The sequence below is a fragment of the Mytilus californianus genome, unplaced genomic scaffold (genome assembly GCF_021869535.1).
Source record: "Mytilus californianus isolate M0D057914Y unplaced genomic scaffold, xbMytCali1.0.p SCAF_8, whole genome shotgun sequence".
In the NCBI taxonomy this organism is placed as follows: domain Eukaryota; kingdom Metazoa; phylum Mollusca; class Bivalvia; order Mytilida; family Mytilidae; genus Mytilus; species Mytilus californianus.
In genome coordinates, this window is record NW_026262734.1 from 19,579,647 (window position 1) to 19,651,735 (window position 72,089).

Here is a 72,089-nt window from a genome sequence, read left to right on the forward strand (position 1 = left end):
TAGTACTGTAACAGTTAGAGTATTTATCGTTAGGAAAGTTGTATGATGGGTCAAATCGAATCTGTTTTTGATTACAATATGCAAAAATCAGATTAAATCGAAAATCATTTACTGCAGTCATTTTTTTTTAGAGTACCGAATGTAATTTTATAGCACTGCGAAGAATGCATTCAACCTCGTTTAGATATTAATTTGAGCTGAGAAATTGTTTAAATTTAGTATACTTCACGTTAAAATGTCAGATTTTGATAGGTTAATACGGGGGGGGGGAGGGGGGGGGGGGCAATTTACTTTTTTTTCTTTACGGAGGCGCTTGATTGTGCGATTAATGTAGTAAAGAAGTATAGATGAAAAATGATATCAAATGTTCATACTTTACCAAAATGTAGTATATATTATATATTGTGATATGTTCAAAAATATAATAAAAATGATAGATCACTGAGCTTATTTTCAAGCTACAGGTAGTGAAACAAATTTTTTATTATTATAAAGAGAAAACACATCATATTGTGAGTAGAAAGTAACGAAATGATAAAATTTTGAAATAAAATGGGGTCACCGGAAATTTTTTCCTGCTATACCAAAAAATAGAAAATTTCCCTAAAGAATACCAGTATAATATATTAATTAACACATACATGTAGCTGAGAGGGTGATAGAGCAGATTATTACCCCTGGCCTCGTTTGACAATGTTTTTCCAGGGCAACAACTGCTCTATCACCCTCTCAGCTATGTGGTATTTATATGCTGTCAAAGGAATGATTTTATAACGTATATGTATACATTGAAGTGAAGTATCATTAAGAAAACACTTAATATTTGAAACAAGTAAAAAAAAAAACGGTTATTTTTGCGGATATAACATTAAGCGGTTCACGATGTACGGAAAACTGTGATAAACTCATTTAATAAGATAGGAGCGAAAATGATGAACATATTAATAATTAATCAAATGACCAAATGACTGTAATGTTACTAATATATGAACTTGTCATTTGCTAAAGGTATTTACCGATTATTATGATTCTCAATATAAAAGAACATTGGTTTTATAAATAATGCGTTTTCTTTGAAGATATTATTTTTTACAAGCAACTTTTATTTCAAATTAAACACTAATTGATCTGTGTACAAGTTATACTTAAACTTTATGAAAGTCAAAATAATGAAACACACGACATAAATTTACATATTCCGAATATGTAGCATTTGGTATTAATGAAACTGAGTTTAGATATACTAGTATAGACCTGCCATCTTCATATTAAAGACACTGAGTTTAGATATACATGTACTAGTATAGACCTGTCATCTTCCTATTAAAGAAACTGAGTTTAGATATACTAGTATAGACCTGTCATCTTCATATTAAGGAAACTGAGTTTAGATAAACTAGTATAGACCTGCCATCTTCATATTAATGAAACTGAGTTTAGATATACTTGTATAGCCCTGCCATCTTCATATTAAAGAAACTGAGTTTAGATATACTTGTATAGACCTGTCATCTTCATATTAAAGAAACGTTACTGGAAGACTTCCTGTTCATTAAAAATGGTGATATATATTTCGTAATTGTTGGTGAACCTACGCAAATTTGTTGTTTACTTTGTATCGATCTGACGAGTCCAGACCTTTACAGCCGATTTTTCACATTATGTTCTTAAGTTGTACTGTTACACTACTGCTGTTCCAGGTGTGTGTGTGCACGTGGTAGGGGGAACTCCCAAACATGATAAATCCCGTCACATTCTATTTGTGGCTGTCCCAAAAAAAGGATTCAATTATTGAGATTGGTTGTCGTCGATTGCTATCTTTCATGTTTGTATTTCGTTTATTGTCTTGAAGATAAATCAGGCCGTTGCTTTTCTTGTTTGATGTGGGTTTTTTTATATCTTGTCAATTCGGAGTGTTTTAAAGCTTGCTATTTATGTACAGTACAGATTTTGATCATTGTAAATGTTGAAGCCCTTACTGTGACCTATAAATGCTGACGTCTACGTGCGTCATATGGTCTCTGGTGGGTAGTTGATGCATTGGCAAACTGTATTTTGCGTCATATGGTCTCTGGTGGAAAGTTGACGCATTGTCAAACTGTATATTGCCTCATTACATGGCATGAAGAAATTTAACAAAGTACATTAGTAAATGAATTATACCAACCATAAAAATTAAATGACAAAAAATTAGCAGATGATGTTTTTGCGTCATTTAAGGAGTTATACCAACCATCAAATTAAATAACAAAAAATGATAGATGATATATTTGCTTCATTCGGTATATAAACATTTTTTAAATTGAATTTTTCAAATTTCATAAAAACAATTATCAGCAATAATAGAAAATGATTAATAATTAATAATGTTATTTGTTATATTTTGATCATCTGTGAATGACAAAGTACGGCAATTAAAAATGAGCAATCAACTGACTATATACATTATAGAGAGAGAAAATAAGGTGACCAAATGAAATAGACGAAAAAAAGTATAATAAAAATACTGAACTCCAAGGCAACTTCAAAAAAGGGGGGAGTCCATAAAAACTCACAAAATCGAACGCTATCAATCAACGGAACAAGTAAAAAACAACTTCCGAATTCCTGACTTGGTACAGGTATTTTCCGAAGAAAATGGTGGGTTAAACCTGGCTAGCTCAATCTCCTGCCTGTATTACAGTTGTTTATATTTCCGGTATATAGACAAAATTGGGTGAGCAACACAAACAAACATAAGGTTGGCGTCTATTTAAACGTTTAAACCCGCTGCATTTGTTTGCACCTGTCCTAAGTCAGGAACCTGATGTTCAGTGGTTGTCGTTTGTTGATGTGGTTCATAAGTGTTTCTCGTTTTTCATATAGATTAGACCGTTGGTTTTCCTGTTTAAATAGTTTTACACTAGTCATTTTTGGAGCCCTTTATAGCTTGCTGTTCGGTGTGATCCAAGGCTCCGTGTTGAAGGCCGTACTTTGACCTATAATGGTTTACTTTTACAAATTGTGACTTGGATGGAGAGTTGTCTTATTGGCACTCATACCACATCTTCTTATATCTATATAATATGCTGAAATGAGAAAACCGGTTCACAAAGTACTACATAGAGAACTAAAGTTTTTGGGAACATGAACCCTTCAATATGTGCAACCCCCTAGGCCTATCACACCATTCACCATTATCTCGACCACCATTTACTATTCACCGTTAAATTATACACAGGTTCCGTTTGAATTATACATGATTCAAAGTTACATATGATGCAACGTATTCACTTATACTATGAGGAATTCAAAGTTTCTGAAATACATGTTTTTTTTTACCATTTGAAAACGTAAACATATTATCAAACTAGGTGAAAAATAAATCTTTTATTAGAAATATTGTGTTGTTGTAGAGGATCAACTTGAAATGTATCGCGGATTTTGACGGTGATGTGCTGATGAGGTGAGAGACTACTACAAAATGTGCTACATTTTGCAAAATTGATGTACGAAAATTAGATCATCACCCCTTTGACGTGTTTGAAACGTAATTATATCCCTGTATGCACATCCACTGTTGCAGTTTAACTTTCATCACTATCCGTTTAACCGGTAGGATGAGATTCTAGCTCTTACAAGGCACATGGTCAGACAGACAGGTAAACGAATAGACGTACAGGTCGATTCCCATTTACCCTCCAAAATTGTGTTTGAAGGGTTTTATAAAGCTGAGAATTTTACAGAATTGTAATGCTTATATTAGATTTTAAATTATTACATAATGTAATATGTAAGACTTTTTTTAGTAAATGTGAAATTGGTAATTTATTATTTTTATCGTCTGTGATACAAGGCATGAATTCTGTAGGAAGTGATCCAAAAGACTTAAGTTTGTGTAGAAATCGGATAACATAACACAAGTTCACTGGGTAACTAATAAACTAAACAAGGAGACAGAAATACATGCTTTAATGTTATGACTCCTTGCGGAAACGAGACTCGTGTTGACTTTTGGTCCAAATGGTTGAGCGGGTGTATAAATGAACAGCCAATAAAGACCCTCTTAGGGAATTATAAGCACAGCATAAGAGTGAACGAATGAGTAGTAATTAATACTCTCACCACAACTATTTGAGGGGTCAGTTGGATAGATATTACAAAGATAAATGTCTGACTCAAGATATCATCTTTGTTAAGTTATAGCCCAATCTTCCCTCTGTTTTTTGCTGCCAAACTTTGCTGAACTGATTTTATTTTATATTAGTATGTTCTCGACCTGACTATGCATGCAATATCTGTTTTAAAAGTCAAAATCTTGAACCTCAGAAAAAGAAATAACGTTTTATATTTTTCACATCAGACAAACCACTTATGCAACAGACAGTCCTGCCTTTTTGCACATTTGCATGTATCATGAAAAAAAGGTTCAGTAAAAAAAATCACTATTCAACTTATAACTTTTGATATTTACTGATAAAAAATAAGGAGATGTGGTATGATTGCCAATGAGATAACTTTCTTTAGAATTCAAATGAAGTGGATGTAAGCAATTGTAGGCAATCGTTCAACCTTCAACAATGAGAAAAACCTATACTTTATAGTCGGCTATGAAAGTCCCTGACATGACAAATGTGAAATAATTTAAACGAGGCAACTAACGACCTTATGTATAACAAAATAATTCACAAACAACAAATATGACAGACATAATCCAGCGACAACCACTGAACTACAGTCGGGCTCCTGAGTAAGTTTGATATGTTAATATACTTACACCAGTTTGCACATGTGCCATTGGCAACACAAAGGTCCTCAACAGGACAGGAATGACCCGCACAGTCTTGAGGAACCAATTCCTGAAAATAAAAAAAAGATGACTTGGAAATTTCCAATACGATACGATACTCGCCAGAAACATATATTCGCACGATCTTAAGTCTTAGAATAGTCATCTGATCTTTTGATTTACAAGTGGTACACGTTTTAGTTTGGGGTCGGCTGAAGCCCGCCTCCGGGTGAGCGATTACTCGCTGTGTTGAGGGCCCATTGGTGGCCTTTAGCTGTTTTCTGCTCTTTGGTCGGGTTGTTGTCTCTTTGACACTTTCTCCATTTCCATTCGCAATTTTTTTTCATTTCTCTACTTTGACCTGTTAACTGAGTCTAAGACATATAATGTATACAATGCCTATTCATTATTATGTATAAGTACTAAATAAACAGACAAAATATTAAACCCGCAATCCAAGAAAATGTTACCGACGAAAATATATGAATCGACAGTACTTGTAAAGGTTGAGAGAACATCGCATCTACCTATAACCCGAAACGAATGTCTCTTTTTCTTCTTTTCTTTTCTTTTCTTTTTTTTATGTTGTTTTAGATTTTGTATTAAGTTTACTTTAAAATCTTATTTTCCCTATTTTATGTGGTTAGGCTATAATACATTCAATCTTGCAAGCTTATATTTTATACGTTCTTACCCTCTAGCTACTATTAATGTAAATATAATTTTATAAAATCTGAAAAAAGGGTGATGGTCCTTCTCCTTAGCGCCTGTGATCTGTATATTAGGAGTCTGATTCAAGACTGCATAACCACATTTTCTACATATAATTTTATTAAGTCGGGTTGTTGTCTCTTTGACACATTCCCCATTTCCATTCTCAATTTTATATACATTGTATATGACAATGAGACAGTTATCTGCCTGGAACCAAGAAGTGAGGATATAAACAAATATAGGTCACCGTAGGACCTGCAACAAGGAACAAAACCTGGTTTGTATAGTAAGTTTTTCAAGTCCAGGCATGACAAAAGGAAGCAATCAACGATTTAAAAAAAAATTGTTTGGTCATCGAGATGTCTTTCATACCAAACAAAACGTTCATCACAAAATTAAAAGATCAATTTGATAGCACTTATTTCTTAACACTTTTATTCACCAAACCGTCAATGTACATTTTGTATAGTATCTAATTAAGCCAAATTAGTTTCTTTGTGGAAAAGTTATATATAAAAATTATATAAATATAAAAAATACAATATTAAAAAGAAATGTGATGGAATAACATGTAAATGTAAATATAGTTTTATTGTTGTCCTATTCAAAGCAATTTATGGCATGCAAAATACGAGAATTAATTCTGGATTCTAAAACTCAAAATTCAATAAATTGATACACATCATGGAATGTGTTATGTCATTATTAACTTGATTTGGGTTCAATAAGATAAGTCATGATTCTTGGAAACTTTCAATTTATCGATGTTTCTTTTATCTAGAAATGTATTTGGATTGATAAGAACAGAAAATCGGTAATAGCCATGATCATTCATAATGGCCCGGTTTTAGTCGAGCCTGCGGCTTTTGTCGCAGAAAGCTCGACATAGGGATAGTGATCCGGCGGCGGCGGCGGCGGCGTTAGCTAACTTCTTAAAAGCTTTATATTTTAGAAGGTAGAAGACCTGGATGCTTCATACTTTGTATATAGATGCCTTATGTTACGAAGTTTCCATCTGTCACATGTCCATTGTCCTTGACCTCATTTTTATGGTTCAGTGACTATTTGAAAAAAAAGTTAAGATTTTTTGTAATGTTAATTTCTCTCTTATTATGAGTAATAGGATAACTATATTTGGTATGTGCGTACCTTGCAAGGTCCTCATGCCCGTCAGGCAGTTTTCACTAGACCTCGACCTCGTTTCATGGGTCAGTGAACAAGGTTAAGTTTTGGTGGTCAAGTCCATATCTCAGATACTGGAAGCAATAGGTCTAGCATATTCGGTGTATGGAAGGACTGTAAGTTGTACATGTCCAACTGGCAGGTGTCATCTGACCTTGACCTCATTTTCATGGTTCAGTGGTTATAGTTAAGCTTTTGTGTTTTGGTCTGTTTTTCTTATACTGTATGCAATAGGTCTACTATATTTGGTGTATGGAATGATTGTAAGGTGTACATGTCTAGCTGGCAGGTGTCTTCTGACCTTGACCTCATTTTCATGGTTCAGTGGTCAAAGTAAAGATTTTGAGTTTTTGTCTTTTTTTCTAATATTATATGCAATAGGTCATCTATATTTGGTGTATGGAAATATCTTATGATGTACATGTCAGTCTTGCAGGTTTTATTTGACCTTGACCTCATTTTCACGGTTCATTGCTCAGTGTTAAGTTTTTGTGTTTTGGTCTTTTTTTCTAACACTATATGCAATAGGTCATCTATATTTGGTGTATGGAAATATTTTATTATGTATATGTCAGTCTTGCAGGTTTTATTTGACCTTGACCTCATTTTCACATTTCATTGCTCAGTGTTAAATTTTTGTGTTGGTCTGTTTTTCTAATACTATAAGCAATAGGTCAACTATATTTGTTGTATGGAAGGATTGCAAGCTGTACATGTCTGCCTGGCATGGGTCATCTGACCTTGACCTCACTTTCATGGTTCATTGGTCAATGTTTAGTTTTCTTGGTTAAGTCTGTATCTTAGAAACTATAAACAATAGGTCAACTATATTTAGTGTATTGAATGATTGTTAGGTGTACATGTATTTCTTGTTTTGTTTATATGACCTTGGCCTCATATTCTTGGATCATGTTAAGTGTATGTGACAGTTGTAATAAAGCTTTATATTTAGGACTATCAACATAATATCAATGATTAGTAAAGAAGGCGAGACATTTCAGCGTGTGCACTCTTGTTCATAATGGTCCTGTTTATTCATAATAGCCCTGTCTTTTTCATAATAGATATAAGAAGATGTGGTATGAGTGCCAATGAGACAACTCTCCATCCAAGTCACAAATCATAAAAGTAAACCAATTTAGGTCACAGTACGGTCTTCAACACGGAGCCTTGGCTCACACCGGACAGTAAGCTATAAAGGGCCCCAAAAATTACTAGTGTAAAACCATTCAAACGGGAAAACCAACGGTCTAATCTATATAAAAACGAGAAACGAGAAACACTTATGAACCACATCAACAAACGACAACTACTGAACATCAGATTCCTGACTTAGGACAGGTGCAAACAAATGCAGCGGGTTTTAACGTTTTAATGGTACCAAACCTTCACCCTTTTTCTGAAACAATAGTGTAACATCACAACATAGAAAGACACACTATGAAATATCCACTGAAATAGCTTAACTCAATCAAAGGACATATTAACACCATTGAATATTAACACCATTGAACATACACTAAACAAATAAATTTGACCTATGATACAATGTAAATACAAAATAAATAAACTAAGGGAAGAATAATAAAAGTAACATGTTATATCGGTATGAAATGGTAAACAATTAAAGAAAAACAAAAAAGCCCTGTATTAATTATTAATGCCATGTTAGTCTGTAATGGACCAGTTTTGCTTTAATTAATAAAGGGGCAGCTTCATACATAATGCACTATACTGGTTAATGAAAAAATGTAATTGTGGGTTCGCAATGGTTATGACTTGAAATGACTGACATAACTCTTGGGCATCAAATACGATTTTTTTTAAAACAGTATTTTTTTTGATCAAAATACGATATATACAGTTTCCAAAATATTCATGCTTTTTTTTTCAAAATTTCCATATTTTTTTATTACATCATGTTGTCTGTTTACTCTTTGACTTATGATTTGGCAACACACCTTGATGTTTTCGCCTTAATTAGACAAAGGTACTATATGAACATTGTTGTAAAATATTTATTGTAGAACATTCAAAGGAGTTGGTTCACTAACTCATACGTTTGGCCCTAAAAATCTGAAATTTTTTCGTTGTGATTATGTAGTGAAAACTTGATTGAAACATATGTTAAAATGTCCAATTATTTCAGTCAAAAACATATTTTGACCAATTGCGTCATCAGTAACGTAATTGTGACTACATTATGAAGTAAAATTTCGTAAAACCATGATTTTTTGCAGAATTCTGACAAAATTTATGATAGTTTTCTGAAAAATTAACAGTGGCGCCATCCTTAGCCCATAAATATTTTGCTGAAATATTCTTTAAATACCGTATTCTTTACTTTTCATTAAAAATTTAAATGGGCGAGGGGTGGCGCCACATACAAAATCATGAAAATAGGTGGACAATTGGCAAATTTCCAGAAAAATGGACGAAAATTTAATCTATACCTATTTCAGGCTAATATATTTAGAAATATGAAGCAGATATACAATTTTCGTTTTATACTTTTAAATAGCATACATTTATCAATGCATACCCATTAGATTTACTTTAATAATTGAGGTTGGAAAAAAAACACCTTTACAGGGGTCGTTTATTGGAGTTCCTGGTACTACTCCTTTCTATTTGATTTTATTTACGTTGTAATATTAATAGTGACAAAAAAAATAATTCAACAAAAAATATTTACGATCCTCAGAAAGAATGATACAATATATTAAGCCATTTAAAAAAACATGTAGTAACAAAAATATGGCACTGATATTGTGCATAAACATGTGATGATTTACATTTTATTTATTTTGTTTGTTGAAATATGTACAATAAAGTCATGTACATTTAGTTGTAGTTACCTGTGGAAATTGTGGTCTTTCCTCGTAAATAGAGCCCGTCATTGGAATTAGTGAAAGTGTGCTGGTATCTTCAAGGTTCATAACGCATACGTGCAACTTTTTTACAAAGTTGACGGACTTACAGTAATTAAAACGGTAACAAATATCCATACACTGGTAGATACTGTTTGCCGAGTTGTTTACAAAGGATCTTCCTGGAAGATATTTGTCACGATTTTGGAACGTAATTGTCATTTCTAAGCATAACGAATTCGATATAAAATACAGTTCGGTACATATAATCGCTAGAAATTTCCTTGTCATTTTAGTTTCTGTGAATATAACGGGTTGATTTCAATTAAAATGTATTTTCACTATTGCGCCTAGGTTTTATTTATAAAAAGTCAGATGATAAGGTTCATCAAATATGGTAATTAAAAAAAAAAACTAATGATGGTGATCAAATATTTATAAAGATCTGTAATGTGTAACTAGTGAAGCGATTGTAGCATCGCAGTTTTAATTTGTCTTTAGTTTATTCTTGGATTCAAGCTGTCCATTAATAAGATGGAAAAAAACTCAATAAAAAAGATAATATTTGATATGTAAAATGCAATAAAATATAAACAATGGCTCTTTGCAAACTGACTCTAGTAAAAAAAGGTTTGGATTATAATAAGGTATATGTTGTGTACAAATTGTAATGTTGTACAAATTATAATTTGTACAAAAATTTTTGAACAAGTTATCAGTGTTTTATGAACCGATTAACACAAATGGATGATACAAGCACACAGTCTTTTGTTTCGCATATTTCACTGTCTGCATGATACAATCTAATACAGAGTAATGATACAAACAAATTTATAAGAACACAAAAAGACTTTTTATGGATATAATTTTGGTAAAAGGAAAAAAATATGAATACAATTTAAACCATTCAGGCGTCCTTAATTCCAGTTTTGGGACAAGGAGAATAGCACTAAATGTTAGGTTGAAGTATATAAAGTTGAATTTAAGATATTAAGCTGATAAATTTTAGAAGATTATCTTTTATCACCTGGTTAAAAAAGGTATGTGTCAAAAAATTTAATTTGTACAAACTTGCATCTTGTACACAACATATAATATATATATATATAAATAAGTCTAAATTGAAAACAACGTTCAAACCTATGATTGCATTGGATAAAGACCGCAATTTTTATACGTGTGCATGCAAAACAAATTTCTTGGTAGAGTGGTCTAAATACAGCACAAACAACATTTTCCTAAAAAGTGAAAAGGTATATTTAAACAAAACGCACTTGACTAATAGGTCGAACAACGGATGTTCTTAAACCCTGCTGACTGCCATTGGCGATTGCTAAATAAACGGATCACAAGATGTAACAAAATGAAACTTTATTATTAATTTAATACCAAAGAGAAAACAATAAACTTGCGGAAAAGCTGGTATACCGCAAACATGAGGTACAAAATGTGTACACCATATCTGGATTTCGACAATTAATGTCTCTTCAGTGATGTTAGGAATCTAAAACGGTATTTGGAAGGCCATATAATTTACCCCAATTTAGGATAGACTCTTGAATTTTGAAGAGTCGAAATAGGATGAACAGATCATATAAACCCGAAGGCAAATATAATACAAGCCCAAACGAAAAAATATAAATAAGTCTAAATTGAAATTAAATACAGCACAAACAACATTTACCAAAAGACCAAAAAAGTGAAAAAGTATATTTTAAAGAAACGCATTTGACTAACAGGCCGAACAATGGATGTTCTTAAACCCTGCTGACTGCCATTGGCGATTGTCAAATAAACGGATCACAAGATGTAACAAAATAGATCTTTATTATAAATTTAATACCAAACAGAAAACAATAAACTTGCGGAAAAGATACCGCAAACATGAGGTGCAAAAATTTGTACACCATATCCGAATTTCGACAGTTAATGTCTCTTCAGTGATGTTAGGAATCTAAAACGGCATTTGACAGGCCATATAATTTACCCCAATTGAGGATAGACTCTTGGATTTTAAAGAGTCGAAATAGGATGAACGGATCATATAAACCCGAAGGCAAATATTATACAAGCCCAAACGAAAAAGTATAAATAAGTCTAAATTGAAAACAACGTACAAACCTATGATATCGTTGGATAAAAACCGCTATTTTCATACGTGTGCATGCAAAACAAATTTCTTAGTAGAGTGGTCTAAATACAGCACAAACTAAAAAAAAGTGGAATGTAAAATCGTAACAATAACTAGATTTGTAATTGCTAGCAATAACGGATGGCACCCTCGTCCCCCCATTGCCAGGCGAGCGGCAGCCAATTTGGTCATTTCAATGTCGAAAGTCGCATCTAGACCTGCCAGTTATCATAACACAAATTTGATAGACAGGTTAGAATATTTTGAATTTTTTTGGCATTTGGGCCGTTTCCGTGGTAACGGTGGCCATTTTGAAAATTCCAAAATTATATTTCAATTCTGCACATGCCAGTTAACATTTCTGTAAAGTTTCATAAAGTTTGGTGTATTTGAATTTTTTGTAATTTCCATGGTAACGGTAGCCATTTTAAAAATTCCAAAGACAAATGTCACTTTGACTCATTAAATGTAACCTACCGATAAAGTTTCTATGGGTTTAATCTTATATTCTTGAAGAAAATGCAGCTTTTGTATATTTTCCCATAGGGCTAATGTTAAACTTTCGCCCTGTTTCCATGACAATGTCGGCCATTTGGGAATTTTTAAATACAAATTTTTTATCTAATAAAATTGAGAATGGAAATGGGGAATGTGTCAAAGAGACAACAACCCGACCATAGAACAGACAACAGCAGAAGGTCACCAACAGGTCTTCAATGCAGCGAGAAATTCCCGCACCCGGAGGCGTCCTTCAGCTGGCCCCTAAACAAATATATATACTAGTTCAGTGATAATGAACGCCATACTAAACTCCAAATTGTACACAAGAAACTAAAATTAAAAATAATACAAGACTAACAAAGGCTAGAGGCTCCTGACTTGGGACAGGCGCAAAAATGCGGCGGGGTTAAACATGTTTATGAGATCTCAACCCTCCCCCTATACCTCTAGCCAATGTAGAAAAGTAAACGCATAACAATACGCACATTAAAATAAGCATACCAGTTAACATTTCAATAAAGTTTCGACCAGTTGAATCTTATAATGAAAGATTTGGATTTTGGATTTTTTTTTACATTTTTGAGGTTTCCATGGAAACGGTGGCCATCTTGGAAAATTCCATAGTCAGATGCACAACTTCACATGGTGCTTTACATTATATCATAGTTTCATCAACATTGGTTCATTCATTTCCGAGAACTAGCGCGGACAAAAAAGTGTTGAAGAAAAATAAAAAGAAACTAGATTTGTAATTGCTAGCAATAACGGATGGCTACCTTCCACCATTGCCAGGCGAGCGGCAGCCATTTAGAAAATTCCAAAGTCAAAGAGTGCATCTACACAAGCAAATTTTAATTTTTGTATAGTTTCATTAAGTTTGGAGCATTTTGAACTTTTGGACATTTTTGCTGTTTCCATGATTACAGCGGCCATTTTGAAAATTCCAACTTCAAAATGCAACTCTGCCCATGCCAGTTACTATTTCTGTAAAGTTTCATCCAGTTTGCAGCATTTTCATTTTTTTTTTTGAAATTTTGGACATGTTTGTTGTTTCCATGGTTACAATGGATAATTCCAAAATTCTAAAAGCAGACATCTCATTGCCTCATATCATGTTATATATCAATACAGTTTCATTGACTTTAGTGAAATACTTTTTAAGAAAATGCTGATTTTATGCATTTTCACATAGGGTCAATGTAAAACTTGCCCCCAGTTTCCATGACAACGGCGGCCATTTTGGACTATCCAAATATTGTCTTGACATCTTAGCATACTGGGTAACATTTTCACAAAGTTTCATCCAGTTGGTTCTTATAATGAAAGAGTTAGAATTTTTGATATTTTAGCTGTTTCCATGGTAACGGCAGCCATTTTGAAAATTCCAAAGTCAAACTGCAAATCAGCACATGCCAGTTACCATTCTTGTTGAGTATCTTCCAGTTTGGAACACTTTGATTTTTTTCGCATTTTTGCTGTTTCCATGGAAACGGCGGCCATCTTTTACCATTCCATACCAAGGTGCACTACTTGAGATGGAGGTCATCATTATAGTAAAATTCCATCAACATCGGTCCATTAAATTCCGAGAAACACGACAGACAAAATGTGTGGAAGAAGAATAAAAAAAAAAAGAAACGTAGAATAACAATATGTCACCCCAACTCCGTTGAGGGTGCCATAAAAAAAGAAACGTAGAATAACAATATGTCACCCCAACTCCGTTGAGGGTGCCATAACAATATATCAGCCCTATTACCATAAGGGTGACATAAAAAAAGGAACAGAGGAAAAGCAATATGTCATCCGACATTGTCGATCGGGTGACATGATTAACAAAAATCCTAAGACAAAAAGTACAGATTTGAGAGGACTCACCGTTACCGCAGCTATTTCAAAGCCAATAACAACTAATTACAAATTAATGTACATAAGACTAGCACACCTGGTATTAAGTCTCTTTCCAATAATTTGACCTATAACCATAGGTTATATGTTAACATCTTGTTCATTAGTTTGGTCTTCTTAAAAAAAAGGCTCATAAAGAAAATAATATTTGGCACTGTTATGATAATTATGTCAAGTTTCAAGTTAAAAAGTTATTTGAAGTCTAGTTGCGAGTGAAAATGGTGAGTTGCGAGTTGCAAATAGTCGAATTACGAGTTATCAATGTCGAATTGCGAGTAATACGTAACCAATGCCGTGTTGTGAGGTACAAAAGTCGGTTTGCAGTTAAGAAAGTCGAAATTTATGTAACAAAAAGAGATGAATCTGCTGATTTTTTCTCGAAATTACGAAAACTAGCAAAATTAATAAAGGCGGGAGATACCTAGGGTACATACAAAATCATAAGTTGAACACATCTTCTTGATTTTTAACGTAACAAAGTTAATATGAAAATAATAAAGTCCGAGAACCCCTTATCAAGCGAAATGGCGAAATTTTTTAAATTGACATTTCTATAGAATATCTAAGAGAATGAATCAGCAACAAATGAAGAATCAATGTTCACGTGTAGGGATGGTTATACACGCATATATGACATGTTCTTTATATGAAGCAGCATTTTAAGCTCACATTACTAATTTCTAAATTAAACCTGACAGCCCATCTGATTTCAGTCATGTTGCAGTGATTTCCCTAATGCTACAATGAGACCAAAATGTTAACACTATTTTTGTCATCAAATCAATCTAGAAAAAAGAATTTATACTTAGCCCTTTTTTATTATTAGTAGTATTGTAGTGCACGTTCTGAAACAGGAGCAGCTTGGAGGAACTTGGAGGAGGTCAATCAAAGTTCAAATAAGTGACATTCCAGCAATTGTCAGAATGATGTCATCAGGAATGTTGAAACCTGAACCATAGGAATGTGTGGAATGTGTGTACTGATGTATTGTTGATTTTATGAATATTGGTTTAATTTTTTTGAACTAATAAATTTAAACAAGTAACATTCCAACAATTGTAAGAATGTTGTAACGTCAATCATAGGAATGCGTGTAAATAGTAAACATTGGTATACCTCTTTCAATAAAGTAACTAATTTTAAAAGAAAATGAATGAAAAGCAGATTCATGACTTTTTAACATTTACAGATCGACTTACAGATATATATACATTTTTCTTCAGCAGATACCTTAATCGTTGTTTGCTGTTGAAACTTAAAAACAGTTATTATCGAAAGGAAAGATTAATAGAAAAACGAAAATATGAAATTCTTTGTTCATTTATTGCACCTTAATTAAAAGTCAGCGTTCAAGGATAATGATAAAACCTTTATAACCTGCCTTTTTCGTTTAGTTTTGATCAGGATATCGTTGGGTAAAGATGTCCAGAAAGAATTCTAATGATCAGATAGACAGCTTTATTTTTGACACAAGCAAAAATTCAATGAACCGATCGAGTATAGCAGCTAGCCTGGAATCTTTGTATGAAAACTACAATGTTCACATACATACGTTAAAATGGTCAGGAGTTGCGATATTACTATCCATGATATTAGCAACGCTCGTCCTTACAACTGATATTTATTCATCCGTTCACCTTCCAAGTCATAATTCCTCTGACTGCATCCAAATTAAGACTTGTGGACCAAATATTTGTAAATTTGTAAAACAGATCAATCTTCCTCACAACTATATTCTTAGTATTTGTGAACAATATAATGAGGTAGATATTAGAGAATTCATCAGAGGGAAGCCAACGAATAATGCCGTTCAACTTAACATTGATCAACTACGCTACATAAAACAAATTCTACCAACAATATTGAAAAATGCTAAGAGGAGAAATTAATCGATTTCTTCACGCATGAATATTTTAGCTAGAAAACTATATTATGTTCCATGAATTTCAAGTATGTGAATAATTTATAGAACAATACCAAGTATGTGAATAATGTTAACTATTTGACCATTAAATATATATATTCCATGAAATTCGAAGCTAATGTAGTTCATAAGAAAAACCTAAGATGGACCAACAAGAAAAGAACCGTCTGGTCTGGCACTCATATACATTATATATGTTTAAATTTGCTGAAAATATTATAAAACATACTAGGAAATTAGCAAAAGAACATTGTTATGGATGTGAAGTGGATCACCCTAGTCAAAGACACCATACTTGCATTATGTGGACAGACGAAGAACATTTAAATCTATACTTTGATGAAGCCTTTAATTCAATGAAGACAGAAACCATTACAGCTCAGTGGAAGGAGGAAATTGAACAATTAAATATACCAGAATTATTGATGACCAGGTTGTTTTCATTTCTTGAAAAAGAAGCACCTTCACGGGAAGCAATACAAGTCACGGCAGAAAGAATGAGAGCGTTGGAGGAACGTTTTTTTATAACTAATAAAGTGACGTTTAAATTGATGTGACAATTTTTTTTTATGTGACTGCTCAGTAAACAACATATTGTGACTTTTGTTTTATCATATAATAAAATACAATATATATAACTGCTTTTGTTTTATTCTTTTCACTTTTAGTATAGTGTTTCAGTTGTCGCTTCAGATAATGAATGACCAATACAAGGTCCTCGAAAAAATATATTATCAGTTTTCCCAAGGTGGTGCATATGTCGGTCCTGATAAATTGTACAGAATATTGAAATCCAAAGGTATAACAATAGGTAGACATCGCGTTCGAAAATGGCTACAGGATCAAGACAGTTACAGTCTGCAAAAACCAGCTCGAAAGTCTTTTCGTAAAGCACGAGTGGTAGTATCTGGTATTGACGACCAATTCGACGCTGATTTAGCGAACATGTCTAATTTAAAAGACTCCAACGATCAGTTTTCCCAGCTGTTGTTTGTTATAGACATCTTCAGTAAGTACCTCTGGATCCAGCCTCTGAAAAATAAAACAGCAAAAGAAGTGGTTAGAGGATTCCAAGTAATATTCAAGAATGGAAGAAAGTGTAATAAATTAAGAACGGATAATGGGACGGAGTTCACCTCTAACGTTTCAAAGTCATATTTTCAAAACGAAGGCATATATCATTTCACAACACAAAATTCAAATACAAAGGCAAATATATGCGAACGTGTCATCAAAACTATAAAAACCAAAATGTATAGATATTTCACAGAGAACAGAACATATCGATATATTGATGTATTACAAGATTTAACGTCAAGCTATAATGCAACACCACATCGAACTTTGAATAATATTGCTCCGAAAGATGTAAACAGTAATAACGAAGCGGATATTTGGGCACACATGTATTTGAAAGCGAAGACGTCAAATAAGGGACTCAAACCCTATCATTTTAGAATAAATGATTTAGTTAGAATTGCAAGTAAGAATTCAACATTTGAAAGATCATATGATGAGCACTTTACCCGAGAAATTTTTAAAGTACGTAAACGCTTTCGCATGCAAGGAATACCGATGTATCGTTTAAAATCATTTTTAGACACGGCAGGCGTCATTCGAGGCAACTTTTATGAAAATGAGATGCAGAAAGTTCATAAAAATGAAGATAGTTTATGGTATATAGAAAAAAAAATACGCAAACGTAAGAGAAAAGGTATCACTGAATGGCTTGTAAAATTTGAAGGGTGGCCAAAGGAATATAACCAATGGGTAGCTGAACAAGACATCACAGACAAGGCTGATAGCTAAACATGAGCATGTATGTAATTTTAAGTAGCGATAAGTCCATGAAATATTTTCCAAATAACAAACCTTACAGGTTTAGATCACATTTAAGTTCACCTTTAGTACTTGACGGAACGTGGAGGGTTGGACTCGTGGAAGCTGATATTACATCAACATCATCAATACAAGATTCGTTATACTTACATTCAAATGTATGTGAGGAATCGATCGTTGATGGAGAAAAAAAAGGAGTTCTGAGACGACTGACACCTACTGCTATTGGAGATTGGACTATCATCATGGATACGCCCCATTACATGCCTGTAAAAGTAAAAGAGATCTACAACATAGAAATTATTATAACAAATGACAATGACGATTTATCTTCATTTATAGACAGACCTTCTACAGTCACACTTCATTTTAAGTCATTTCCATTTTCATGAATATGGATTTAAGTAGAATGTATATCCCTAATCCTAAAAAATGGATACAATTTTATGATGCAATTGGGAAACAAAAATATAACCCATCTGCAAATCTGAAAAAACAAGCTTACAATAACCAAGTTGGTGGATCATTAACTGGAACATCAAAACCGTTTATGATTCCTGTGGGTACAATGTCCGCAAACAAGGCTGATTTTTCGAAAGATGTCAAGGTCAAATTAGTGTCAACAAGCGAACAATTTCTCGAACAAGCCAAAGAAGAAGTCGGAGACACACACGGTTTGAAAAGAAAAGGATCGAAACAAATTATTCATTCTACAAAACAACCTCGACAAAGTAAGACGAAGTTAAATAAGGAGAAAGGCAAACCGAGAAAAAATCCCAGGCCAGCAAAACAAACGAAGTCAGGTCTTTCACAAAAACCTAAATTCATATATAAAGATATTTTAAGTAAAAAATAATGGCTTCGTTTACCACCGACGAAATGCAAGAGGCACAACCAAGTGGACTTGACATTTTCTCTATCCCTCCTTATCAGACGGCCGTGGAGCGTATGTATTATCAAGACGTTCGAACTAATTCACAATTGAGTGGAAACACACCCTTAGAATTTAACGTTTCTGGACAAAACGGGTTAGAATATGTTGATTTGAAGAGAACAAAATTGTATGTAAAAGCTAAAATAAGGAAAGCAGATGGATCTTCTTTAACAGATACGGAATATGTTGGACCAGTGAATTTGTTTTTACACGCAATGTTTGCACAAGTAGACGTTGCATTACAGGGTAAACTTATTTCGACAGCTACCAACCAATATCCATATAAGGCAATGATACAAACATTGTTGTCTTATGGAAGTGATGCTAAAAAAACTCAATTGGGTGCACAGCTTTGGAAGAAAGACACACCCGGATATGTTGATGCCAATGATGTAAAGAATTCTGGAAATCAGGCTTTGTATGAGCGCTTTAAGTTATTTGCAGGATCAAAAACATGTGACATGGAAGGTCCCTTACTTAACGACCTTTGTAGTATTGATCGCTTTATAATTAATCAAGTACCTATCAGTGTAAAATTGTACAGATCAAGACCAGATTTTTGTCTCGTAACAGCAGAAGAAAATCCAAATTTCGAAGTGGTCATTGAAGATATCGTTCTGAAAGTCTGTAAATTACAGATAAACCCAGCAGTGATAGTGGCTCAAGCTCAAAAATTACAATCAACCAATGCAAGATACCCCTTCACAAAATCTCAGATCATACCTATGAACATTCCAAGTGGTACTTTGAATATTAACTTTCCAGATTTATTTCTTGGGTCATGTCCAGCCCGAGTTGTAATTGGATTTGTTGATGCCGAAGCTGCTGCAGGTAGTTACATCACAAACCCCTTCAACTTTGAGCATTTTAACCTGAAAAACATTGGATTATACGTGAATAACATACCCGTTTCAGGTAACATTTTACAGATCAATTTTGACGCTACCACCGGTCGAACGATCATACCGGCATATACAAAATTATTCCAAATAACAGAAAAAGACACTCGAGATTCTGGTAATCAAATCACCCGAGATGACTTTGCTAAAGGATATGCATTGTACTGCTTCGAATTAGAACCAGAATTTGGAGAAAGTGCACACTATTTAACCTTAATAAAACAAGGAAATGTCAGACTAGAAGCTCAGTTTGGTACTGCTCTATCAAAAGCAATCACCTGTTTCATATATTCAGAACAACAGGGGATGTTTGGTATAACGGCAACTCGCACTATCGAAATAGAATGAATACCAATCAGTTGAAAAGTATTATTTCCTGTGACGCAGATTTAAAGAAACGAGTGGTTGGTATTTTTGCCTCAGATCAATTACCCAATAATGTACGTGAACTAACTGGATTAATTGTAAACACGGATCCAATATCTAAACCAGGTCAACACTGGATTGCCTTTTATGTGAACAAACAGCAAGAGCTAGAATGTTTCGATTCGTATGGCAATTCGTCAGATCTATATTCTTCTTCAATCAAACATTTCATAAGAAGATATGACAAAGTGACATTTAACAATAAACGTCTCCAGGGAGACAAGACGTCTGTGTGTGGACAATATTGTGTTTTTTTTCTATGGTGTCGTATCAAAGAAAGGCTGTCGATTGTAAAAATGGGAGAGCTTTTTACAAGTGACTATGACTTAAATGATCGATTTGTATTCGATTTTGTAAATGATAAATTGTCTCGATGTTTTATGCTTGTAGAACAATCTCAGATATGTATCAGTAAAAATAAATGTTAATAAAAAATATGACTAACCTCTATACTTGTTTCTCATTTATCTATAAAAAAACAAACATTCACTATACATGTTACCTTATTATTACTTCAACCTTCAAACAGGATGGAAGGCTTGAAAAAACAGCACGCAACATTAAAATTCGAATCACCTACATCCATTTTTATGGTAGGTCCTTCCGGATCTGGTAAGACCGTGTTGACAAAACACCTTCTAGAACAAGCAGATGGGATGTTTCAAACTCCACCCTCAAGTATATTTTTCTGCTATTCGATTTGGCAACCATTGTATTCTGAAATGCAACAGAGTGTATCATCCATCTTATTTCACAAGGGTCTTCCCACCATGGACCAGATAAATGAATGGGGAAGTGAACAGGGACATAAACTGCTAGTATTTGACGATCTTATGATAGAAGCAGCTGATAGTATGGCATTAGTGCATATTCTTTGTGTTGGCTCTCATCATCATAATATAACAATTCTTCATTTACTTCAAAACGCCTTCCCAAAATCAAAATCAATGCGGACGGCTTCATTGTCCGTTCATTATTTCATACTCATGAAAACAAAAAGAGACCTTTTACAAATCAATACTTTAGGTAGACAAATATTTCCTGGAAAATTGAAATACTTTATGGATGCTTACAATAAATCAACGAGTAAACCGTTTGGTTACTTGGTTCTTGATTTAAGTCTCAAAAGCGACGAACAATATCAGTTGCGTACTAACATTCTACCAGGACAGAACCCCATTGTCTATCTTCCTGAAAAATGAAGAAGTATGAAGCTTTAGTCAAGTATTTAATGGAATCAAAACAAAGGAAAAAAGTTATATCAACCTTATCAAAGACCCAACTACAGGTCGTTACAGAAATTGTTTTCAACGTTATACAAGGAGTATGTCCTCTCTCAGATAACGATATAAATACGCTAAGAAGACACAAAGCAGCCATTCGTAGATTAACCGTTTCGAACTTAACACTGAAAGAAAGACGGATTCGTTTGCAGAACATCAGTAGAGTTTTACCAATTTTACTTACATCATATATGAAATATGTCGCGTGAAATGGTGCTTATTCCTAAATATAAGTATGATAGACTAATTAAAGACTTTGAAAACAAACAACTTAATGATGAACATCATGAAAAAAAACCCCAAGAAGACCATACTGAAGAAATTTTTACGACAGAAAACGACATTAAACCACAAAACAAGGACGATGTAGAAGGACAAAAAATAAATATGGATGAACATCAAGAGACAAAAATACACAACGAAAATTTAAATGGGGTTGAAACCGAAAAATCTCAGTCGTATCTAAAAATGAAACCTTCAACATTTCTTAAAGTCAAACAACTTAAAAGCACAATGAGGAATGCAGGGGTAAAAACTATGAAAAGGTCACAAACTAGAACAAAATGGTTGACATTTAAAATATGAGTGGTATGTCAGAAATGTTTACAATAGAATGTGTGGAATCCCTGATATTTATAAATATATAAGAGCCGCAATCTGTTCACATTATTATTCACATCGACCATGGCTGATAGTTTTCTTCAATTTTTAAAACAACGTTATCCTAGAGGAAACGAACAGCTCGAAAGATTATTTCAAGACTTTAACGAGACATTAAATAATTCTGAATTCAGCGAGTGTGATGAAGAAGCATTGGTTCGGGCAGCTGACGCATCAGAATCACTTTACAATCGGAAAAGGAAATCAAATGAAACGATTCAACAATGGGAAAAGAAAGCGCTATATCAATGTGACTTATGTGATGCAGAATTTACCAAAAAATTCAATCTATCGCGTCATATGAACACACACACAAGGAAGAGATATGAATGTCGTAAATGTAGCAAAACCCTATCACGTTTAGAGAACTTGAAAAGACACGAGAAAATGTGTATTCGCGCTTCAGAATCCCATAAAAAACAAAGACAATTTCCATGTAGACATTGTGGCTTACCTTTTGATACATATGAGGATCTTTTTGATCACATCAATGTAGAGCATCCATTGAATCAAACTGGAGGTCAGGCAGGGCAAGTCGTGGATCAAATGCATTCAATCACAAACAGTTCTCCTCCATTATCGTCTGATCCGTCTATCAGCACCTTGAATCCGCAAATCGAAAACATCAATCCTTTACCTACTGAAAAGAAAAGAAGGAATCATAGGGTTAAAAAATCTGCTTTGAACGATTCCGTTAATCAACTTGAAATAATTCCAGAAGGAAATGAAAAATACGATCTTCTACAATTTTTTTCGAACGTTAAAGGAGATATACAACAAATAGTCGAGTCTAGGAAAAAATATATGAGAGACATTAAATGGTATTTGAATGTCAAAGTTGAAATGGAACGTGATATTCAAGATGGTCAAACAGAAACAGTCTTACCCAGTTTTAGGAGTAGAAATTATGTGTCCTTGTTTAATGATGATCACTTAGAACATAATTTAAACGAGGCTTATCAAAAGATGCATCGAAGTCTTGAAGAATACATCAATAGAGGCTCAAATTGGATAATACGGAAAGTTGTACACTTAGAAGTAAGAACAGTAAAATACGCACCTATTAATGGTTCGTCATACATGCAGCTTCCTTCAACCATAAAACTGTGTAAAGGTGTAATCAACATTCAAAATGATGATAATAAATGCTTCCTCTGGTCTGTTTTGGCTGCAATTCATCCGACTGATAACAACGCTCATCGTGTAAATAAGTATAAACCGTTTGAAAATGAATTGAACACGACAGGAATTGATTTTCCTGTTCCAATTAAGCAGGTGGAAAAATTTGAAAAACTAAACAACCTTTCAATTAACGTTTTCGGATATGAAGGTGAACAGATTTTCCCTTTAGCTTTATCTAAATCAAGAAACAGCCATCAAAATATTGACTTGTTGTATTTATCAAACGATAAACAATCACACTACTGTTTGATTAAGAATCTTAATAGATTTTTAAGACAAACAAACCAAAATCATGCACATTTCTTTTGTCGACGGTGTTTGCATGGCTTTATAAGAGAAGACCTGCTTGCAAGTCATCAACCCTATTGTGATCAAATAGATTTTCAGAGAGTACAATATCCGAAAGAAGGCGACAATATTTTAGAATTTAATGACTTTTACAAAGCAATAAAAATAAGTTTCACCATCATAGCTGATTTTGAATGTTTTTCAAGAAAGATGGATACAAGTCTACCAAACCCGAAGAAATCATCGATTACACACGAAACGAAATTTGAACCATCGGGGTACTCCTACATAGTCCTATGTACGAACGATGATTATTCTAAACCACCTGTGGTTTATAGAGGAGATAGAGTCATAGAACACTTTTTTGAAGACATGGCTATCGAAGAGGAATATATCAATGACATACTTGGAGAACCTGAGCCTTTGATAATGAATGATGAAGCAGAACAAGCGTTTCAACTTATCACCAACTGTGAGGTTTGTCAGACACTTTTTGATGAAAATGTAATTAAAGTACGAGATCATGCACATCATGGAATAACCAGAGACCCCAGAAAAAAAGATTATACTAATTATCGTCTTGCATTATGTCAGCGGTGTAATTTAAGTCTAAAAGAACCATCATATATTCCTGTATTATTCCACAATGGTAAAAATTTTGATACACATTTACTACTACAAAAGGCTGATTGTTTTAAAGATAAGCCAATATCCTGTATTCCCAATAACATGGAAAAATACGTATCACTCACTATAGGAAATCTTCGCTTTTTGGACACATGTCAATTTCTAAATAGTTCTCTAGACACTCTAGTGAAAAATTTATCACAAGAAGGACCTACGCATTTTCGACAGTTCAAAAAAGCGTTTCCGTCTGAGGACATAGCAACACTTTTATTGAGGAAGAATGAATATTGCTATGATTACGTGGACTGCGAAGAGAGATTTCAAGAAAGGCAATTACCATCAAAAGAAGCCTTTCACAATCGCCTAACGGATGAACCCATTTCGGATCAGGATTATAATCACGCTCTTGAAGTTTGGAATACCATGAAAATGAATAATTTGGGTGACTTTCACGATCTATATGTAATGACGGATGTTCTACTTTTAGCAGACGTCTTTGAACGATTTAGAGACATAACTATGGAAAATTATGGTTTAGATCCCTGTCATTTCTTTACAGCCCCTGGTCTCGCATGGCAAGCTGCGTTGAAAATGAGTGGAGTTTCGCTAGAATTGATTACAGACCCTCTTATTTACAATCTTGTGGAACTTGGAACGAGAGGTGGAATAGCCTCTATTAACCAAAAGTATGCTAAAGCCAACAATAAATATGTGAAAGATTTCGATCCTTCAAAACCATCATCACACATATTATATACGGACTGTGGAAACCTTTATGGGGCTGCTATGATGCAACCATTACCAACGGGTCTGTTTAGACTGTTGAAGGATGATGAAATACAGCAAGTTAATATAAATGAGATTGAAAAGGATGCATCTACGGGATACATCTTAGAGGTGGATCTGGAATATCCCCCCGAACTACATGATCATCATAATTGTTATCCACTAGCTCCATCTCACAAGAAAGTTGAAATGGAAGAGCTGTCTTCTTACAGTCAAAATCTTTGGAAAGACCTAAATGGTGAAAATGCATCTAAAGTCGTCACCAAAAAACTTATCCCTACATTGGAAAATAAAGACCATTACATTCTACATTATAGAAATTTACAGCTATATCTTGAACTTGGAATGAAGGTAACCAATATACATCAGATTGTAGAGTTTCATCAGTCAAGATGGTTGAAGACCTATATTGACTTCAATAGTCAAAAAAGAAAGGAGGCCAATAATGTGTTTGAGAAAGAATTCTACAAGTTAATGAATAACAGTGTTTTTGGTAAGTTTGTTGTTTTTTTTTTTTGCGTTGTAATGTCTTTTACTTTTTTTTATTTTCTAATAAGAAACGAAAAAAATCGAACATTGAATTCATAAAAGCAATTTAAAAAAAAATGAAAATATTAATCGATCTTTTACTTGTAGGAAAGACCATGGAAGATATTCGCAGACATAGAAACGTAAAACTTATGTCAGACCAGAAGAAATTGGTAAAATATACGTCGAAACCGTCCTTTGACCATTTTCAGATATTTAACCAACACCTTGTGGGTATAGAAAACAAAAAAGTGAACATTCTTTTAAACAAACCAATCTATGTTGGTCAGGCAATATTGGACATTTCGAAAGCACTGATGTATGAATTCCACTACAAAATAATGAAGCCCATGTATGGAGAAGATATTCGATTGCTTTTTACGGATACTGGTAAATATTTTATTTTTTTTTATATTTTATGGGGATAAAAGACAAGTAGTACATAAGTTATCAATTTTACCGCTTCGACCATGCATGTTTCAGTTAAATAAATTCAGTCGGCAACAGAATTATTCGGCTAGTCAAAGCTAAACAATGATGTAATTCTTATTTTCTTACAGACAGCTTGTGTTACGAAATCATGACAGATGATGTATACAAGGATATGGAAATCATCAAAGACCATTTCGACTTTTCTGGATATCCTCAAACTCACTACCTATTTTCAAACAAATACAAAAAAATGCCTGGAAAATTCAAAGATGAACTAGATGGTAACTAATTTTATTATTAATCGATTAACAAAAACTTAAAAATAACAAATATTGAATATAAAAAAAACAAAGTCCAAAGAAAAAAAATAATACCATTGAGATTTTTTTTATTTTACAAAAATCTATTTCTTTTTAACCTAATTTTAAACCTAATTTTTAACTAAATACTTGATGAATTTCGTTTTGTTTCAGGCGTTCCAATTAAAGAGTTTATTGGATTGCGACCAAAAATGTACAGTTTGATATATGATGACGACAACACGGAACAGGAAAAGAAAACTGCCAAAGGAATAAAAAAATGTGCCGTCAAAAAACAGTTAAAACATGCCAATTATAAAGAATGTTTATTTCAAAATGCATCGACAATGAATTCAATGAAATTGATAAAAAGTCAAAATCATGAACTCTTTGTCAACCATATTGTCAAAAAAGGTTTATCTAATTTTGATGAGAAAAGATTTTGGATTAATCATATTAAGAGTTATGCCTATGGACATTTTAAAATATGATTAATCCAAAATCTTTATATCAATTATGTTTTATGTTTTATTTTATAATATACTATGTAATTTGAAATAAAATTTTTTTTATTTTTTAAAAACTTTAATGGAATGCCTCAAACAAACTTCATCTTACAGAGAGTACATAGATTTTTTATTGAGTATTTACGTCATTAAATAGACCTAAAAGGTCTACACTGTTCACCTCTTCTATTCTCCTTTTTTTGGGAGCCGTATATGGTGGAGGTGGTGGAGGCATTTCTGCTGATCCCCTTGAGGATGGTAAATTATATTCTGGCTTATAGGTTGCATAGGTTGCAGACCCAAAAGGTTCTTGATCATAGGTTACAGATCCACTAGCTTCGGGTTGATAATTTGGCCCACTGGTACTTTTATTCTCCTAAAATATTTTTTTTATTTATTTTTTTTTTTTTGCATTTTTTTTATATATTTTATAAGTTTTATATATTTTTTTCGTTCCTTAAGCGAAAGTTAGTTCTTCGAAAATGAATATGTGTTTGGTAGAACAAACTTCAAGTCTGATAAGTTATATAATAAGATCAACATACATTATTAAAACCCACCCACCCCCTTATTTTAGCTTTAAGACAGCATTTACATATTATAAAAACATATTTTCAACTTAATTGACTGTTTTGACACCTGAGCTAATACCACTTTTTTTTGTCTCATTGGCAAATACCATTTGTCTCATTGACAAAAAAAAAAAACATTTTTATTTTGTCCTATTGGGCAATTATACCACAAATGTTTTTAAATAAGAAAAATAACTTACTTTGAAGTTTTCTTTTAAGAGTTCAAGCTGGCTTACCAGTTCCCCGAACTGTACAGCTTCTTCGAAAGAAAACGAAATCCGTCCTCCAAAATTTGGTCTATTATCATAGACGTTTATCCAAAATTTCCCTATTGATGACTGCTGCATCAGTAAATTCTTCTGATTTCCAAAGCGGTGGGAAAATTCTATTTTCCCATTTCTCATTTTTTGAAGAAAAACAAACCTAGAGCTATTCTCCATAATAATTATTAATAAAAGACTTTTATTCTATGAGAAATTAGAAATGAGAAAGTCTTTATATATGTACTCTCTGTAAGATGCGATGAAACCAACCCCTTGTCAAGAAAAAATTAACTCCACCCACCCCAAAAAGCTTCATGTCATACCATTAGTCCGTTTTGAAGCATGAAAATTTGAATAATCATTTTGGGAAATTTTCCCACCCACAAATTTCCCGCCAAAGTCCCACAATTTATTCATACAAAAAAATTACACGTGCACATAACACAACAAATATCGCAACCAATAAAGAATGACATTGAATTCATATAACATAAAAATACATACCAGAGGGGAAAAAAAAGACAACGCAAGAATAGGGGAACACTTACACAAAGCATGTTTCTGGCAATAAGGAAGATGTAGAAATTCCAAAATTAAGAAAATGGATTAAAGACATTGAAGAAAGAAACGGGGCGCGACAGACCACTTGGGGAGTGATCAAAGATTTGACACGTCCTGTTGAAACTACATTTATATACCCCGTAGCTTCTGCGGAGAAGATTAGCCAACGAAAAAAGACGATGTATTTAAATGGTTAAATTGTATATATATATTAGTTTATTTTAAATTATTATTTTTCACAACAGAAATTTCTCTCCCTTTGATGGGGTCGTACCACTCAGCAGATTGGAGAGGCTAGGCCCTATTTCTATATCCCGGGAATCCCTCGGGGCACAGAAAAAAAAAAAAGCAAAGCATGTTTTTTTGACAATGAGGAAGATGTAGAAATTCCAAAATTAAGAAAATGGATTAAAGACATTGAAGAAAGAAACGGGGCGCGACAGACCACTTGGGGAGTGATAAAAGATTTGACACGTCCTGTTGAAACTACATTTATATACCCCGTAGCTTCTGCGGAGAAGAGTAGCCAACGAAAAAAGACGATGTATTTAAATGGTTAAATTGTATATATATATTAGTTTATTTTAAATTATTATTTTTCACAACAGAAAGTTCTCTCCCTTTGATGGGGTCGTACCACTCAGCAGATTGGAGAGGCTAGGCCCTATTTCTATATCCCGGGAATCCCTCGGGGCACAGAAAAAAAAAAAGCAAAGCATGTTTTTTGACAATGAGGAAGATGTAGAAATTCCAAAATTAAGAAAATGGATTAAAGACATTGAAGAAAGAAACGGGGCGCGACAGACCACTTGGGGAGTGATAAAAGATTTGACACGTCCTGTTGAAACTATATTTATATACCCCGTAGCTTCTGCGGAGAAGAGTAGCCAACGAAAAAAGACGATGTATTTAAATGGTTAAATTGTATATATATATATTAGTTTATTTTAAATTATTATTTTTCACAACAGAAAGTTCTCTCCCTTTGGTGGGGTCGTACCACTCAGCAGATTGGAGAGGCTAGGCCCTATTTCTATATCCCGGGAATCCCTCGGGGCACAGAAAAAAAAAAAGCAAAGCATGTTTTTTGACAATGAGGAAGATGTAGAAATTCCAAAATTAAGAAAATGGATTAAAGACATTGAAGAAAGAAACGGGGCGCGACAGACCACTTGGGGAGTGATCAAAGATTTGACACGTCCTGTTGAAACTATATTTATATACCCCGTAGCTTCTGCGGAGAAGAGTAGCCAACGAAAAAAGACGATGTATTTAAATGGTTAAATTGTATATATATATTAGTTTATTTTAAATTATTATTTTTCACAACAGAAAGTTCTCTCCCTTTGGTGGGGTCGTACCACTCAGCAGATTGGAGAGGCTAGGCCCTATTTCTATATCCCGGGAATCCCTCGGGGCACAGAAAAAAAAAAGCAAAGCATGTTTTTTTTTGACAATGAGGAAGATGTAGAAATTCCAAAATTAAGAAAATGGATTAAAGACATTGAAGAAAGAAACGGGGCGCGACAGACCACTTATGATTGATTTAGTCTTCTTTTTAAAAGGATATAAAAATAGCAATCAATAATTAAATTGATACTAAACCGAAATGTATTGTATTTTTCCTTCTAGTTAAAACACGCACAAATATAATATTCCGGAATAATTTCACTCTCCTACACATCGTTTATTTATTTAGTATATCCCCTACATAATTAATCTATTTTCAACCAATCAGAGTTTTGTTTTAAAGACATAACAGTGACTTAATACCAACATTTAAATACAACGTACTCAAAATTATTGTTAATTAACAAACTCATGAAAATAATATAAAGAGAATTAATGATATTATTAAAATATGATTCATTTATACCATAGAAAGATAACTGATACTAAAAATTCTAAAAAAACATTTTAAATCTCCTTTACAATATGAAAAGTATCTCTTTAGTATTTAGTCAAATCTCTTTCCCATACAAATGTCATTTCATTTTCGCGCCATATCATGTAAGAAAATTTTCAGTAAACAAACAACAACAAATTGATAAAATGAACATCTTCATCTTCGTTTTGATAGTGCAAGTTATTGCGTCACCTGCACGCAAGTCTGAAAGAATTGGAGAAGATTGTGAGAACGAGAGAGACGCCATACGCTGTCGTTACACTGGAATCAAGGATTACATCTTGAAGAAGCCACGGAAGGAAGTGTCCACCCTAATAATGGATCGCTTGTTTGAGCCATCCACACTCAAAGTAGATGGTATAACAGTACGCATAGAAGACGGGGACATTGAGTGGTGCTGCCACCATATAGAAGGGGCAACAGCTGTTTATGTTCACGATGAACAGTGTGTAAGTCTTCGTTTTTCTTCTTAATTATCCCCTGACTGCTCTTGTCCCTACAATTATCAATGTATTTATTCTTATTTATAAAAAAATAGATAATATTGTATGGTGAAGCAAAGTAAACAAACCAACTTAGCCAAAAAAAAAATGAAAAAAAATGTTTCATTTGAACCCCCCCCCCCCCCCCCCCCCCCCCCCTCCCCTTTATTTTTGTTTTCTTAAAAAAATACTTTCCCTTTAATGAAAACAATGTTAAACATATTCAGACACTGGTTAAGAGAGTTATTTGACAATATTTTTTTATCTAAAGTAAGTTTCTAAATGCTTACCATTGTAGATATTTTTTTCAGCCTACAACTACAGTGAAATCCATTGAATCTTCACTTTCATCAACAACAGTTAACTCTACCATGTCTTCACTTTCATCAACAACAGTTAACTCTACCATGTCTACAGAATTTAAAAATGTGGTATGTATAATTAATTATGATAAAAACAACATTAACACTCATACCATATCTTCTTATTTTTGAAATGAATACAAATTGTTGTTAACTTGACCTGACATTAACATAGAGTAATGATTGAAAATTAATGTTTTCTATTATTTTTCAGACTGTTGGTACCATCATGACAAACATGGAAGGTTGGGTCATTCCCACCGTTTCAATTTTATGTGGTAAGTTTGATAGGATATATATATATCTGAAGTAAATGTTAAAAAAAAATTCACTAATAAGGAAAATCATACACAAGCACTAAGAAATTCAGAAAGTTGGTATTAAACGGAATTGTGAAAAAGACTTTAAAAGTTAACATATGATGATAAATACATTAAGCAAAAAAGAAATACTATTCATAAAAAAATAAATACAATTTAATCAAAATAAAATACAATTAAAGATAAAAAAAAAACACAGAAAAGGAAAATATAATTACACAATAAAAATACTGAGAAGAAAAGTAAGTTCAAAATAACTATCTTTATTTTTTTTTTTCCTTTTCAGTGCTTCTTGTCATAGCATTTGGACTTATGTTATATTGTGCCTACAAAAAAACTAGTATTCATATTATATCTTGTGGCAGAAAAAACCAATAATTGAAATGTGGGAGTTATGACATTTGGACATTCTTCTTTTTTTTCAGTTTTAATTATCCTTTTGAGCACTACAACATTAATTATAATTAAATATCAAAAGAAAAGGACAGTAAACATTGAGCAATTTCAAATGGAACAATTTCCACTGGATCAAAGTTGTGAAAATGATGAAGAAATATCATTAGATGAAACATCAGATATCATTTTTAGTAGATAATTAAATTTTTCAGAATATATATTGACTGTGGTGATGATTGTAGTGGGTATAATTGAAATTATTAGAAAATTTAGACAAAGACTTCAAAATTTACTTCGCCGTCTTGAAAACAATGCTGCACAACCACAACAAGATGCTCAACCACAAGCTGCGCTACCTGCTCAAGATCAACAAATACCCCCCCCAAAATCAACCGATACCAGCTGTCAATGTAATACCAGTACTGAGAAGATCTCAAAGACAAATTAAGCCTGTTATAAGACTGAACTTGTAGTCAATTGTTCTGTATGGGTAAATATTCTATGTGAAGTTTTTTTAACAATGTTGTTGATTCTTTTTGAGTTTTCCTTAATGTTTTAGACATGTTAAAAATCTGGTTTTACCACTACCTATAAAAACATTTAGTTTCAATAGTTCCCATCTTTAAACAATTATATCTTATATCTATAATTTTATTTTTTTAATATAACTGATTTTTATATGGTAGATACCTTAACATGTAAAGTTAAAGCTTAACTATGAATACATAAAAAAAACTTACCATTTTCCCGCCTAATTGTACAAAAGTTCGCGCCAGTTCTAAAAGAAAGTTTTCGCGGTCTTTTCTTTTATATGAAACGTGGGTATGTATCATGTTTTTACATCAATCAATTTTAAGTGTCATGTTACACCTTCAGTCTTGACAACTAAATGATTGGTTATTATAATTATGATACATGGTGTTTATGAAAATAGTATCCGTTGGATCTTGCACTTGACAGGTTTATAGACAACTTTTTTGTTATACATTCCAGTTTGATATTTAAGAGAGAAACATTCATACTTTTGATTGTTTAATTAGTCTCTATAGATCTCATTTTACATATGGACCAATTTATCCAAGTTTGATATTTAAGAGAGAAACATTCATACTTTGATTGTTTAATTAGTCTCTATAGATCTCATTTTACATAGGGACCAATTTATCCAAGTTTAGTATATGGTATATTGTTGCATTTTTATGGTTTTGTCGTGTTTAAGATATCTTTTTTTTATCATACAGACTTTTTTATATGATCATGTGTGTACTTTGATTGTTTCTTTAAATCACATTTAACACTGGGAATCATTTATCCTAGTATGACATATTGCTGCATTTTTTTTTTCAAAGATCAATTTATTTCCTTTTATTTAGAAACCTTTTTGCAAGAAAAAAATAAGATAACTGATTTTATACTTTATACTTTATAATAGTTCAAAGTTTAATATATGTTAATTTAGTGAGCTCAATATATTTTCTCTCAGGTCAAATGTTTTTTTTTATTTACTGATTTTTTACATGGTGTTAAAGATTGATCATATGTATGTATATTGTTGATGTTGTCATATATTGTTTTTTTATAGTCTATTTTACATCATGTAATAAGTGCCAAAATATAGTGTAAATACATAGTAGTATTCATTGCATAATTTTCCTGAAGTCATAATTTCATAATAGCATTCATCACATAATTGTCCTCAACTGGTGTATTTCTTTTAATCAAAAATATCTCGGGTAACATATTTTATTTACTGATTTTTTACATGGTGTTAAAGATTGATCATATGTATGTATATTGTTGATGTTGTCATATATTGTTTTTTTTATAGTCTATTTTACATCATGTAATAAGTGCCAAAATATAGTGTAAATACATAGTAGTATTCATTGCATAATTTTCCTGAAGTCATAATTTCATAATAGCATTCATCACATAATTGTCCTCAACTGGTGTATTTCTTTTAATCAAAAATATCTCGGGTAACATATTTTCGAATGATATATCAGGTTATATGTTTTTATATATTGATGTTTTACAACAATACATTGCATAATTTTCTCAAGTCATATATTTCTTCAATCAAAAAAGATCTCGGGTAACACAATCAGGTTATATGTTTTATATATTGTTTTACAACAATAATGGATAGATGCTTAGGTTGTCTTTTAATATATATATATAGTTTATTGAGAACATGATGTTTACTTGAAAAATAATTTAGACACTTGAAACAGTGATGTTAAATGTGAATAAATTTTAATCTGTTTTAATCATCTTTTTCTTTTTCCAAGCCATTTACTAGCTGTCAAAACAACATATTAGTTTCTATACTCAAGAAGGTATACCAATGTTTACAATGACATCATTCTGACAATTGCTGGAATGTCACTTATTTGAACTTTGATTGACCTCCTCCAAGTTCCTCCAAGCTGCTCTTGTTTCAGAACGTGCACTACAATACTACTATTATTTTTGAATGTTAAAAATCTGAGGTCTAGTAGTTACAGAAGAGAAAGTAAAGAAAAACAAACAGTATCAAACATTTTTTCTGCTAAAATGAATCATTGTTTTTCAGTACATCACAAAGAGAAATTTATATATAAAGAACATACATATTATCCATGTCAAGTTTGGTTGAGATAAGTCTTTAATAGATGTCAAAAGAAACCTAATGGTATGTGCATGTAAATATATGTCTAAACATTGTAAAAAGTGAGCTTCATCTTAAAGTTTTCTGAATTATTGGGGAGATTTTAGAGAAAATATTATTAAATCAGATAAAGGTAAACTCTTGACTTATTTTTCAATTAAACTTTTTTTTTTGGTACAGAAAACATTCTGGAATTAAAAGCATATAAAGACGGACACGCACTATGCAAGATCAGAATAAGAGCACAAAATAGAGACGGATAGATGTGCAAAAAAACTAAATAGATAAATTAAAAAGATTGTGTAAAAAGTACACGCTGGATAAAGTTGAAGAGATGAGAACATTTTATATGGCAATGTCCCCTTTATAATCTCTTGAGAAAAGAGTTATATGATAAAAATTTTATAGGTTAACACAAGTGCCAAGTTGAATTGGCTTTGTGATCAAGAAAACCTAGATATTAAAATCTATTGCAATTTATAACAATAAAATTAACGTTTTGAACTCATAAAACTATCAATATAGTACAAATATGTTTATATGTAAAAAGTAAAATCACAAAAATACTAACCCATTAAGAATATTTGACTGTTAATGTTATATATAATCATACATAGGCCAAATTCGAATTTTATGGCACTAATGATATCCATAAACAGTTGCATATATGCCTCAACATTTCTATATGTTAAATATATATACATATCTGGGGTTTTGCTTTTTCTTTTGTGTTTATTTTTTCTCTATTCTATATTTTGTCAAATATCATTGAGAATTAATAATAATCATTGTAATAAATTATTTGTAATTATACTGCTCTCTTAGGGCGTCCTTGATTGACAATAAAAATATTGTATTGTATTGTATTGTTTAACTGTTATGCTTTTTACTTATATGCGTATGGCTCTGGTCTGGCTGTGATTTAGGATCTTAGAATTGAGATGATTGTAATTCATATGTATATATGATTATCAAAATTAGTATACCAATTATTAAAATCATTGTAATAAATTACTTTACTCTCCATGGGCCCTTTAATTGGAATAAAACTATCTTATCTTATATCTTATCTTATAGTATCTTCTATATTTTGATCTCTCGTGGCGGAAGGGCACCAGTTCTGTTTTGATAAATTCTACACTTCACTTCATGCATGCAGAGAGAATCTGACACAGGTTTACGCTATCATACATGGATCTACAGTTACTTCTTAGTATATGCTTTTTAAAAAATAGAATAACGTCTACCATGAAAGTCAAATACTATCTTATATAACACATAACTTAGAGGGTGATAGAGCAGATTGTTATCCCGAGAAAACATTGTCAACTGAGGCGAAGCCAAGGTTGACAATATCTTTTCGAGGGGTATCAATCTGCTCTATCATCCTCTCAGATATGTGTTATTTTATTTTAATTTATTATACTGAATGTTCGTTTATTACTGTCGATTAAATTTCAAATTCAAAGTAATAAACTATGACGTCTTGTACATAACAACCATCCGTATTTAATAAAGCGCACACTTGATCAAGCGGCTCCGTGAAGGGTAATAGAGTATTTGCCATAGGATAGAGTCGTATTTAATAAAGCGCACACTTGATCAAGCGTCTCCGTGAAGGGTAATAGAGTATTTGCCATAGGATAGAGTCGTATTTAATAAAGTGCACACTTGATCAAGCGTCTCCGTGAAGGGTAATAGAGTAAATTAACACCCTCGTATTAGCCAATCAAAATCTGGCATTTTGACGTGAAGTATAATAAATATATATATCTACCGAGTCGAACAGAACAACCGACTAGCGACTGTCATATTCCTATATGTAACTTATGGTATTTTCGAGACAAAATGTGTGATCAACCACTAAGAGGACTCAATTCCTAAAAAAATTAAAAGTTGTATTTACGGGTTTTGCTGCTTTACTAGATATCCCTCTTCCCTTTTTTTTTGTTTTTTTTTTTTGGCATCATTAAATAAAAGATAGAAACAAAGATGTGCAAGAATTCTCCGAGGCATCAATATCTTGATAGCTAGTCAGGAGTATGTGCACGGAGACGCTTGATTATTTGTGCATTTAATCAAATATAGTTGTCTTGATGCTGAAACTTCATTCTCTCGACTGATATATTTTGCAAATATTTTGCTGCTTCAAAATATCATATAAATGTTCATTAAACTTGATTCCAGACCTGTTTGCTTCATGATTATGTTTTTTTTTTCAATGTAAAATATGCAGTTTTCTAATCGTCAAACATCACAAGTTTGTGTTAATGTGCCTCATAAACCTTTAGTAATTAACTGCATCATAGTACATATGCGTATTTCCGCAACCCTAAGAATTTGCGTGGTTTCAAGCAAGGAGGTTAAACGACGCCTTGATTATATAATTCAAAATAATAATATTCATATCGGAATAATTCTATTTTTATGAATCAGAGGTCTGCACTGCAGTGGACGGCGGATGATGTCATCTATCATTTCTGTAATGACATACACGTACTGTAAATTTAGATAGTTTGGCAGTAGACCAAATTTCGTGTATTTGGCGATAACAAATGTATATGATAAAAGTGCAAAGATTGAACGGATCCAAATAAAACATTTACCAACATAATAAACGCAAGTATTCGATAATCATATTATTTTAAAGTAATCTATAATTGTGTGTAAAGATTATAATTAAACAGATATATTGACACATTAATAATTATCTTTAAATGGAAAAAGGCAATTTCACTAAAATACAATAAGTAGGACCATGTAAGACCAGTAAATCAAAATTGATATCAAATATTAATGATTCTTCCTGGTTACACAACTAGTTTGCTAACTGTAACAAAACATCAATCAATAAAAGTTAAAACTTCATTTCATCAACTTGTATAGTTTGTTCTTATGTTGTACTGTTATTACACCACTCTCCCAGGTTAGGGGAGGGTTTGTCGTTGGGATGAGTTGTGACAGTCGTTGGTTCATATGTCTGTCATATTTGTTTTTCGTAAATTATTTCGTTATAAATTAGACCGTTAGTTTTCTCTTTTGAATTGTTTCACAGTTTTCATATCGGGGACTTTTATAACCCACTATAATGTATTGGTTTTTTCTCATGGTAGAGGGCCGTACGGGCCTATAACTGCTTACATCCACTTCATTCGACCTCTTTGGTTGATATTTGTGCCATCATAAAATTGAGAATGGAACTAGGGAATGTGTCAAAGAGACAACAACCCGACCATAGAGCAGACAACAGCTGAAGGCCACCAATGGGTCTTCAATCATACCAACATCTCCATATTTTTGTATACAGTTGATAAACAATCTCTTTTAATGGCAAAGTACTGCAACTAATATGATCTACTCTAATTTTCAGATCAATTTCTTTTATTTGTAATCCCAAATGTGTTTGATGTTTTATATTTTGTCAAAAATGACATATTACAGCTCCAAAAATAATTTAAAACTACCAAATAAATTTGACATCACAACATAAATCGAACAATGAGTTTCATTTAAGTATGTTTCGACACAAAAGTCAAAACATTTGACACACCAACATTTAACTACCAATGATATGGTAAATACCGAAAAAAATATCCTTACACCAAAACATCCCGATTTACGGTATTATCTAACATTTTCAATTTTCATGGGACTCGGTGATCGGTTGGTTATTGTAGTGTATCTACAGTGATCACTAAACAACGAGGTTGTGAGAACGACTCTAATCTTAATTTACTAGGAATACCAGGGTTCCTCCCTAAGGTTGGTAATTCTCCCCGGATACTCCAATTTCGTCAATCAATAGAACATGGTCGTCATTATACAGGTTAGAGTGCTAATAGTGGCGTTAAACACAACGAATAAATCTATCAATTCAATTTTAAAAAGAAAACTGCAAGGCCTGTCTGCATTTAGAATTAAATGGCCGTCCGCCTATTAACCAGTGATATCAATCATTATTTTTTCAAATATTTTAAACTTTCCTAACTCGCAACTCGACTTTTGTAACTCGCAACTCGACTTTTGTAACTCGAAGTTGACTTGTTTAACTGCAACTCGATACTTGACTAAAAGAAAACCTTAAACGTCAAGTGTATACTTTTAGTAAACGTATTGATACATTTAATTATAAAGAATTTGGTAATTATGTCTACTAAATTATTTATTTTTTTTATCGAAAATTGAACAATGTACAAAAACTGATTTATAACTTGCCTTGTTGTAGACAGTTCTTACATTTTATATATCTTGTGTAATCGAATAAAGTTATTATGCTAGGTGTGTTTGACTTTTTTTTTTAATTTGAAAATACACAATTTATATAGTTTAGAGTGTAAGAAAGCTCAAAATGTAATTGAACTTCGTATTGGGTGATAATTATTTCCCTCGTGTGTTAATCTACCTTAACACCTTCATCCAAGGGCAGTATGTTTATAATCTCAGAATTTATTATAGATAAGTAGAAACCCTGTAAACTGCAAAAATGATCAGCTATCAAACAAGATATACAAAACTGTCAAATGACTGTAATTAATAGATTAGATTTTGTTTACTAATTTTCGATTAATATGTTTGTAAACAGCAAAGATTATGGTATACACGGTCTTTAGAAATGCCAATATGACAGAAACCTTCAGCTGGCCTCTTGTAGTAGAAATTGTCATTAAAAGTCGAATTTTTACTAACTTTTGAATTTTACAAATGTACCTATAACTTCAATTTTGACATGTGATCGATTCGGGCTCTTATGAGCCTCTTGTTTAGATGTTCATGTGCAGTTCGTCATGCTCTGGTTGCATGCACAATTTTATAAAAATCTGTTAGATCATCCATTTACGTTCCTAATACCTACAAATGTAAAGAAATTAGAGCTAAAGATGCTGGCAATTACAAAAGTAATAAACAAATGAATGCTTCATTACTTAATACCCTTTCACAATAAGGGAAATATTGTAAAATCATTTTTTTGTCTGATGTGTCGGTATCACTTGTAGTAGCCAGTTTAACAGTATTTGGATAACACTGACAAAAGAGACAGATTTAAAACGGTTAAACAACAAAAACCTTTTGTGGACAATGAGATGAGTTAACATTATCCTCACTTTAAGCCAGTACCTTGTTATGCACCAAATGACATTTAAAATGTAACCCTAATTTTTTTTAACATTGTCGTTTTATTTTGACAGTTTTATCGTACTATTGTCTATATCAGGGTTTTTGATTGTTAATCTGTTTTACGGAATTACACCCCTAACCTATTATTTTCAAAACTCCTATGTCCGCCGCTGATTATGTGGCTCTAGTTATGTTGTAACCACTTACAAATCAATCATATTTTAATAGCAATTGAGTTGAAATATGTGTTTACTTCACAAATTGAAGTTATCAATGAAATGGGAAAAAAACAATGTTTCTTGTACGTTTAATTTTGATCTCGCCTTAGGGACATTTGTACCAATCACTAAGCAATGAGATCATGCGAGAGGATTATTGTGAATCGTATTTTAGGGGAAACGTTTTTGATCAATTGAATGTTTATTTAAATACCTGCATATATTTTCAAAGAAATAAAAACATTTCAGAGGAATTGAAATTATTACAGAAACATTAGAATGAAAATTAGATGAAGAAAAAAAAAGGCTTCATGGCTCTCTACACTCCATAAATGTGTCAACATGTCCTATTACCTAGCTAACTGATGCCAAGAACTGATTTATTTCTTGTGGAATTAAATATTTATAAAGGTTAAGCACTAAAGCAATTTAAACCAATCAGTGAAATCTCAAAATTAAATTGTTCCACATATTAAACAGTAGTGTAACAGCTGGTTACATTCCAGGAAGGTTTTAAGAGTTTGTTAACCTGAGTTAAGTTTGTACTGATTGAAATCCAAATAAATAAAACATATTGGTTTGAGGTAGCACTGGCATTAAAGTATGATTGGTTGGCAGTTGTATGAATGAATTATATGCTATTTATAGATTCACCAGGTTGCTCTGTTATGGAATCTCAAGTCCAGAGCATAGGAGTGGTAGGGGATTTCTTATATTAAAATCTGTGGAAACACCAAATATTGAATTCCCTGTGAAATAAAGAGTTCTTTCGTGAACCCAGAGACAATTCAATCCCTATTGACTTATTCCAAAAACTTCCCTCCTGAAAAATATTTTGTCTTTTCAGCCTTTTAGATATGGCTGTTGTAAGATGGAATATTCCATAGTGAGATGCAATAATGAATAGTTTTCAAACTTAAACCAAAAAATATGGTATTGGTCGTTTAAGTATACTCCCACTCACAGAGTTGTTTACTGCGATGTAACTTTCTCTATTCTTCTGTCTTTTTGTCTGTCAATAGCTTTTGTAACACAATTCTCAGTTTCTGTATTACGGAATAATTTGACATTTGGTCAATGTGTTCGTCTGTCGCCCAATGGCATGTTTTTTCTAAGGGACAACAAATCAGAGCGTCCTGAGATTTGTTATTAAGCTTTATGTGAGCATGCTACACAGGGGAATGCTTTTGAAATTCATCGCTCGTTAACTCTTTCTGTTAATCAATGAATCAAAAACTACATTGTATATTTACAAAAGTACAACTTTCACATGAGTTAATTCTACAAGAGAGAAATATGATCCTCGGTTTTTATGACAGGCCTTTAGAGTAAATAATATTTGGTACTGGTATAATAGCTGCGAGCTACAAAAGTCGAGTTGCGAGTTATCAATGTCGAATTGCAAGTTATGAAATTTGAGTTGCGAGTTACAAATGTATCAATGTCGGGTTGCGAGTTAAAGAGTCGAGCTGAGAGTTACCAATGTCGGGTTAGTTAACAAAAGTCATTCTGCGAGTAACAAAAGCAGAGCTGCAGTTAGGAAAGTCGAGTTTTGAGTAACAAAAGAGACGAATCTGTTGATTTTCTCTTGAAATAAGGAAATTTAGCAAATGTGTACGTAAAAAGGTGGGAGATACCAATGGTACATTCAAAACTCATAAATGGAACACTACTTCTTTATTTTGTAAAGTAGCAAAAGTACTTACAAAGTAAGGAAAATAATTAGGTTCGAGAACATCCATTGTAGCGATCTGGCGAAATCATTGCATTTAAAATCTCCATTGACGATCAAAGATAATGGATCAGTTGCAAATGACGAATCATTGTGCATGTGTAGGGATGATGCTATTTAACAGGTTCTCATAAGAAGGAGCAATTTAAGCTCACATAACCAATTTCAAAATTAAACCGGACAGTCAATTTGATATAAGTCATATCTATAGGACAGTGAGTTCCTATATGATACAATGGGGACAAAAGTGTTAACACCATTTATGCCATCAAATTTAAATCAACAAGAGAGAGGAATCTATACTAAATCCTCTATCGTCATTTCCGAATGTTTAACCCCGTTGGTCTTGGAATTACAGAAGAGAAAGAAAAAGCAAAAACAAGTATCAATAATTTATTGTGCCATAATGAAGCTATGTTTTTCAATACATCGCAATAAGAAATTTATATATATTAAACCTTTTATATATTATCCATGTCAGGTTTGTTTGAGATCAGACTTATAGATTTCAAAAGGAAACCTATGTGCATGTAAATATATGTCTAACAACATTGTAGAAAGTGAGTTCCATCTTATAGTATCTTCTATAATTTTATCTCTTCCTATGACGGAAAGGCACCAGTGTGCCGTCATAGTGTTCTTCTTTCTGATGTGTATGTAGTATTTTGGTAAATCCTCACTCCACTACATGTATGTTCCCAGAGAGAATCTGACACAGGTTTACGCTATCATACATGTATCGACATTAACCTCTAAGTATGTACTTTTTCAAAAAATACAATAACGTCTACTATAGTCCAACATTATCCATAACCCATGCAGAGACGAACAGTACAACTAACTAGCGACTGTCATATTCCTGACTTAAGGTACAGACATTTTCCAGACTAAATGTTTGATTGTCCCAAAAAGAACTCAATTCCTAAAAAAAAAAGTGTATATAGTTGCTGCTTTAATGGATACCCTTCTCTTTTTTGCATCATTAAATAAAACGTATAGACAATGAAATGTGCAAAAATTCTCCGAGGCATCAATATCCTGATAACAAGATATGATTATGTGCACGGAGACCGTTGATCATCTGTACATTTAAAAAAATACAGTTGGTTTGATACTGAAAGCATAATGGAACAAGTAATAGCTTTTCTAAAAAGTTGGCCGTCTCATAGCTGATGAAAATGTTTTCCTATGCAGAATAGCATTGCATACTGAGTTACAAAAAATAAACGGAAAATACTCATTTTGAGATTTTCCTATTTCTTTTTTGAAGGGAATCACAGGCAATTGTCTCTGATTTTTTCCATATGTACCTTAATATAACATTAAGTATATACGGCATTTTTTGGAAAAAAAAACACAGAAAAAAGGGGGATACTTACCTAATCATCTGCGTTTGTATCTATTATCGATTATTCTTTTTTTCAAAAGATATGCTATTCATTTACTTCTTCCTAGATCAGTTGTTTATTTCCTTGTGTTAGATAAGTATGGCCACTTCCGCCTGTATCTGTTGCATTCATAGTAGGTCTCGAAAAGTGTATAGAGTGCGAAACGTTGTACAATTTATACATTGAACCAATATATTTTTCAAAAGAATTCTCACATCTTTTTAAAATGAATCGGATCCTTAAAACTTATATTTAACAATCTTTTATCTGTCTTTTATCATTTAAAACTAATTTAAAACGAGAAGTGTTGAGATCTAGAAAAACTTAGCTTAAGCATTGACCTAATAAAGTTCATGTACTGGTACCTGGTCACGATAGTCCCAATAAATCAACTCATCAATGCTTTAAGGCTATAGGAAAAGGAAGTTGAACAAGGCAAAAATATTACTACATGTAGTATATCGAGCTTAAAATTCAAATTTTGATTGATGGCTGTTATAACAATGAAACATTTTAAAAACAATAACTAGGTTAGATATCATTCTTTGACGACACAGTTAGCATCAATTTCAATTTGCCAGCATACACAAAGAAAGCAGGCATCAAATTCCATTCGTTTTCAGAACTGGTAAAAGCTAGCGCATACGTCGACAAAAAGATCTTGTAACATTATACATGCTTATAATACATGTTGAAAATAAATAAGATATCTGACTAAAATAGTTCATTCCAGCCTAAATTCGTTGAAATCCACAAGATTTGGAAAATTTCATCAAGTCTGTTGTTTTGGTGTCTTTTTCGTGTAAACATTGCAACGTAATTTTCGAAGCGTTCGACAAAATTCGTTCTATTTCACTTTATTATACTTCATACCAAAATGCCAGATTTTGGTTGGTTAAATCGAGGGAGACCATTTACTCTATCGCATTACAAATACTCTATTACCCTTCGCGGAGACGCTAGCTCAAGAGTGCGCTTTAATAAATACGGATGATTGTCATGTACAAGACGACATAGTTTATTACTTTGAGTTTGAAATTTAATAGACAGTAATAACAGAACATTCAGTATAATAAATTAAATAACACATATCTAAGAAGGTGATAAAGCAGATTGTTACCCCTCGAAAAGGCTTCGCCTCAGTTGGTAATGTTTTCTCAGGGTAACAATCTGCTCTATCAACCTCTCAGCTATGTGTTATTTATATATTGTCACATGATGGACTTGATCGATATTGAGAGAAACAATCAGCAAGTGGCAATTGTTTATTTACATTTTCTACATTTACACGTGATCATCTTTCAAGGTTCTTTTTTTATTAGATGCAGCCAGTTACAACTGCAACCAATGGAAACCATTACCTCGTGGATCCGAAATTCTATTTTAATCCTCCAAAGGTGGAGAGGAAGGGACTGGATCGTAACCCTTGGCTAGCGAAGATGACATGTAGATGTCTTTCTTTTTTCAATTATAGTCTATAGTCTAGCTAGACTTGGGAGGGTTAAAAGCTAAAAAATATTGTAATGACATAATATGTCAATTGTAGAAGACTTTATAACTTGTAAGAAGCATGCGTTTTTTGTACTTTAGAAGTAAGGAATTTTGTGTTTCGATTAATTGGGTTGCCTGTCTTAATTATTTATGTATACTTCGCATCTCCTTTAAATCATATTTAGAAACTAAAATATGTTAACATACACAAATAATTGCTTTTATAATCTGATCTTATAATTATCCCCTCGTCTTACGTTCTTCACATTCTGCTATCTTGCCATGGTAAGATAGCTAGGCATCATCTTGTCCTGCGCAAACCCACCTGCAAATTATTCCCATATTAAACAATATAAATCGAAATTAATTGATTTGGTTATATCCGTTTTTCAATTAAATCGTTACCTTCGGATTATCTTACTATCAATATGTATAACCGTGGGGTAAAAGCATGCGCGGTGTGTCCCTAGGTTTTCATATACGTTTCAACATTACTATAATGACTATAAAATGTGGAATGATCACGTGTGCGTTTTTTATACATTACAAAATTGCAGAAGTTTGGCTTTCTATAGAAAAATGTTCCTGTGTACCGATATGCATGATTGATCACGATGCAATTTTAATAACTAAAATAAAGACCTCAAATCCGACAGGAATGAAGGACATTTACTAGGTTTCAAATTACTCCAACCAACCAACAGACTTTTACTATGAAAGAGTCAGTAATATCTTCCAATCCGGTAGTAAGAAAGCATTCAGTACAAAAGCTGTCCATCGTTCAACTTATAAGACCGTCTCCGAGGAGACGGTAATTAATTCAAATGCTGAACTGGTATTCGGTATAATTAAACAGGTATAGCAATTTCAAGAGGGATATTTGCGAAATACACCAGTCTAGTCATTCTTTCTACTGGGATTGTTTGTAAATGATGCTCCTAACCATCAGATATCTGTTTATTAAGCTTAATTACAGAGCTATGATTATTTTATTCAATGAACACATACACTTTTTACTTAAAAAACATCACAAGCGTGTGTTAATTTGGCTCAGAGACCTTCATACGTAACTGCATCGTAGTACATGTGCGTATATCCGCAACCCTAGGAATCCGTCTTAGTTTAAAGCACGGTTAAACGACGCCTTAATTATATATAATTCCAAAAAAACATTCATCAGATTACTTCCATTTCTATAAATCAGATATCTGCATTGAAGTGGACGGCGGATAATGTCGTGTATCATTTCTGTAATGACACACTGTACAGTAAATTGGAATACTTTGGATGTAGGCACATTTTTCGTGTATTTGGCGATTATGATGAAAGTGCCAAATTTGAACACATCAAAATAAAACATTTACCAACATAATAAACGCAAGTATTCGATAATCATATTATTTCAAAGTAAAATATTATGTATAATTAAACAGATATATTGACACATTTATAATTTATTTTTTAATGGAAAAAGGCAATTTAACTAATTGTACAATTAGTAAGACCATGTAAGATCAGTGCATCAAAATTATATTACATTTTAATGATCCTTCCTGGTAACACGATCAGTTTGCTATTGCAACAAAAAATCAATCAATAAAATATGTACTTCATTTCACCAACTGACATATCTCATCAACTGATTTTTATAGTTTGTTCTTATGTTGTACTGTTACACCACTGTTCCAGGTTAGAGGACTAGTTTTTTAGCCAGCTGATAACATGTTTAACCCCGTGTCATTCTTTGTGTGCCTGTCACAAGTCAAGAGCCTTCAGTTCAGTGGTTGTCATTTGTTCATATATGGCATGCTTGTTTTTCGTAAAATTTTTTATTATAAATTAGACCGTTAGTTTTCTTTATTGAATTGCTTCACATTTTTCATGTCGGGGCATTTTCTAGCCGACTATATGGTGTGGGATTTTTCTCATGGTTGAGGGCCGTAATGGGCCTATAACTGCTTACCTCAACTTCATTCTAACTTTAGTTGATATTTATGTAATTGGCAATTATTGATTTAAATGGACAATAGACATCTGCAAACAATAGGTGATTTAAACTGTGTAACTGAGTGGACCGTATCAAATAAAACTTATGTATTTGTTTATTTTGCTATCTTCTTCAGACTATCGACAACAGGAAGTGGCTGTACGGCTGATGTACAAATAGCATACACGCTGGAACTCACTAATTATTAAGCTGTAGACTAAATATAAAATCATTCCTTTCTATAGAGCCCTGGAAAACTTTACACAATGTATTCCGAACGAGAGGACGGACACAGAGCCGATCTGTTTCTAGACTTACTTTCGCCTTCAGCGACGCATGTAAAAATGACTACCGGGTTCTGAGTTGTTTTTTTTTTTTTGTTTTTTTTTTTTTTGTGCAATTTGTATAAAGATCTTGGGAATCATTTCAGTATAGACGGTTTTTTCACGGTGTCTATAATCATTTCTCTCCTATAACATGGATGGGTCTGGTCTGATCGAAGAATGAGCAGTAACTATTGATCCGAGACCGGTACAATTGTACTCTAGAGTGCACTTATGAAGGTCACACAAGGTTTATCCGCAAAATTATTTCGTTGGTTAAAAGGGATAAAAGGTGCAAAGGTATATCAGCCGCGAAGAAATTGTTAAAACAATCGTAAACTATTTAAGCCTGTTAGGGAACAGTTTCGGATATAAAATGTTATCGTGAAAACGAAAGACATTGATATTTCAAAAGAATTGCTTAATAATTATATATTGTGTTACTTGTTTATCGCATATTCCCTGATTTTCAAGTGCACCATTTGAAGAGTACCCTCTGAACGAATTTTCGCTGATTCTGCTTTACTAAAATAAGGTAAGACGCGATTTTGGAACTATAACAAGCAGATTATAAACCTTATACAAGACAACAAATTGTTCAAAAACCCCTGAAAAATCAAATAGACTTATTACATACTATAAGAATGAATAAGGTAAATCTTGAACACGCCATCGGAGAATTAAAAACAAAATACAAAGTTAACTTAAAGGGGGTTTTTGGTGACATATCCAATACAGCGATTCAAATCTGTTGTGACCATTTGCGTTGAATTAGTGTGTCGTCGAAACGTTTTATTGACATAACAACAACAAAAAACAATCATTTGGTTTTACTAAGGTATCTGTATTATTGCTTTTTTAAATTTTGAGATGACCCCTTGTTTTTCGTCAACTGTATTCGTAAGTCTAAGTGTAATCCTAGGTATAGACGTAGTTTCCGCAAATGTTTAATATGGCCGTATTCACCACAAATTTTACTCTAAGTACAGACAAACCTGTGCACCTGGAAAAGTTTTAAGGCATGGCAGGAACTAGATAATTAAATTTTATGTTTCAGAAAATTATAAACTTTTCTGGATTTTGCTATTCATTCCTGCAGACGGTGCCAAAATAAACTAAGTTGGGAAAGAGGTTTGAGAAGTTCCCCTCATATAATAAATGTTATTACTGAGTGGTATTGATTTAAATGGACAATAGATGGACAATAGAATTTGCAAACAATAGGTGATTTAAACTATGTAAACGGAGTGACCGTATCAAATGAAACTCATGTGCATATTTATTTTGCTATCTTCTGCAGACTGGAAAAAAATGCACATCAAAATCCAGGTAAGTTTTTAATTTTCTGAAACATAGACTACATATAACTTTTATATATCTAGGTCCTGCCATACCTTAAAACTTTCCTAGATGCATAGTTTGTCTCTACTCATAGTAGATTTTGTGGTGTAAACATGGCCGTATTTTTCAATTCCTTTTGATGATCCTTAAACACAATAATAAATCGATCAATTCAATTAAAAAAACTTCAAGGCTTACATTTAGAATGGTCATCCGCTTATTAACCAATGATATGAATAATTATTTTTCAGATATTTTAAATAGACTTTCTTAACTCGCAACTCAACTTTTGTAACTCGCAACTCGACTTGTGTAACTCGAAACTCGATTTTTGCAACTCGCAACTGGACTTTTTTTAACTTGCAGTTCGACTTTTGTATCTGGAATCTCAATACTTGACTAAAAGAAACCCTCATATGTCAAGTATATACTTTAAGGTTCATGTGGACCCTTCGTCTAAAATGGCTGCATTTTCACCTCAAAATTTACTCTGAGTACAGACAAACCTGTGCATCTGGAAAAGTTTCAAGGCATAGCATGCCCTAGATAAATAAAATTCAAATATATTTTATGTTTTAGAAAATTAAAAACTTAACCGGATTTTGCAGTGCACTTTTTTTCATTCCTCCAGAAGGTGCCAAAATAAACTAAGTTGGGAAAGTGGTTTGAGAACTTCCCCACAGGTAATAATTGAAGTGAACTGTTTTGATTGACATGGACAATAGATGGACAATAGATACCTGACAATAATTGGTGATTTAAACTGTGTACCTGAGTGGACCATATCAAGTGAAACTCAACTGTTTGTTAATTTTATCATCTTCTGCAGGAACGAAAAAAAGTGCACTGCTAAATCCAGTTAAGTTTTAAATTTTCTAAAACATACAATGCATTAGAAGTTTATTTATCTAGGGCATGCTATGCCTTAAAACTTTTCCAGATGCGCAGGTTTGTCTGTACTCAGAGTAAATTTTGAGGTGAAAATGCAGCCATTTTAGCCAAAGGGTCCACATGAACCTTAAGTAAATGTATTGATACATTCAATTATAAAGAACTTGGTGATTATGTCTACCAAATTATTTTCATTTTCTTTTACTAAAAATAGAACAATGTACAAAAACTGATTTATAAGTTACCTTGTTGTAGACGGTTCTTACATTTTATAGGTCTGATGTATTCGAATAAATGTAGTATGTTAGGCGTGTTTGACTTTTTGTTTTTGTTTAATTTGAAGATACATAACTGATATAGTTTATCGGGGCCTTTTAAAGCCGACTATACGGTATGGGTTTTTCTCCCTGTTGAAAGCCTTTCGGTTGTCTATAATTGCTTACATCCATTTTGTTAATAAAATGGGAAAAACCCATAAAACCTAACAAAGTCTAGGGCAGAGAATAATTTCTTTACAACAAAATTTGGGATGATACTTTTTTACCGCAAAAACTATGCCCCCTTTTTTGTGAAATATTTTTTGCCTTTGCATTTCGTAATGGTTTATCAAGATTTTCATTTTTAAGAGTGAACTCTATGCCTAATATCAAGTTTCTGACACGTTTGATTTTGACCTCAGTTTAGGGACATATATACCAAGCACATTGAGGTCGTGGAAGTGCTTATTTTAAAGTCATATTTCAGAGGAAAGGCTTTTGATCAATTGAATGTTTATATGATATAACTGCATATATTTTCAAAGAAAAAAACATTTAAGACGTATTAAAAATATTGCAGAAATAATAAGATGTTACTAACATCAAGAAAAAGAAAGCTTCATGATCCCCTACACTCCATAAATGTGTTGACTTCTCCTATTAACTGGCTAACTGATGCCAGAAACTGATGTATTTCTCGTGGAATTAAATATTCATAAAGGTTAAGCACTAACTTAAAAGCACTTGGTACCAATCAGTGAAATATCAATATTAAATTGTTCTACATATTAAACAGTAGTGTAACAGTTAGTTACATTCCATGAAGGTTTAAGAGTTTGTTAACCTGAGTTAAGTTTGTACTGATTGAAATCCAAATAAATAAAACATATTGATATGAGGTAGCACTGACGGTATGATTGGTTGGCAGTTGTATGAATGAATTATATGCTATTTATATATTTACCAGGTTGCTCGGTCATGGAATCTCTAGTCCAGAGCATAGGAGTGGTAGGGGTTTTCTTATATTAAAATCTGTGGAAACACCAAATATTGAATTCCCTGTGAAATAAAGAGTTCTTTCGTGAACCCAGAGACAATTCAATCTCTATTAACTTATTCCAAAAACTTCCTTCCTGAAAAATATTTGTCTTTTCAGCCTTTTAGATATGGCTGTTGTAAGATGGGATATTCCATAGTGAGATGCAATAATGAATAGTTTTCAAACTTCAGCCAAATAATATGGTATCGGTCGTTTTAGTATACTCCCACTCACAGAGTTGTTTACTGCGATGTCACTTTCTCTATTCTTCTGTCTTTTTGTCTGTCAATAGCTTTTGTAACACAATATCAGTTTCTGTTTTAAGGAATAATTTGATATTTGGTCAATGTGTTCGTCTGTCCACCCAATGACATGTTTTTTTTTCTCAGGGACAACAAATCAGAACTTCTTGAAATTTGGTATTTAGCTTTATGTGAGCATGCTACACAGTGGAATGCTTTTGACATTCATCACTCGTCAACTCTTTCTGTTTACCAAATACGTCGCTAATCAACTTTCTGTTTACCAAATATTTAAAGCAGGGGTATCATAAGGTTAGCTTTGCTTACAGTTAGACTTGTTCAGCTTATATGTGAGTAGTTCCTTATGTACTGATGATACATTAATTTTTTTTGTTTATTACACCCACTGAGCATGGAATGTTTATCAATATCTAATAACCAGCTAGTATATACTTTGGAGGATACTGACTGAAAATTCTGTCCATTTTTATTTAAGAGAAATAGTGTCCTAAAAAGCTGTATCTTTGACCGGTTGGTATTACTTATAAATATGATATACTTCAAAACAGACTAAAACTGATTCACAAGGATATAGATATACAAATGTTTACCTGGAGATTTCTCCTGTCTGGTTAATAAAACTAACGATTAGTTGTCATCCATTTCATAAGCTGGAAGGGATGAAAACGCAACCAGGTCCGGTTGGAGTTGAGCCATTTCATCAGATTCCTCGTTTAGAGAAAAAAACAACGCTTCCTGAACGTAGAATAACTCTTGTAACAACGTTAACCATTTGAAGTGTCCCTAGGTGCGTAATTGTATGACAAAAATGTTATCCTATATATCTCACATACTTCGTTTTGTTCTTGTAATAGGCAATTTCCCATCTTTCGTCCTGGAAAATCCACTTTGCAGAACCTCCCTGTAATGTATTAGATATGGTATTTATTTAATATCGTTCTTAATATGCATTATAAAATAGTTGCCACTGGTCGCAGTATACCTCATGTATTTCTGATATATATCGTAAAGCTATTAACAAACTGACGCATTCGTTTTCCTGGTATAACAAAATTGAACTAAATATAATCCAAAATTCAAAAATAATAGATTTTAGCAAATTTTGAATACATTATCAAAAACATGGATAAGAAGACATTCTTAACAAAAAAAAATGTAAATTTTCAGTTTGTTTAAGATGTCGTTCAAAGCAAATTAGAACAGGAACATGCGAATTTGAAATATTGTATCAAAATTGTCTTTACCATTAATGTGTATTGATGACTTATATTGTATGGATATATGCATGCAAAATTGTTACAAAATGTTTCAAGCTACACATTAGGGTTCCTTCCGGTTCTGGTAGATCTGCAACGTTTTGATTTTTCCAATATTTTGACCTTGTGCATTATCGAAAACACATTCATTGTTGATATTTGGTGCGGTAAAGTTAGTACCGTCAAATATACATGATTAAGACTTGTAGACATTCAAATGTCAGTAGGATTAAATCTGTCAGTGAATTAAAAAAAAGGGGGAGATTGCATCACCCTAATTTTGTAGATAATAGAATAACAACCCCCAAAACATCTGCCATGAACATTTCAAATCATTTTTTTAAAAGGTTAAAAGCTGTTAATTAAGTATAATTGTTTATAAGTTATCTGTACAATATCATGTATCTTTTGTTTATTTCTAATATCCCAATTTCGTTCAATTTTAATGGAAACTATTAAAATTCATCGTATCGTTTCAATGTCAAATATAATATCAGCAATGCAATAAATTGATGTATAAATACATCATTTGACGCTAAAGATATCATTTTAATTATTTGAAATTAAACTAAAATGTTATAAAATTTAAAGTACCGTGTCATTTGTAGATGCTGTTCAGTATAAATATCTGCAAACCTCGATTGTAAACGAAAAAGTTCCCAGTTCTGAAATGTTTTCGTTACTATTAATGTTACTTTCTGTTCATCACGTGCATGGCTGGAACATGTGGGAGTCTGGTAAGTAATAAAATTATGTCAATATCGCGGATAGTAGAAGGTCAGGGTGTGGGTTTACAGAATAGAGAATAATGAGTAGACAGTACAGAATAAAGGGCAGAAAATAAAAATATACAGAAAAATAGGCCAAAAAAAAATAAAAAATAGAGAATAATTGGTTGCTAAAATATAAAGAGTAGAGAATAATGGGCAAAATGTATGAAGAATAGAGAAAATTGGCTCAAAAAATTAAATAATACAGAATTTTCTTTGTCGTCTTTAGTATGTATGAAATATTTGCCGCTGGACCTTAAACGAACAAACATTAAATCAATCTTCTGTTTCCTTGTACCAGTGGGAAATCTAGTGACAAAATATTAACATCCCTGTAAACACTGAAAACTAGATCTTCTCAATGTTTGTCCTATTTTAGCAAGAACGCTATAAATTATGGATTCACGGGAAAACGTTCTGGTCAATAGTAAAAATAGAAATAAGCTGAAATAAAAACAAAACTTCCATTTAATGTTAGCATTTCCCTCCTTAAGTAGCAAACGACGAGTACAGCAGGCTATAGAAGCTTGATGTAAAACTGGTTTAAATGCTATGCGAATAAATTCCTGGATTACCAACTTCAATTTATTTTTCTACTGGCTGTATACCTCGCTGGAACACGCTAATTTTCCGTATATATATATACAGCTAGATCAGAGAGAGTCAGGGGGAAAATCCCAAAGGAATCGATTGATATGCAGCAAAGATTGGCACTTTTGAAATTAAGTTACTAAGCAAATTCAAACGGACCTTATCTCGATGTAAACATTGAATGTGAATAGATCGAGAAGACCGCAAATACATGTACAAAAATCTAGACGACATTTTCCTAAAATTATATAAAAAATAGAATAGTTATCTTTAATTTCTTAACCTGCACAGACAGACTTTTAAATTTCTATATTCACGAAAAGACAATATTTCTCTAGTGAATGTTCATGTGACAAGAGCAGACCGGGGTGCTCAATAACTTAGGTGTGAAAAAATAAGTATACTTTGGGAAATTGTAACATGCTAAGGACTTTGTGGAACACTCCGAAAATTGGTGACCCGAAAGATCTTTAGATTTTGTATGTACACGATTTTTTCCAATTTTTTTTTATCAATATGCAGCAAAGACTGGCAGTTTTTAAATTTCAGTTTCACAAGCTTCTAATACAATTATCTCGATAAATAATGAACATAAAACATCGTGTATTTGCATGTATATTTCTAATACATTGTAACACAGTTTAACAAATAATTTCTTTAAAATGTACAATTATTATTTAGAAATAACTTTTGATAAGTATGGTCACCAGCATTGTTTTGTTATTGACTTTCTCGACTCTATCATAAGAAGAGTGAATGTTCTTTTGTTTTCGATTACTAGATTTCCTACTGTTACATTTTAAAACTACTGTTGGAATGCAGAAAAAAGTATTTACAACTTTATTGTATACTTATAATTCCAATACTGTGCGTTTTGTTTCATTGTGTTAGTTGTTGTGATCATGGTCATGGCAACCACAATGCTTTTACAGGTATAAACCTATTTCATGACGTCACGAATACGAATTCTTACAAAGGCGAAAAAGTCCTATAAAAAGTAGATGTTCTTTTTGATTTGGACACAATGGCGGTGCATTTTCATGGAATTATAAGTATTACCGGTTATATTGATGTGTTAACTCGGGCTTCCACTCACAAACTTAGCATAAAGTATTTCGAACTTTAAATATTTTGTGGAATGAGTCGGTCGAGGAAACACAACAGTAAACTACTTAAAAAAAGCTGTATTAATTACGTCTATATAAGTTTAAATCAGTTGCAATATGATACATTGTAGATTGGACGACGGTCTTTGTTGCTTGTTCTGGTAACGGACAATCAGTATGGGACGCTTGGAAAGATAATGCTGGAGTGACGTGTGAAGCATCTAGTGTTGTTGAGGATGCTGACACGTGTAAACAATCGCACCAATCAGATCCTATTCTCAATGAATGGCGGTCAAGTCGTATAGAACAGGTAAATTTGTTAAAATATTCTGCTATTATTTTTTTTTCGAGACATGCATCTTTTTTTTATATTATACTCGACTAATGATATCAAATTCTGGGAATGATATTCTATGATAATAGTGTATCTGTCGTTGGAAGAAACATGCGGTCAAAATATCAAATGTCTTCGATGAAAAAGCAACGTGATGAAATTATATGCATAGTGATTAAAATATTTCTATTTTGGCGCTGATCATCTGTTTTCAAAGTTTGAGTCATGCAAGTACAGAATGGAAAATCACTACAATTTTTATAAATAGATGACCATTGACCAAAATGTATTGCGGTCGATAAACTAGAGTTGTCTTACTTTTTATGACTTCTTTATCTTAGGTACGACTGAGGCTATGGAAGGATGGTGAAATTGTTGTTGAAATGAAATTTAATGGAACCGACACTAACAAATTCAATTGGTTTGCACAGAGCAAGTTGTTGTCAAGTTCATATTCGGACATCGGAGAACTGGACGCACATTTTACCTTTTTCAGTTCGTACGGGTAAGGTCATTTCGTTACAATAGTATCCCATTGAAAATATCTGTTATGGATTGTTAGTTCATGCAGTAAAATTGGTACCGTAATTTTTGTTATTGCTGCAGTCACATGTATTTCTATTTACACCAAATTACAAGTACCGTTCTTTCTTATGTTGTCTACATTTTTCGTTTGGGTCGATGTCTACATTTCTCGTTTTGGTCGATATCTGAAACTTCATTGACATTAATATGAATACAACTATAAAAAGCAGAGATAGAATATGACAAATTATTCAAAACTGCTGTTAAATATGTATGACTCTAAAGTGCGATGGTACTCTAAAGCGATGGTTGCTTGTTTTTTTTTTTTTAAGTGCGATCAGATACCACGCTAAAGTGCGATGGTATGACACGCTAAAGTCCGATGGTGTAACGGGAATGTGGTTCAGGCAATGGTTTTCGTTTGTTGCTGAGTTCCTATTACATTTCGTTTATTGTTTTATTTATATATCAAGCCGTAGTCTTTCTCTTTTGAATTGTTTTACACTGGTCATTGTATAAAGATATAAGAAGACGTGGTATGAGTGCCAATGAGACAACTCTCCATCCAAGTCAAAATTTATAAAAGTAAACCATTAAAGGTCAAAGTACGGTCTTTAACACGGAGCCTTGGCTCACACCGAACAGCAAGCTATAAAGGGCCCCAAAAATTACTAGTGTAAAACCATTCAACCCTATATAGCTTGTTATGCGGCATGAGCCAAGGCTTTACGTTGAAGGCCGTATGATTATAAGTTGCATGCATGAACGCATTTGGGGCTGGATGGATAGTTCAAACTACATCTTCATATTTTTAATTAAAGTACGATAATTGTCCAAAATGTGTAATGGTTACATTGCAATAGTTAGTTTATCCGGAATTTAGTGGTAGTCGTTTGTTGGTATATTTCATATTTGCTGTTCGTTTTTTGTTTTGTATTTAAATCACGTTGATATTTTTCTCGTTTGAATTGTTTTACATTGTTTGTTTAGAGGTCCTTTGGTCTTAATAGAATACTATGCTGTGTAAGCCAAATTAAATGTTCCGCGTTAAAGGTCATACTATAACCTAAATCTGCATACATTAATGACATTAGGTCTTGGAAAGAGAGTTGTCTTATTGGCAATCATATGATGATATTACAAACCTGTCCGTTAGGTTGCTGTCTAGTTGACGTATATTCATTTTTTAACAGAAATAACAAAGCATGTTGTAATTTTTTTTTATAGAATTATTCTATTAGAAAGTAAAAAAGAAGACTTTTTTTGGCACCCCAGCTGTTTGATTAAATTTCTTTTTACAATTTTACAAATTAAGTTAACCTAGGCCACTTCCAGCAACGACAAAAAATGTTCCAGATTGTGATCATTTTTTCTCTCTTCTTTCTTTTCTTGTGTAATAACCGTAACCTGCTTTTAAACCCTTAATCTGGACAATTATTCTCCTCATAATGCTGTTACGTTGCTAACGTTGATACTTTTGCGGAAAAACGCACTTTAGCGTGTTCAAATGAATAGCTTTAGCGTATCAAACCATCGCACTTTAGTGTGGGCCATCGCACTTTAGCGTGACCATCGCGTTTTAGCGTCCCCATCGCACTTTAGAGTCCTACAAATATAACAGATAGTAAAGATAATTTTAAGCGGTGGTAGTTCTGCCGAAAGCTTAAAAATGTTATTTCGCATCTAGCGTTTTAGAATAAAATCCTTTGACGCTTGTATCTGACTTCACACAATGATTGATTGATTGTTGGTGTTTTAACGCCACTTTTAAGCGCCACTTTTGGGCTATTTCGTGTCGGCCAGTTTTTATTGGTGGAGGAAGCCGGAGTGCCCGGAGAAAACCACCGACCTTCGATAGGAAAACTGACAATCCTAGTCAATTAAGATTGGAGTCGAGTGCACCCGCACGAGCGGGGTTCGAACTCACAATCTCAGTGTTGACTGGCTGGTGATTACAGTAGTAGAACTACTTAGACCACTTGGCCACCGATGACCCTGACTTAGTCATACATTGTATAGAGCAGTAAGTGTTTAATACAATAGGTATATATGTCGGGTTACACACATTGTTGGTCGTATGTGTTTTACAAAGTTCATAGTCAGCGGACGACTTGCTTACTTAAAGATTGAAAGACAAATGGAACATTTTACATGAATACTATAAAAAAAAAAAATATTATAGAACTTCATAGAATTAAACATGTGTATGAAAATCGAATAGTTTCTTTGTTTGGCCTTTCTGTTTATCCTTTTTTCATCTACAATCTAACAAACGGGAAAAAATCGGTGAATTTTTATTGAGATTAATTTAGACGTAAAATGTTTCAATCGATCGTCTGCAAATTCGTTATGAAACTGTACGCTTCTTAAAATTACTTTATTCAAACTTGGGTGTATTTAAAATTTTGCGTTCGAGGTAACAAGAAAGTAATACACCAGAAATAATATTTTTCGAAAGCACAACAGGCTCAACGATTTTTTTTCTCTGTATGTTGTAGCTATGGTTACGGTGTCAATAGACGGTTTTACATTAACAAGAGTAACTATTTAGGCTGTGCCGTTGATGCTGGATGGATGTTTGTCAAGGATGTTGGCTATGGAGTGGATTGCTTATTTGATAGCTATAAGAAGTATCCTTACTTTTTATATGCAACCAATTACCACAGTGGTGTTTGGCAAACAGAGGGTGAGTATAGCTATCAAGGTACCAACAGTTTATCACATAAGTAAATGTACATGCATCAAGTATGTATTTTAAAGACTTTTCTGGTATATGTATGTTCTACTTAAGACCGTCCGAAACACATCATTACTCATAGACTGTTTGACATAAAGCTCTCATGCTAGGTTGGATTGTATCGTCAGTTTAATTTGACAATGTGTACGAGAGTAATGGGAATTTAACCATTATATTTTGGTATTATAACAATGATAATGTTTGAATGCATGTCCAATGGTTCTATTTTACAGAAGTTGGTCATATCATACAGTATTTTTGATACAACCATATTATCCGGGAATTATCGGACTGTATTTTGGAGTTCTAGTATTGTAATAGTGTCATCTTAGGAACCGAACTTCTCGGAGACCTTTTTAAAGAAAGCTCTCATATTTGGTATGGTTGTTTGTCATCATGTATTGTATTGCCATTTTGATTTAACCAATTGTATAGGAGAAATGGGACGTTTACCATATTTTTGTATATAAGTCAGACCGTTATATATCTCGTTTGAATAGTTTTATATTTTTCATGTCGGGGCCCTTTATAGCCAACTATACGGTATGGATTTTGTTCATTGTTGAAAGCTGTATCGTGACCTATAGTTTCTAACTTCTGCGTCATTTATTTTAAGGTGTAAAGTTATGTCATTGGCAATCATACCAAATTTTAAATTTTTTATTAGTTTTTACTTATACAATAATTGCTACGCTACTCTTCAGTTTTCAAGCTGTGATTCTGTATTGAAAATGAAAATGATTGAGTTTAATTACTAATTTAGTTGTTGATTATTACTATTCTATAGAATTGGCAATGGTAGTTCCCTTTAATGATAATATTTGATTTATAAACTACATTTTTTCTGTAGGCGACTATGATTTTGCTGACATGATGTCAATTCAAGTACACCAAGGAGAGGAAGAACAGAAAGGGACCACAACAACTGAAGAACCAGAGGAAATGTAGAAAAAAATTAAAAGGATAACACCGCAGGGCAACACAATTCCAATTGACATTCGAATATTCTTTATTGTATACATGTAGATTGATGCAATATATTTAACAAACGACTGTGTGTGTTTAATGTTTGTATGAGTTATAATTGCAGCATGAGTCAGTGGTAGTAGCCTTCATATAGTTGTATCCGTTATTTTAGTCTGAGTGGCGTTATGTTCATATGATACTGTCCGTAACTATGCCATGTTATATATTTATGTTCCTAAATGGTAACACACTATTGTATTGTTGTAAGTTTGAAACATAGACAAAGCGATAATCATAAGTCATTATACATACGTATAAATCACAAAGAAAAAGGTTATGCTATTAGTTCTTTTTGTAAACACAACAAAGCAAATGCGTGCATGTCCATGTACTAGATGTTATACTTAGAAGGTATGCAAACTGTTTGCATTCACAAATATACAATCGCTTTTCTTTTCATTTACTCCTTGTTCTAAGCAAATTACAAACTGTCGTTATCGTAATGATGATAAATATGATCCTGTTTTTGTTTTGCATTGTTCAAGATCAAAAGAGAAGTTTTAATGAAAGCTGAACTTATGTACAGAGGAAATATGTTTTTAACATTTAGGAACATAGCAATATTCCCGTCTTACAGATAGCAGTGGTATAACACCAGGGTATTACACCATCTTGAATCGCTCGGCAATAATTATGATTAACAATTAAATATGAGCAACACATTCCTACCCCAAGATGTTTAAACAGATATGTTTATCCGAATTCATTTTGGTTAAGAATTTGTCCCTTTTTGATTATATTAATAAAACGCTTAGCAAAATAAGTCAAACAGCCACTCTCCAGCACTACTGAACCCTTTTTATATCCACCAGTTCAAAGGCTAATAGTTGCAGCTTATAAGATCAATCCCGGTTTTTGGTGGGGTTCGTGTTGCTCAGTATATGTAATCTTATATATATTGTTTGAAGGCTGTAGTTGTTTTTTTTCGTCTTTTTTTGTAATGATTTTATAAGTATCTCTTATACGTTCATGAGTGTCCTCTTTTTACTAGTCGTGGTAAATATTTTTAAAGTCAATTCGATAATATAATCAAATTGCATAGAATTTTTATTCTTTATTTGAATTTTTTTCTGAATACGGGTGGTGATCTTTGTTAAAATCAAATATGACTGATATGTTGGAAATATAAAGTCGTTATTAAGTTAACTGTGAAGAGTTTTGTGGATTTGTTTGACTTTGATCGGTTTTTATCTTTATTTTTGCCATGCTATTAACTGTGAATCTTCAAATATGATTTTTTGATTGCTTTCTTGGCATTTTCGCTTCATGTCTACATAATTTATAATCCAAAAGGTGAATTGGTTTCATACAACTAAGTCCTTAACTGATTTGGTCAAACTTCTATAATTTGATGTTTAATTGATATCAGCCGTTTATAGATTACGATGCGATATTGGTTTTACTCATCGTTGAAGAGCGTACAGTGACCTATATTCATAACATCTAGGTCATTCGGTCTTTGGTAGGATGTTGTCTCGTTTGCAATCATACAATTATTTTTTTTTTATTTGTACATGTTGTATATGAACGGCTTGATTTGGAGATATATTTTTCATAACGTCTGTGTGCGCAATTTACAAATATAAATATCAGAAGATGTGGTACAATTGCCAAAAAGAAACAACTCTCCACCAGAGACCAAATGACATTGAGGCTAATAACTATAGGTCATCGTACGGCCTTCAACAATGAGCAAAACCCAAATGTTTATGTTTTATGATGGTTTTATCTCGGTTGGTAAAAAAGTGCAGAAATAGTACTATTTACTAGTACATTGGATTGACGGATCACTCCATTTAAAGGACTACTTACTAGTACATTCGATTAACGGATAGCTCCATTTATAGTACTACTTACTAGTACATTGTATTAACGGATAGCTCCATTTATAGTACTACTTACTAGTACATTGGATTGACAGATAGCTCCATTTATAGTACTACTTACTAGTACATTGGATTGACGGATCGCTCCATTTATAGGACTACTTACTAGTACATTCGATTGACGGATAGCTCCATTTATAGTACTACTTACTAGTACATTGTATTGACGGATCGCTCCATTTATAGTTCTACTTACTAGTACATTGTATTGACGGATAGCTCCATTTATAGTACTACTTACTAGTACATTGTATTGAAGGATAGCTCCATTTATAGTCCTACTTGCTAGTACATTGTATTGACGGATAGCTCAATTTATAGTACTACTTACTAGTACATTGTATTGACGGATGCTCCATTTATAGTACTACTTACTAGTACATTGTATTGACGGATAGCTCCATTTATAGTACTACTTACTAGTACATTGTATTGACGGATCACTCCATTTATAGTACTACTTACTAGTACATTGTATTGACGGATAGCTCCATTTATAGTTCTACTTACTAGTACATTGTATTGACGGATAGCTCCATTTATAGTACTACTTACTAGTACATTGTATTGACGGATCACTCCATTTATAGTACTACTTACTAGTACATTGTATTGACGGATAGCTCCATTTATAGTTCTACTTACTAGTACATTGTATTGACGGATCACTCCATTTATAGTACTACTTACTAGTACATTGTATTGACGGATAGCTCCATTTATAGTACTACTTACTAGTACATTGTATTGACGGATAGCTCCATTTATAGTACTACTTACTAGTACATTGTATTGAAGGATAGCTCCATTTATAGTCCTACTTGCTAGTACATTGTATTGACGGATAGCTCCATTTATAGAACTACTTACTAGTACATTGTATTGACGGATAACTCCATTTATAGTACTACTTACTAGTACATTGGGTTGACGAATCACTCCATTTATAGTACTACTTACTAGTACATTGTATTGACGGATCACTCCATTTATAGTACTACTTACTAGTACATTGGGTTGACGAATCACTCCATTTATAGTACTACTTACTAGTACATTGTATTGACGGATCACTCCATTTATAGTACTACTTACTAGTACATTGTATTGACGGATAGCTCCATTTATATTACTACTTACTAGTACATTCGATTGACGGATCACTCCATTTATATTACTACTTACTAGTACATTGTATTGACGGATTGATCCATTTATTGTACTACTTACTAGTACATTCAATTGACGGATAGCACCATTTATAGTACTACTTACTAGTACATTGTATTGACGGATAGTTCCATTTATAGTACTACTTACTAGTACATTGGATTGACAGATAGCTCCATTTATAGTACTACTTACTAGTACATTGGACTGACGGATCGCTCCATTTATAGGACTACTTACTAGTACATTCGATTGACTGATAGCTCCATTTATAGTACTACTTACTAGTACATTGTATTGACGGATAGCTCCATTTATAGTACTACTTACTAGTACATTGTATTGACGCATAGCTCCATTTATAGTACTACTTACTAGTACATTGGATTGACGGATAGCTCCATTTATAGTACTACTTACTAGTACATTGTATTGACGGATCACTTGATTTATAGTACTACTTACTAGTACATTGTATTGACGGATAACTCCATTTATAGTACTACTTATTAGTACATTGAATTGACCAATCACTCCATTTATAGTACTACTTACTAGTACATTGTATTGACGGATCACTCCATTTATAGTACTACTTACTAGTACATTGTATTGGCGGATAGCTCCATTTATAGTACTACTTACTAGTACATTGGGTTGACGAATCACTACATTTATAGTACTACTTACTAGTACATTGTATTGACGGATAACTCCATTTATAGTACTACTTACTAGTACATTGTATTGACGGATAGCTCCATTTATATTACTACTTACTAGTACATTCGATTGACGGATAGCTCCATTTATAGTACTACTTACTAGTACATTGGATTGACGTATAGCTCCATTTATAGAACTACTTACTAGTACATTGTGTTGACGCATAGCTCCATTTATAGTACTACTTACTAGTACATTGGATTGACGGATAGCTCCATTTATAGTACTACTTACTAGTACATTGTATTGACGGATCACTTGATTTATAGTACTACTTACTAGTACATTGTATTGACGGATAACTCCATTTATAGTACTACTTATTAGTACATTGAATTGACCAATCACTCCATTTATAGTACTACTTACTAGTACATTGTATTGACGGATCACTCCATTTATAGTACTACTTACTAGTACATTGTATTGGCGGATAGCTCCATTTATAGTACTACTTACTAGTACATTGGGTTGACGAATCACTACATTTATAGTACTACTTACTAGTACATTGTATTGACGGATAACTCCATTTATAGTACTACTTACTAGTACATTGTATTGACGGATAGCTCCATTTATATTACTACTTACTAGTACATTCGATTGACGGATAGCTCCATTTATAGTACTACTTACTAGTACATTGGATTGACGTATAGCTCCATTTATAGTACTACTTACTAGTACATTGTATTAACGGATAGCTCCATTTATAGTACTACTTACTAGTACATTGTATTGACGGATCACTTCATTTATAGTACTACTTACTAGTACATTGGATTGACGGATAGCTCCATTTATAGTACTACTTACTAGTACAGTGTATTGACGGATCACTCCATTTAGGACTACTTACTAGTACATTGTATTGACGGATAGCTCCATTTATAGTACTACTTTCTAGTACATTGTATTGACGGAACACTACATTTATAGTACTACTTATTAGTACATTTTATTGACGGATCACTCTATTTATAATAATACTTACTAGTACATTGTTTTGACGAATCACTTTATTTACCGGACATCAGACAGTGTACTATGGTATCATTTCGAGTCTGCCCCAGTTCAGACAGTTAACACATATAGTTGGCGCTGGAGTACGCAGCAGTGTAGGTGTAACGGATATTAGCTTTTTTGCCTTCTTTTGGAACACCACAGTCGACGTACACTTTAAATTAGAATCATCAAGTAATAAATACGTAAAAAGGTCCCTGACAGCGAGTATGTTATGAGAATATGCTTTTTGGTTGGTGGCAAAGCTGACAGTTTCATTTTGTCTTTTGTCCTTTTTTTTCCAAGATCACGAAGAAGAAAATGTTGTGAAATGGGTAAAATCGATTCTAGTGGTCTTTGTTCTAGTTATTCCAATAAAAAAAAAAACAACTCAAACACGAACAGGTTAATGGACATGCATCCTTAACTTAACATTTTAACTTAAGTTAAATATATTACTTTTGACCATTGAAATGCACGTATTCTGTTTAAATTACATGATAAAAAGGAACAGAGAAATCATGTATCTGGTTCCCATTTTGACTGCTGTTTCCAATAATAGATTAAAACAACACATTTACTGACGAATTTTGCGGAAAAGTGTAAGCTAATCACCTAATGCCTATGGACGCACCAAATTTATAAAATGTTATTTGTATGGATAATATGATAAAAAAAACTGTCTATTCATAAAAAAATATTTTTCATATAGAATTGAAATAATTGAAATGTTACTATCCCTAGTGATATAAAAAAAAAAACACACACAAGACTTAGAAATTGTGCAGTATTTGAATGGCTTACAAATCACTCAACAATACGCCTGAATGGCATTTCTGAGAAAACTTATTTTATCCTAAAATCATTTCTCTTTAAACAATTATCGGAAAGTGATATGAATTATATCTATGATAGAATTGTAATCGAATGTTTCAGTTTTTTTTATTTTTTGCGAGAACAACTCTCCATAAAAAAAACAATTATCAAGACGGATACCCAGGTAAACACATATATTGACACGAAACCATTCTAATAGAAAAGTATTAACAAAAATACTGAACTCCAATGCCAATTCAAAATGAGGCAACCCATAAAAACTGACAAAATGAACATTTAAATTTAGTCTACATCAGTCAACGGAACGAATGGAAAAGTAGTGTCAAATTCCTAATTTAGTAAGGCATTTTCGACAGAAAATTGTTGAGTAAACCTTGTTTTATAGCTAGCTAATAAACCCACTTGTATGACAAGTGTTTATAGTTCCGTTATATTGACAAAAAATGGGTGAGCAACATAAACAGATATACTTGGTTAATGTGACAATGATTGAGATCCTTCAGACAAAACTGTGTAAACCTACATCACAGACATGCAATACAACTGACTAAAAAATTCAAACAAACATACAAATAAATTTGACAAAGACGCCAACAAAATTTACAGAAGTTGATAGTATAAAAAAAATTTGGTGTTGATAGTACATGCAGTTTATAAAAACATAATATATAGTATACACTTTCCCGATAAAGTAAACATCCAGTAAAATATAAATACAAGGGTAAACAACAAGTAAAACATCATTGTAAAAACCTCTGGCGTCAGAATCGCACCTCTAGACCCACTTGTACCACGAAGGCACACAACCAAACACCCTATAGCTGGACGATAAATACCGAGTCAAGCCAAAAAGACATACAACCAAAGGAACATACTAGCTTAACGCAAACTGTATAGTAAATAGAATGATACATAATAAAAGAAACTGCAGCACCTAGAATCTACAACTCAATACCATCTTGTATTATTTGTAAAGTAAAAGCTGATAATTTATCTAAAGGTCTTGGTAATTTCCGATGAACTTTTGAGAAAAAGGACAACACCCTGGCTTATTGTTTTTTTTTGCACAGACACCGATGGAATTTTACAAAGTAACAGCTGCAAGCTCTTGAATAATGTATGGGTTGAGAAATGTATACTCAATACATGGGGGATATATTGCTGCTGAGGCGAGGAAAACTTATAATTTCAAAATTGAACTCTTTTGTCATAGATTCTGATACTTAGATGACCGCTGTAGTCAAATGCGATGTATATGTTTAAAATGATGCGAGGAAGCTGTATCTTGGTATTTTTAATCCCTATTTCAGGAGGATATATTAATGGGACCCAATCAGAAAAGTTAAATTGCTAATGGATAGAACATCATCAATATACCTCTATTGGATCTTTGATCTTCTTTTTTCTTACAAGTGTCTGAAGGAACTCTTGAACCATATGAAAAATAAGAAAAGGTCGGTCAGAGGAGGTGCACAGTTGGTTCCTATAGAAATGCAGACAACCTGCTTGAAAATTCTACCTAAAATCTAAAAAAATATGCTGGCAATGAGAAACTCCATCATACATGTACTGATCGCCTATTATTCGGTTTAGCATGTCTTATTTTCGGGTTCATTTTAACCAAATATGCCGAATTACATCCAAAAATTATAAATTTGTAGCGCATGGTACCCTTTTTATGGAAGACAATATTGTGTATAATTTTGTGCGGGTTTTCAATTTGTCATGTGGTATGGTGGTGCGAAGGGTGGACACCATGAATATGTTTGATAAGTATTTATTTTGTAACTATAATTGTCTAACTTTTTGCGCATGACCAGTTAGCTTACAATAATTTAAGTAACATTCAAACATATTGATTAACGAAGTGTATCCTCCCAGCAAATAAAAGTCTCAAATAACATTATATAATGTGGTTGGTTCGTTTGGCATACGTTTTATAATTGAATTTACCACTTGTATTGTTGTAACAATTATAATTATAACATATAGCACGAAAATAATTGATAAATACCATGCATGATAAATGTTATACGTGGTGCAATATGAATTACCCATGATCAAACTAAGTAAAAGAAATCCATGGGGAAATGAAAAATTTCGAATTAGACAGAAAACAATGTCTAGTCGTTATAACAACTGATATTGTATATGGTTGCGAATGACATAATTATCCAACAAAGACAGATCATATGATGCAGCCCTCAACAATGAGAAAACCCCGTACCGTATAGTTACCTCTAAATGACACCTACATGTCAAAGGGTAAAAAAATCCAAACGAGAACAACAAAGACCCGACTTATGCTAAAACAATTGAAAAAAAACCAGCAATGTTTTACAGACTCTTGATTCATATATTAATATTCATATTTAATCTGCTCTTTCACGGGTTATTTTGAATACTATTCAACTCCTCTATTTACAACGTCGTTCAAATCCGGAAAGTCATTCGTAAAGTTAATTCGAAAATTAAAAAAATCAAACATAATTATTTTTGATTATCAAATCAAACGATTTTACTGATAACTCTTTTCAAATTATGAAAATCAATTCAAATAACTGAATAATTTAACCATAAAGTCCTGAAAAAAGGATAACTTCTGATAATTTAACTTCGGATGGCTTTGATCAAATCTACTCGTCAGTAAATAAACCATTTATACAGCAGAGTGGACTGCTCTCTAATCTCTATTAGCTAGCTATATTAGGTTTAGCTAGCTATAAAACCGGGTTCTTCGGAAACAATTGATAAATTTGCACTCATGGCAATGCCGTTATTACAGATAAAGTACAACAACTTGTTACCGAGGGTATCATCAGCTTTTCAAAATTTAATAATTGTTACTATAGTATTTTCATTTACTAGTATAACAGTATGAACTAAATAAATTGTAGGATTATACAATTTTGTTTTCAATTAAGATGTGTTTATTCTGAAGATGCAATGTTAGGTATTGTTAACATGAAGAATTAAAAAACTCTGTAAAGCAAATTCCTTGAAAATTTTACATACGAGGATCTACATAATCTATATCATATTTACTATAACAGTTGTATTAATAAGCTATTTGTAAGGTATATCGAATTAGTATTTCTATGATCATCCGTTAATTTAGCATTCACTGTTATGTAAGCAGACAATCTTTTGCCAACTTGTTATTGCAAAATATAAAAGCGATGATGTTGTTACCGGAAATAATCAGTCCACATGGTCAATCGGCCATAGTTACGTCATTTAGAAATGTACTCATATAACTCAAAGAAAATTTCGGACCAATCATACCAATATTTCGGACCTAATTTCTATTTCAAAAAACAACGGCAGACATTATCTGTTAACAAAGCTCTGTTCATTACCGGTTAATAAGTTAAATAAAATTTTAGAGGATTGCAACACAATTTCATATCGCAGTCCTAAGTATGAAATCGTTCAAATTATAATGGCATATTGTTATTCTAAACTGTTTCCCAAAATTGATCGCCCTGAAGATCATAAAAAACAGTTTATTAAAATAAAGTATGTCAATAAAGGTTTTGATTTTGTAAATATTGCCGGTATTTTTAACGACCATTCTGTTAAAGAACAAATTCCGGGATATTTTGATAATACTGAGCTCCCTCTTATTTGTTATATTTACAAGAAATATACCCGGAAATTTGTGTTTAATTATAGCCAATTGTGTAAAGATGTTAATATCAGTGAAAATACACCTACTTCATGTAATTGCAGTAATTCCGAATACATTTATGGACCCATTTCCCATGTTATAACAGGAGATCTTAACATCGTCCAAGACCGAGAGTTAAAATCATTCCTCAGTAAAGGACCTAAATATCGTCCCCCGTCAATTATTAATTGGAATGAGTGTCGTAATATCATCCACGACTCACTCCATACTTACTGTTAGAAATGGATAAAACGGGAAAAAGCTGACAAAAAATCTTTGGACTCTTTTTTTAAATCAGTAATGAACATAGTTGATATACGTATTCAACATTTTAAAGAACATTTTACTCTTAACAATTACCACAATAAACCTATTTCTCGTATCAAACATAAACTAAAAGAACTAGCCAAGGAATTTGTTTTTGTCCCGGCCGATAAAGCTGCTAATAATATTATTATTGTTTGACGTAAATTTTACATTGAGGTTCTGAAAAAAGAAATCACCAATTCACCAACATTCCAACTGACTCCATTTTCAGAAAACGACATCTGTAACAAACATAAACTTTTAGCTACCGCTTTACAAGCAGAACCAAATACAATGAAAGTCCCAACTATGTATTGGCTTCCGAAGCTACACAAAACACCTTACAAATATAGATTCATTTCGTCTTCAAGCCATTGTTCCACTACTAAATTGTCTATTCTTCTTACCAGTACACTTGGTACAAACAAAAATCTGATAATAAATTGTTCAAATAAGGCCTTCGAAAATAGTGGAATTAATTACTTTTGGAGTGTCAAGAACTCGTTGGAAGTACTTGATAAATTGCATGCATATATTGGTGATTTTGAATCTGTTCAAAGTTTTGATTTCTCTACCCTATATACCACATTGCCTCACATTCTCATTAAGAAAAAATTCACACACCTAATTAAATGGGCATTTAAAAAGTCAGAATGTGAATATATATGTTCTAACTCTTTTAGGTCATTTTTTAGTAGCAATAAACAAAAAAACTATGTCAATTGGACATGCTTTGATACTATATATGCCCTTGAATTTTTACTAGATAACATTTTTGTTCGCTTTGGAGATTCCGTATATCGTCAGGTTATCGGAATTCCAATGGGGACTAACTGTGCACCACTTATTGCGGACCTTTTTTTTGTATTGCTATGAGTTACAATTTATGACAAAAATCAGCAAAGACCCATCGAAACAACATCTGATACACAAATTTAATAATACTTTTAGATATTTGGATTATATTTTGGCTCTCAATAATGACGACTTCAGTATGTATACTAAAGAAATTTATCCTGTTGAACTTACTTTAAATAAAGTTAATACCAACAATGACCACTGCCCTTTCCTCGATCTTGATATCTATATCATTAACGGAAAGCTTAATACTAAAATATATGATAAAAGAGATGATTTTTCATTTCCTATCGTTAATTATCCATTTTTAGGTGGTGACGTTCCCTTGTCACCATCTTACGGTGTTTATATATCTCAACTTGTACGATTCGCACGTGTATGTAACAATGTTTTAGATTTTAACGAGAGAAATTTATGTATTACTGAAAAATTATAAAAACCAGGGTTTTCGATATCATAAACTAGTCAAAACATTTACTAAATTTTATCATCGGTATAAGGACATCATTCGTAAATATAGCTCAACATGCAGACCTCTTATACGTTCAGGTATTTCACATCCAATTTTTTATGGAAATATTCTTTATAAAGCACAAAAATGTCAGTATTCACCTCTGAAGCTAACAAAACCTTTAAATAGACTTATTAAGAAGGGATATAGTTACGATACTGTTGTCAGGTCATTAAAGATTGCATATTTTGGCGTTAATATTGATTCACTTATAGGGTCTTTGCATCGGCACTAAACACATTTATTTAAAAACCAGTTGTTGGCATGACACGGGTTATGTTCTTCTCATATATGTTATGATGGTATGATACTAAACCCCTAACGGGAAGGATTGTGCCTGATATTCATATGATGAAGACATAATCTTTCAATCAGTTTAATTGAAGTCTGGAGCTGGCATGTCAGTTAACTGCTAGTAGTCTGTTGTTATTTATGTATTATTGTCATTTTGTTTATTTTCTTTGGTTACATCTTCTGACATCAGACTCGGACTTCTCTTGAACTGAATTTTAATGTGCGTATTGTTATGCGTTTACTTTTCTACATTGGCTAGAGGTATAGGGGGAGGGTTGAGATCTCATAAACATGTTTAACCCCGCCGCATTTTTGCGCCTGTCCCAAGTCAGGAGCCTCTAGCCTTTGTCAGTCTTGTATTATTTTTAATTTTAGTTTCTTGTGTACAATTTGGAGTTTAGTATGGCGTTCATTATCACTGAACTAGTATATATATTTGTTTAGGGGCCAGCTGAAGGACGCCTCCGGGTGCGGGAATTTCTCGCTGCATTGAAGACCTGTTGGTGACCTTCTGCTGTTGTCTGTTCTATGGTCGGGTTGTTGTCTCTTTGACACATTCCCCATTTCCATTCTCAATTTTATCATATATCTATATTACACACAGTTACTCAAGTAGTTCAATCACTAAGTATGCTATCCTTGTGGTTTCATGGTAATTTATCTAGGTCAACGATTCAACCATATATTATAATGCCATTTTTTGTCATAGTAAGATACATCTTCTTTACCTAATCTGACATGGCAGCAGCTACTATTGATCCAATGGCAGCTTCTTTTACAAGCTAAAACAAAAGAGTCAATATTTGAATTTAAATCCCCCCCTTTGGAATTTAATTGGTACTTTCTGTGTAAACAATTTAATTTATAACCCGTTTCAAAATCATTTATTTCGGACTGTATGAAGTGTTCTGTCCCATCCTAAGCAAGGCACGAAGAATCGTACTTCTATAACAACCTCCAAGTGCACTCTAAAACTGCAATCATTACATGAAGCAAGTAATATTTATTGTTTGATTAATGGTTGATTAACATACAACGTCTAATATCACATGCATTATAATGACAAAATACACTATATAGTATTTGATCGAGAAGCCGGGTAGGATTTTTAACGTACTAAATATTCACAAGATAACACATGAAGGCATTACACTTTACAATGACATATAAGTTTGAGTCCAAATCGACCAGCTTTTGTTGTGACTTATACATGCTGAGTGTTTTGTGGAGTAAATGCAATTACCCGTTTTAACAGGAAGAGTAGATAATAAGACGGAAATAAAAGAAAACATAAGTCGAAGAAAAACCGAAGACATCGTGACCAAACACCACAAAAAAACAACCAACATTTCAGAAAACCCTACACACAAAACTAACAAAAATCTTAAGAGTGAAAATACTCTTTTAAGGCATACACATTTCAGTATAACTTTCGATCAATTTTCAAATCAAGCCAAGATTCTTACAGATAATCAACATACCGTATTACAGAGATTTTCGTTATAAGATTTTAAACCTAGATTACTCACTTGTTTTCTCATGATGTGCCAGCATTTATTATTTACAAAAAGTCCTAAACAACCTTTAAACCTAAAACAATCTTGTGCTGATTCATTAAAGTCGAGCGCACCATAGAAGGTGTGATTAAATATGTCCATGGTTCATATGTCCACTTGTTTTAACTAATAAAAGTAATATCTTTATTTTAAAACTTGTTTTAGTGAAATCATAGTTACTACTGCATGCGGTAATCTCCTGTCTATTAAGTACCCATTAGTCAAATAACAGGGGGACGTCTGTGTTTTTTTATTTGTATATAAAATTTAAAGATGTTTAGCATTGGAACAACATAAGGGCACATAATATCCTTAACTGTATACCAGTAAGTAGTCCGAAATTAGATCTGTACTTTACATTATATTATGTTATACCACCGAAATTCCGATCTGTACTGTATAAGTAATAAACTTGCCGCTTGGAAAATTGAAAAAAAAAAAAAAAACGTGTTCTCATACACACTTGCTCTTTATTCACAGCGTCAGTTACTTTAATGACAACGTGTGTAATTCTTTCACAATATATACAGCATTGTGTCAACAGTTTATCAGTGCTTTTGTGAGCGTTGTATCTTTGATCAGTGTTTATTATAAATTTTTCACTGTATTTTGTTTTAGTGACGACATTATTCTCAATGATCAGACATTCCGTATATATTAACATTCATTTAACAATTATGA

General features: G+C 32.6%; 1 protein-coding gene and 2 long non-coding RNA genes across 3 annotated transcripts; 1 reads left to right on the forward strand and 2 right to left on the reverse strand.

The window, feature by feature from the left end:
- Positions 1-16,547: 16,547 nt before the first annotated feature.
- On the reverse strand, positions 16,548-21,151 carry LOC127710955 (uncharacterized). Its single transcript, XR_007986419.1, has 3 exons — positions 19,495-21,151; positions 17,988-18,104; positions 16,548-17,030 (listed from the first exon to the last, which is right to left on the reverse strand). It is a non-coding gene; the product is annotated as an uncharacterized LOC127710955 (long non-coding RNA).
- A 5,006-nt stretch (positions 21,152-26,157) lies between these two features.
- LOC127710961 (uncharacterized) lies at positions 26,158-32,318 on the reverse strand. The gene is made up of 3 exons (XR_007986424.1): positions 32,290-32,318; positions 30,762-30,882; positions 26,158-30,485 (listed from the first exon to the last, which is right to left on the reverse strand). It is a non-coding gene; the product is annotated as an uncharacterized LOC127710961 (long non-coding RNA).
- A 19,792-nt stretch (positions 32,319-52,110) lies between these two features.
- LOC127710949 (uncharacterized) lies at positions 52,111-58,616 on the forward strand. Its single transcript, XM_052216908.1, has 5 exons — positions 52,111-52,237; positions 54,099-54,277; positions 54,643-54,806; positions 57,325-57,512; positions 58,414-58,616. Exons 1-5 carry the CDS (start codon positions 52,171-52,173, stop codon positions 58,509-58,511), a joined length of 696 nt encoding a protein of 231 aa, XP_052072868.1. The 5' UTR covers positions 52,111-52,170; the 3' UTR covers positions 58,512-58,616.
- Positions 58,617-72,089: the final 13,473 nt, after the last annotated feature.

Excerpts from the sequence above, each read along its gene's own strand:
- LOC127710949 (XM_052216908.1), top strand. The coding sequence starts at position 52,171 with ATGTTTTCGTTACTATTAATGTTACTTTCTGTTCATCACGTGCATGGC. Across the intron at positions 52,238-54,098 it reads CTGGAACATGTGGGAGTCTG|ATTGGACGACGGTCTTTGTT; the intron begins GTAAGTAATAAA and ends GATACATTGTAG. Across the intron at positions 54,278-54,642 it reads GGTCAAGTCGTATAGAACAG|GTACGACTGAGGCTATGGAA; the intron begins GTAAATTTGTTA and ends TCTTTATCTTAG.